General features: G+C 38.4%; 2 protein-coding genes across 3 annotated transcripts in view; both read left to right on the top strand.

Moving 5' to 3' along the window:
• Positions 1-13654, top strand: part of LOC127682343 (arylacetamide deacetylase-like 2) — a 13817-nt gene extending 163 nt beyond the window's left edge. The window contains exons 2-5 of the mRNA XM_052178713.1: positions 3289-3511; positions 5731-5800; positions 7401-7572; positions 13052-13654. Of these exons, the coding sequence (XP_052034673.1) occupies positions 3289-3511; positions 5731-5800; positions 7401-7572; positions 13052-13654 (1068 nt within the window). The remainder of the gene's footprint in view (positions 1-3288; positions 3512-5730; positions 5801-7400; positions 7573-13051) is intronic.
• A 31715-nt stretch (positions 13655-45369) lies between these two features.
• Positions 45370-64800, top strand: Aadac (arylacetamide deacetylase). 2 transcript variants are annotated; one of them, XM_052178712.1, is made up of 5 exons: positions 45370-45504; positions 52262-52484; positions 53717-53786; positions 54757-54928; positions 64204-64800. In XM_052178712.1, the coding sequence occupies exons 1-5, from the start codon at positions 45370-45372 to the stop codon at positions 64798-64800; spliced, it is 1197 nt and encodes a 398-aa protein (XP_052034672.1). The 2 variants fall into 2 exon arrangements, with proteins under 2 accessions (XP_052034672.1, XP_052034671.1); XM_052178711.1 differs by having other exon boundaries at positions 52262-52488; positions 53721-53786.
• Positions 64801-72089: the final 7289 nt, after the last annotated feature.

The raw sequence follows: 72089 nt of genomic DNA, 5'->3' as shown, positions 1-72089 counted from the left end.
GATTAAAACATAACACTTTTGAATATTTTGAAAATACTATTAAAATAATAATTTTGAAAGAAGCATTACTTTTAAAAGGGTATTGTTAACTTGATTTTCACCTGTGTTCTAAGAAAATACTGGCTTCATAACTATGTTTTTATCTTGTATAAAGATATGAATTATTATTGAGTACTTGCTTGATAACAAAGAAGGAATTTTCTTATTTCCATGGCCTCTGATTTCTGTCTCCAATTATAAACTGCAGGAATTCTGGGGTTATCTTAGAATATAGAGTGGATATACTGCTATAATTTTTCCAGTATGGTTAGAATAATATACCCATATACTGTTATAATTGTTGCAGTATGGTCTTTTCATATACATAGATCTCCTCTCATTATCCACTGTCTTCTAACGGTATAGATTATACAAGAGGAAAATATATTCATGAGAATGCATACAGAGAAAGCAACAGCTTAAATCTAAGCCCCAGTCTGCATTATTTAACTGTGCTCTTTATGTGCAATGTGGGTACCCTTTGACATTTCTAACAGTTGGAGGCTGAAAATCTAAGTGACCAGAATTAATAGATGATCAGAAGTTACAGCAGTCCAAGGTTTAGAAGAAGCACAGTTCTATGACAACTAAACCTGAAGTTCTTTATAAAGTTCTGAGTCTCTAAGTCTTTCTCCCACAGTTCTCTTTTTCGATGCTCTGATTCCTTGATTGAAGAATGAATACAGGAATCAGTCCATGTCAGTTCTCTTGTGATTATTTCATATGTGTTTAATGAGAAATATCCATGCTTTAATCAATAGCACATTATCTGTCAGAACATCTCCCTCTAATATGATGCTGTTAATTTGTCAGCTTCACATGTTCCCAATCATCATGTATATATCATTAAATTCACACTTTGTGTATTTGACATTATGAATCCTCTACTTCTGCAATGATAGTAGACAAAATGAAAATCTAATTAGAGTTTATTCTGGCAAATTTGGAAATCTTTAATAATTTTAGCACTGAGTCCTATAATTTAGATTGCAAAGATGATAAATACTCTTGCATTTTTATTGTACGAAAGTAAAAAATAAAGTTCTTTATTATATAGCTTTGAAAGAATCAGTGCATTATTTTGCAATCATGTGTTGTTTTGAAAAAATCCACACATAACCATGAGAAACGTTTTTGACTCTGCATTGTACCCATTAACCTAAAAGTGAGGGTACTAATTTACTGTTTTTGTGGATTGTTCTATGTAATGACGATCAGGCATATTAGAAGAACATGTGATAATCTCTACATAGGTATTTTCATTATAGTCTTAAAATGTTTCAGTTATCATTTGAAATCCAGAAAACATTGAGATAAAGAAATAAAGCCATTTCTTAAAGATCTCATTTTTAAGACCAAATTCATCAAATGAAAATTATCTGAATATATTGATATCTCATGCACTCATATTAACAGGTTGTAATTTTTATATTCAATTAGAAAATCGTTATGAACTTGTGTTATATTTCAAAATTTATCAATTAACTAGTTAGTGGTGTGTGTGTGTGTATGTGTGTGTGTGTGTGTGTGTGTGTGTGTGTGTGTGTGTGTGTGTGTGTGTTTTGGAGGGAAGGTTCATGCCAAAGCATGTGTAGTGGTCAAAGGACATCATATAAGGGTCAATTCTTCTCTTCTAGAAGGTGGATCTTAGAAAAGTTCATGGTTAAAGATAGGAATCTCTACCTATTGAAACATCTTATTTGACCTCTAGAATGAATAATTAGAGAATACTTAAATAACTAGGCAATATTTAGTGAATGTTAACATGAACTACACTCATCTATATATACTAAAAATATTCACTTATTTATACTGTACTAGAACTCAGCAATGGCTTTATTACTGGTATTACCATTACATGGGTTTTTGCATAATAATGTCAGTGTACATTAATCAGTAGCTTTCTAGTTTTTATTATACTTTATTATGTAAGAAAAATTTTAAATTGAAACATATTTTGATAATATTTTTCTCCCCAACTTCTTTTATATCTTCTCCTCCCTATCCACAAAATAATATTTTTCCAGGAACCAAACTCAGAACTGAATACAACAACAACACCCTAAAAACCTAGAAAACAAAATGAAATAACAACCAAAAGGTAAAATGGAACAGAATAAAAACACCACTAAAGTGTAACCAAATAAGAGCCCACTAACTGGAGGGGGTCCATAATGTGTTGGTCATCTATTCTTCAATGAGAGCCTTGTGCTGGAGTAGTTGACACATGCAGTGTCACTCCACTGGAGAAAACTTATTCCTTATGCCTGCAGTTTAAGTGGTAGTTCAGTCATTATCATTTACTATAGTTTGTAAGCTTTAATTAATTCACTCATTTAAAAAAATATATAACAAATATAAGACTAAAAAAAATCCCATCATATCAAAGTTAGATAAGACAAAGTAACAGAAGAAAAAAAAGCCAAAGAGAAGGAACAAGTACCAGAGATCCACTCAGTTTCACAGTCATGAATCCCATAAAATAAGACGAAACTACAAGCTGTAATATAAGCTCAGAGGATATGGTACAAGCATACAAGCATGCTGCTCCAGACTCTGGACACTGCTCCTGTGTGTGAATAAATTTCACAAGTATGGCTGCAATTTTCACAATGCATTTCCTTCATCAAAATATAGAGAATAGCCATACTTTCCTTACTCTGAAGCATATGAAATTATAAAGGCTATTTAAAGTACGGCTGGCTCTGGAAGTTTAAAGATATGTTCCTTGTGTAAATTGTCCAGATTCTAGGTAGGCTGATCAGATTTCTGCAGTAAAAATAAAAGAATTGTTTTAGAGCAATGGGTAGAGCAATAAGCAAACAAGCAAACAAAACAATACAAACAAAACAAGTTCAGATTCTGTATCATGTGGTCATACCATAATATTTAAAATTGAAATAAATAATGTAATTTTAGAAGGGACATATGACAACATACAGAATTAGAAGGATTACAAGACATTGGATTTTTGAAAGATTTATAATTAAGCAATAATTATAAACCATCTTTAAAATGTAAGCAAAGATGCTTTTCTAAATAACATTTAATCTAAAACACTTGAGATTTTCAAAGGAAGAAGGGTCATTGAAAAAGATGGTCATAATATTATTTGGGTTTAATTTTACAAATTCCTCAATTCTGTTTGGCTTCTATTTTACTGTTTTTTTCTTTTAAACTTTATTTTCACATATATTTGATATTACTGACTAATGTTGAATTATTTCTTTTATTTTGTTTTTCTTATAGGCTGAGTGCCTTGAAATCATAGGTGTTATGAGATACGAAGACTTTATCTCTATGATAATCAGTCTGGATCACACACCACCATATTCTGATGAACACATCACAGTAACTGATACTGCCTTTGTGGACATTCCTGCGCGTTTGTACTTACCCAAGAAAAAGTCAAAATCCCCAAGGCGTGCTGTGATCTATTTTCATGGAGGAGGTTTTTGTTTTGGGAGTTGTAGTAAGTATATCATGTAAAGAAATAGAATGACTAGTTGCATGCTTGTAGTACTCAAGTATTGGTATACTTATACACATACACATACATATATGGACATAATAGAGATATACATGCTAGATATCCAATACAATAATAGATACAGCTATGTTTGAGGAATAATCTGATAAAAAGCTCCCATTGCAGAGTTTGCTATACACTGATCCACATTTGTTTACATTCCCTTTTAAGATAGGAACTTGTCTATATTAGTCTTGCTTGGAAAGTACTGCTTAGTTGGTAATAACATTTTATTTATGATCTTGTACCTCTTGAGTGCTATGACAAAATGCATTTGTCTCAAACCTGGCCTATGTAGTATTGGGGCTCAAACTCAGTGCTTCCTGGAGGCTGTGATAATGTTCTAGGAAGGGAATCCCAGTGAAAGCCCTTTTCTCAGTTGGCATTTTATTTATCTTTCACAAGCAATAAACCAAAAATATGACATGGATAATTCAATTGCTACAACATTTTCTTCTTGGCTTCAGTATTTTTGCAGCAGCTGCAACATTGAAAAGATGCCTATAAGAAGAAGTACATGCTCTTGATTCAAGAGAGAGTTTGTAATTTATTACTGAAGTGGTAAAGCTTATAGGGAAGTTGTTCAACTTGACTCTAAGGGAGAAACAAAAAATAAAACTTTATAATCAAGCTCCATCCATAAAGTTCAGATTCTGTCCTTGTCTCCTTTAATAATTTATGGGACATATAAAAAATAAACCTTTGGAAAAATTTTTGGAAAATTCTATAATAACTGTAACAATATATGGAAAGCCATTGCAAGTAAATTATAAAAACAAGAAAGTTAATAAAATTGTAAAAATTTCAAAATAATATAAATTTATTAAAATATAAAAGATATTTTAATAAATAAAAAATAAATATTTATCAACTTCAGGTAATATCTGAATAGTAAATTGATTCTTCAATTTATAAAAGAGTGTGAGATTTTTAGTATGGTAGAGAAAATTGAGTATTCTCCCTTGCAGTTCAAGAACAGCAATCGAATTCAGTATATTAAAAATGATAGTTTTGATCAATCCCTGCCCCATGCTTGGCATAAATCTTAAAGAACAGTTCCTCTTTTACATTCTGTTTTTTTTTCTTTCAGTTAGTCAAAGTCGATAGAGTGTTTATAGAGTGTAGAGAGGTTGTAGTGACTCAAGATAAATTGTAAGGGAAAGGAGGGAGACAAATGGGTATCTACATGTGTTGGGAGAGAGTCAATGGTTTGTGTGCCAGATGTGCTAATGCCTATCTGTACATCAAAGCCTTACATTAACTTACTAAGGGATCTTTAAAAATTAGTTGCTATTCTTTAGAGTTTGGGTTAATGTCCTAATTATTGCAACATCATATAATGGGACATATTCACAAAAGCACAGCTTTTAAGCAATTAAATTGTTATATAAACAATATCTGTCTATCTATATATCATCTACTTACATATCTACAACACACACAGACATGTAAGAGAGAGATCTACTGCATTCCTTCTTCCTGAATTCATGTCCCAACTGAAAGAATATGCCAAGAGTTCATATAAACCAACATTTATCAACCTTCCTAATGTTGCAACCCTTTAACACATTTCCTTATGTTGTGGTGACCCATAAACATAAAACTATTTTTGTTGCTATTTAATAACTAAATTCGCTACTGTCATAAATGCTAATGAAAATATTTTTGGAGATAGAGGTTTGCTAGAAGAATTGTGACCCATGGGTTGAGAACTACTGATATAGCTGAATAGCAAAATGATTATTTCAAATGAAGACTTTTAGTATTAATGTTTATCAGTTGATGGTAGAGTCTTGGATTATAGACCTGGCTATGGTGACTGTAGGAAGACCAATCAACTTCCTCTGCTGGCTAAAACTTCCAGAAGAAGGAGGAGAGCAAGGGTCATTGTGTAGCAAACAGAAGATGACAAGTTAAAGCTAAAATATGCTAAGTCTAATTTTCATCTTCAAAATACCAATATGTAAAGTCATCTCTTCATCTCTGGAGAGAGATTCAAGAATGTTGCATTGGTTCAGTGCCCTCTGCATGGAAACAGAGGTAGGAAATAAAGATTCTTGTCTGATAATCAGAAATCACATTTCTCACATAGATATCTGTCATTATTTATGGTACTTTTTTTAATTACAAGGAGTACTTTGACCTTTCTCTTTTCATTTCAGAGCAGAGGGCTTTTGATTTCCTGAATAGATGGACTGCAAAAGAACTTGATGCAGTTGTTGTAGCAATAGAGTAAGATTTATTTTTCATTGCCTAGTATGATTTTGCCTTAACTATCTATAGGTTCAATTTCCAAGTAATACATCTATAACTAAAATTTGAATTTTAAAATTTACTCTATATTATCTGTCACAATTGTTGCATAGACTACCTTTCAAGGCACCCAATATCCTAAATATTGCCCTTAAAAAAAAAACAAAGCAAAACAAAACAAAAACTTTTGAATTAGACCCTAAGTTGACTACTTTGTGAAATTTTATTACTTTGGTCCTATATAGTCCAGTTGTGTTCCTTATTACATAGTCAGACAGGAAGGAGGAAATTAATCATTTCACAATTGAAATATTTAATCATATTTATGCATGAGATAAAATGTTTAGTTTCAAAATAATTATTATTTAGAATAGTTTCAACTTCTAATTTTGTGACCCTTTAATACAGTTCTTCGTGGGGTGAACCCTCCCCCAAACGTATTTCCATTGCTACTTCATAACTGTAATTTTGCTACTATTATGAATAATAATGAAAATATCTGTATTTTCTGAACATCTTTGGTGGTGTGACCCACATGTTTAAAATCAGTGGTTTAGAGTATCGTAGGTGATAATGTTTGGGGCCAGTTGAAATGATGAACACATACTCTCAAAAAGTGACTTTATACCTTAAGGAATTTGGAACATGTGTACTAGAGTATATTAAGATAGCCCATTATTTTCTTGCTCATATTAGTATACCCTGGATTTCTGAATCTGAGTTTGATGCCAAAATTTATCACTCTTAAGTGGATTTTTTGTCCATCTTCTCCCTTAGTTCATACTTAGAAAAACATAACTCAAAATTTCTAATCCAATATTTTTAATCTTCAATGATGACATTTTTTAAACTATGCAAATTTAGGTAAAACTGAATAACCATCTAAAGAAAGTAGTTTCTAACATGTTTATTATGCTTATGACACCCAGAAAAACTTTATATATTAATGACTAGATTACAATACTGGAACAGTTTATTATCTGGGGAATTTTTATATTGGAATTTTATTTTAATATAAGGATACAGGACCTGACAAACATTTAGTCTAATCAGTATGATTTGCATTATTCTAAATTTACTATGTTTGACATACAGATATAAAATCTTTTGTGTGAATAACAATATCTAAATTATTCTTTAGGATTTTTTAGGGCAGTTCATATTATAGTCTAAGATTCCTATCATGAACTTTCAACATTAAATATAGATATTTATAACTTTTGACATTCTGAAGAACAAACAGAATATGATGTTTGTATAGGCAGTTATATTAAAAACATAAGGAAAGATACAGAATATCTCCCATATATAAAATGCACTTGATATAAAATTTTTCCTTACAAAACTAAGGGATTTGTAGCAATCCATTATCTTCAGGCACAAGAGCATCTGCTATTTTAATTACATGTTATAAACATTTTTATATTAACTTTATTTAATTAAATCTTAGAAAAATCCTAGATCAATTATTAAAATCTGAACAGCAGGACTTGGTGTCATAGTGCATGTGTTAGATGTTTGAGGCGTTGTTGAGTGTTGTCTGCTGATGCTCCACATGCTTTCCTGGTCTGTGTTAAAGCTACAGGTTAGCTCCTCAGCATCACTTTCCTGCACAATTTGAAGATGGTGTCACAGCAGTCAAATTTTTTCTTCAGGATAAAATTCTTTCAAAATATGGAGTAGATCCTACTCGAATTGCTGTGTCAGGAGACAGTTCTGGAGGAACTCTGACTGCAGCGGTGACACAGCAGGTACAGCATATTTGACTCTGTGATGAGAAGTAGCTGTTGCAGTTCTTTGTTCTGCTAGATCTGTTCCTCTGGTATCATTCCTTAAGAAAGGAGTATTTGTTCCCATAGAATTACAATGGTCTTGAATGAAACATCAACTGAGCATAACAGGGCTATATATTTACTGGTATATTTATCTACATGTCGATTTTCATGTCAATATTACTTTTATTTCAACTTTCATTTTCTTTGTAAAAGTTGGCTTTGGTGTTGTATTTCTCAAGCATTAAAACATTATAAAGAATCTTGTTAATTAATCTCTAACAAAGAATACAAAATAGTATTTTAAGTATACTTGCACTGGATCTATGGACTCTGGTGATTACCATTAGGTTGATGTTGAAACTTCCTGGTAAATTACACTAGACCTCATGTTTTAGAATGGAATCTTCAGTTCCTCAACAGTATTAAAATGATAAAGTACATAAATGAACCAACTCTCCCTTTGGATTTAGTTTACAATTTTATTTATTTATTCATTCATTCATTTATTTATTTATTTATTTATTTATTTATTTATTATTCCATTTTCATCCTGGTCACAGTCTCCCATCTCCCATTTCCCCTCACATGTGCCTCCTCTCTCTATCCCTCTCTCCCCCTAACCTCTAAGAAGGGGGAGATCTCTCTCAGCGAACCAACCTACTTCAAGTCACTCTAAGACTAGATACATCCTCTCCCACTGATGCTGGGCAAGATAGCCTAGTTAGAAGAGTAGGATCCACAGATAAGCAACAAAGTCAGGGTAAGCCCCTGTTCTAGATGTTGGGAGAACCCACATCAACACTAAGCTGAACAAACACACACACACACACACACACACACACACACACACACACACATCTGCTACATATGTATGAGGGACCTAGGTCCAACCCTAGTAAACCCCTTGGTTGGTGGTACAGTCTCTGGAAACCCTAAGGGCCTAGGTTAGTTGACTCTATTGTTCTTCTTGTGGAGTCTCTATCCCTCCACGGTCCTCAATTCTTCTACCAACTCTTTCACAGGACTTCTGGAGTTCCACTTAGGATCTCTGCATCTGTTTTGGCCAGCCGCTGGGTACAGCACTTCAGACAACAGCTATGCTAGGGTCCTGTCTGTGAATCCAGGCCGACAGATACAAACAGGACTTGAGGCTCTAAGACAGATGAAGGAGGAAGGCAGGCCTGCAATGTGTCCATATAGATTTGTTGAGGACAGCATTGCATATCCCCCTAAAAACTGGCAAAGGTTGCTACTGCATTCACTTATACCCATCTCACATAGGGTACCTGGGTATCCAGGCCAGGAATGGTGAATATAGCTGTCAACGGTGTCTTCGTGTTGCATCATTATGACAAGGCTTTGCCCAACAAAGAGGCATCAAATTCTCACAGTTGTCCACAGAATCCACTATTTGTGCAGTCACAGTGGTTATTGTTTCTATCCACACACAGACCTCCATAGAGACATAGCTGACTGGAACATTAGTCAAAGTTGAGTTCACAGTGGTCTCCAAGGAATCCAAGTATACAGTCCAGAAGTAAGAGCATTCTGACACATGGCACCATGCAGACATAACTGGGATCCACATTCACCAATTTCAAACTCACAGTTCATACCAGAATACACTTGAGGACAGAGCTGCTGTGTAGAGGGAATGTGGCCTTAGTAATGCTCAGTAAACATATGAAGTATCGACAGATAATAATAAGGAGAGTTTGGAAGACGCAAGTGCTAACTGAAATGAGGATCAAGAAGACTGTGCTCATGAGGTTTCCACGAGGAACACATAATTTAGTGGGAATCAGATTAGAAACAATTTGTGTCAGTTTATCTCAAAGTATCTAGCTGCCTTCTGCCTGTGTGTTCAAATTTGAGTGAGACTGAGTTAAAAAGTAATGGATTAAGCTTTTGGCAAAGGCAATTTTTAAGACAGTGTAGCAACTAGGCTTGGACATAGTTATTCCTTACTTCCTTTATCATATTTATAGTGAAAGAGAGCATGAAGCAAGGCAGAAAATATGAAAAATACCCAAGTTGGTGAGTAAAGAAGCTTGTGTCTAGTGAAGTTGAGGACAGGAAGAATTCAGGCAAAGCAACTGTGGGTATTTAAAGAGAATGGAGTCATTAAGAAGAATTTGTGAACTCTCTTAAAAAAATAGGAAAGATGCTTTGAGAGCAAGACCCACCAATCAAGAGCTCTGAGCTCATCATATGAAGTTTATATTTAAAAAATATTTCAGCTCTCTTTTATTGATAATATGACTGAAATATTTATTTTATAGTTTTATTTTACCTTAAGATTGAATGGAATAATTAGCTACAGTATGGTCAGAAATTAAAACATTCAAAAAAGCTTTATAAACATTTATCCCCACTCCTAGTAAGTTTACAAATCACAAGACACATTTTAATTTTTTAAGTAAAGATTATAAAAATGAAGTGAATTCATTCAATTTTACCAAGATATGATTAGAAAACTTTAATACACAAAAAATGCAGAAGTAACATATGCAGCTGAATTTTGATGTCTTAAAATCACATCAACTCTACAAATCACTATCTCTAAAGACAATTAACTGCTTCTACTCCATGTGTCATGTTTCTAACAAAAAAAAGTGTTCTAAACAAATCTCATTTTAAAAAATGTCTGAGGAAAAATTTTCCCAGCTAAACCATGGAGGAACACAGGCTACTGCCACCATGGTGCAAAGGATCAAGGACATAACGTGTACTGCAAGGAGAATGTTTTGGTCCATATAATTCTAGTTTTATAGGCATGAGGGATACAGGGCTGACAGATTAGTGAAGTTTGCACTAAGGTTCTGATAACTATGTTTAACTCTATTTCATCTTGTTCAGGTGAAAATATTTATGAGATTTATGAGCCTTCTGATGGAGCATACATAGATTTTTAAATGCTAATCCTATACATTTAACTATATCATCCATAAGCATGAAGAATTCAATTTTTTCTTTCCAGTTTTTACCTGTCATTCTTTCTTATTTCACCAGGTAAGGTTTCCACTATTGTTTGAAGAAGCATGGAGAGATCAGATACCCCTGCCTCATACTTTGTAGAGAAAACACTTTCAGTGTTATTTCCATGTGGTTTATTGCAAGTTATTGGTTTCTAATAATCTATGTATTTCCAATTGCATCCTGTCTTACCTATTTTTTTAAAACCTGTGTTTCTTAATCATGAAGGAATGATGGCTTTGTAAGAGAATATTCTGAATCTTTTACAACAATTGTGAATTTTTTGGTCCTTCACTGTATTTGTATATAGAAATTTATTTATAAATTTGAATATGTTGAACCATTCTTGCACTGTTGGAATAAGGTGAAACTGATCCTGTTATATTATCTTTTCAAGTGTTGCTGACTTTGATTTGACTGTTGAGGGTGTTTAAGTCTATGTTTACCATAGAAAGTCTATAAGTTCTTTGTTCTACCTTTAATATCTATCTCTGATATCTACCTTTGATATCAGAGCCATAATACTGGCATTGTAGAATAGCCAAAGACAAGCCTTGGCTTGGATAGAGGTTGTGAAACTGTTTGAGAATACTGAAACAAATGACCTGAAGTGAAGTCCAAGCTGGTAGCTTGTGTTCTGTTGGACATACTTTCAAGAATGCTCTATCTATGTTCTGCATAGAGAAGTTGATTTTCAAGAAGTTCTCTCTTACTATTCATTCTCTAGAAAGCTCATCCCTTGCAGATAAAAAGCCCAGTCTTTTATTTATGTACCACCTCATTCTTTACCCTAGATTCCCTTTTGATTATTCCATGAATTCTGTTAAGCACAGAAGATAAGATAGCTGAGTGGAATTCTGCCTGAAATTACTATTTATATCATGCCTGGACCTAACCTTGCTCTATCTCAGACCAAACCTGAACTCAGAAATCTGCCTCTCCTTGTAAGCATAAACTAAAAATTTAGGTGGGGGTATTTGCTGTGATTACCACTCCTTAAATCTTAGGATAATCCTTCCTTAATATCTTTCTGACACATTAGCTCATAGCACAGCTGCCTCTGTTCCATTAGACCTGTGAAATTCCTTATACAATTCACATTGCATCCTTATATCAGAATGGAAGCTTGCAGAGCTCAGTAAAGCTTCCTTTTATCTATGTCCTGCTGAAGAGGAGTCTCTCCATTATTTATCATTTTAGGTACTAGTGTGCTTTATTTAATCTTTAAAAAATTAATTCTCTACTATAGAGGCAAGCATGGGGCCCACAGGGGTCTGTAGCAAGTCCTCTGCATGTATGTTATGGCTGTTAAATTGATGTTTTTGTGGTGCTTCCAACAGTGGGAGCAGATGTGTCTGACTCTGTTACCTGATCCTGGTACTGTTTTGCTGCTATTGGGCTGCCTGGTCTAGCCTCATTATGAGGACTTTTGCCTTGTCTTAGTGTATCTTGTTTTGTCCCTTTTGGTTGTTCTCTCTTGGAAGCCTGCTCTTTTCTGAAGGGAAATAGAGGGGGAGTCGGAAGAACTGGGGAGGATGGGAGGTAGTTGGAAGGCCTTGGAGGAGTGGAGGGAGGCTAAACTATGGTTGAGATGTGTTGTATAAGAGAATTTTTTTCAATTAAACACAAAAATAAGTCTTCTGAAAAGATTTTTATGCCATGTGTTTTGATCAAATTCACCTACTTCCCCAAATCCTCCAAGACACACCCCATTTTCCCCAATCACAAAAACAAAGAAGTACATTGAGTCTAATCTGCTCTACCCACATAATTTTAGATATAGGATATTCTACTGGTGCATGTTCAATTATCAGGAGCTGCACTCTTAAAGGAACCAGACTCTCCTTACCCCAGTAGCTATCAAATGTCAACAGCTCCACAGCTAGGGGTGAAACTTTGTGTTCAGTTCTCCTCTCCGTGCATGGACATAGTCTGGTTTGTGCTTGCACAGATCTTGTATGTCCTGCAGTGTTCTGCAGTGTCAAGACAAATAGTTTCCTTAGAGACATCTACTACCTCTGGCTCTTAGGATATTTCTATGTCTGAGACATAGGAAGAAGTAGATTATACAGATGTTCTATATAGGGCTGAGCATTACAGTCTCTTATCAGCTGCACTTTGGCCAGTTGTCAAGAATAATTTCTACATGTTTATATATGTAAAATCCTGTCTCCTTTTAGATGGTGTTATTTCTGTTATTTACTTTTAATAAAATATATTTATATATCTCCCCTCCTTTTAATTTCTATCACTTTAGCCTCCTAAACTTTCTATCATATTTTCTAATATACTTAACCAGTATTTAAAATATGATATTTCAGTGCGAGGGTATTTAGTAGTGATTAATGGTATTATAGGCATTTTTGGCATATCGTGCTTTATGACAGCACTCGGGAGATTTGTTACCATTTCTGTTTCATGGTTACATTTTGTCTGTTAGTGTTGGAGCCTTTGCCTCACTGGATATCATATTTTTCAGGTGCATAATGATCCTGAGATAAAGCATAAATTCAAGCTGCAAGCCCTACTGTATCCTGCCTTACAGGTGGTTGACTCTTACTCGCCATCTCATCAAGAAAATGAACATGGAATAATTCTGACAAGGGACATAGCCATAAAACTTGTGAGTTTGTTTTATTCCAAGGATGATGCACTTCGACAGGCAATAAAAAAAAACCAGCACATGCCCCTGGAGTCCAGACATCTGTTCAAGTTTGTCAACTGGAGTATTCTGCTCCCTGAGAAGTTTAGAAAAGACCATGTGTACACTGAGCCTGTGCTTGGAAGATCAGCTGTCTCCCTGCCAGCTCTGATGGACCACAGAGCATTGCCCTTGATAGCCAATGATACTTACCTACAGCACTTGCCACGAACATATATTCTTACCTGTCAATATGATGTCCTGAGAGATGATGGGATCATGTATGCTTCAAGACTTCAAAATGTTGGAGTCCAAGTTGAACACGACCATGTTGAGGATGGAATCCATGGAGCCTTATCATATATGACATCACCATTTCACTTACATCTAGGGCTGAGGATAAGAGACATGTATGTTAGTTGGCTAGATAAGAATTTATAATAACAGGTTTCCTCATTGTCGTTTAATTTCAGAAATAGTTTAATTGTGAAACAAACAATATAATTCACAATTAATTTGAATCAATTATAAGTTACTATGTGTTCTTGAACTAATTACTGTAACAGGACTTTTTCACCTAGCCTCAGTGTTCCTGAATTAACAACTCTGAGACTTAATCATATTTATGAATAAATGCTTAGGCCATAAGTTTGAGTCTGTTCCTCAACTATCTCATAACTTAATTATCCTGTTTATTCTATTCTAGATCCCACCACATGGCTAGTCACCTGGTCCTCAGTTTCATGAGACCATCTTGTTGTGTGTCTGTGTCTGAATCCCAGAATTCCTCTCTCTCTCTTGGTCAGATGTTCCCACTTTCAAATCCTGACTCAGCTCATCAGGCAATTAGCTTTTTATTGACAGGTGAATAATTTTACACAGTACACAAAAGATTATCTCTATAAATTGTTAGTTTTTTAAAAAAAATTCTGTCTATTAAATGTTAGTGTACTTCCCCTTAGTTATACTTATTATAACTAATAAGTATCCCCAGAGTAGCCACTGCTACATGAATTTGAGAAATATACATTACTATCCTTATACATAAATTTTCATAAAACAGAGCATAGTCAGTTATTTATTCACTCACATACACACATGTACTTTTACATAATTTTTCTTGGTATTTTATACTATACATCATTGATAAATGTGAAATTTTCTTTTATTCAAAAATTGCTACACAGTATTTGAAGACAATTCCTGTCCTTGTAAAATTTGATAGTATGAAAGATATTTTGAATCTGATAATTTTACAGGAATACACTATTTTATATTATATTATTTTGTTTAATATTTTAAATTATATTATTTTGTTTAATATTATACTATTTTGTTTAATATTTTCTTCCCAAGTACGTGGTTTAGATTTTTAACATTCAGTTTCAAAACCCTAGGTACTTTTTTCCTTTGATGTTTAATATTATAAGTGGTTTCTTCTTATATTGAAAATAAATTTTTATATACTATTTTCTGATTATGAATACCCCTTCTCTCAGTCCTCCCAAATTCACTCTACTTTCTCACACTCACCTTTATTGGCTTTCTTTAGCTTTCTCATTAGAAAACAAACAAGGTTTTTGTTTTGTTTTGTTTTTATCTTGAATTGTAGTTTTGGTAACAATTTAATTTCCTTTCTTTTGGTTTTCTTCTATGGGAAATTTCAATACATCTGGTTTCGGCCAACTTTCCAAGTCTTCTGTTTTCTTAAAAAAACAGTATTCCATCCTTCATGCCTGAGAATAAAGAAGAAATATGTAACATTATATAATTAGGAAAGAAGTTTAAACAAAAGATCATTTGAGAATCTTTTCCAAAAGACCAATTGTTCTTCAACTGCTGAAAGGAAGAGAGGGTAAAGGAGAGTGTTATCATTTTCCCTTTATCTAGGAAACCAACAGGTATATGATTTAATTAGATATCTGTTGTCTATTATATTTACACAGCAGTGTCAGAGCCCTCTTTAGTGACTGAAATGATTACGTTCTTCACAATAAAAGAAGATAATAAAATAAATAAATTTATCTTTCAAATGCAGCAGTAACTTGTGATTGTTAATATATTCAGGAATCTCTAAAGAAATATTTCATATAGGTCCATCATAGAGTCTTATTATTTGCATAGTTATTAATTGTTAAGTGCTTCTCTGTATTTTTTATGAGAGTCCTCTTGCAAGATTGTTTCTTCTGGGTCTACAAAAAGATCATTTCCTTTGTGGGTTTGCCAATGTTTAACTAACCAGAAGCAAGAGTAGGGGTTTCTGGTAATACATATGCTAGGGTGGGTTTACAGTACAACTTTATTCAAATTGTGAAAATATTCCTTAGTGTAAATAAGAGTATTTTCAAAAAGACAATTATCTGATAAAGATTTTTACTTAAAAAATTGAAAGTTGTATAGGTGTTGATGTATAGACTCCTAAAAGATGAAACTTGGGGCTAGAGAGATGGCTCAGCAATTAAGAGCACTGGCTACTCTTTCAGAGGTCCTGAGTTACCAAGCGACCACATGGTGGCTCACAATCATCTGTAATGGGACCTGATGCCCTCTTCTGGAGTGTCTGAAGACAGCAGCAGTGTACTCACATAAAATAAATAAATCTAAAAATCCAATAAAAAAAAAGAAAATTGTCACAAGAATTACAACTTGGAATAAAAGAGCATCTTAGGAATGAGATGCAATTGGAAATAAGTCATTGCTTCAAAACTGTGATCAGTCAATTTCTTGCAGACAAGAGAGATATGAAAAAGTACCTATCTGGTTATATAAATCCTATTTTGTTAATTAGATTACTAAACATATAAAATATCTTTGTAATATCAATGCAAAAATAGTCTTTACCATATATGACTTACTCAGTACACTTCATGGTGTTCACATGCATTGACAATCTGGTACGTATGTATTTATTTTAATGCTATCTTAAAGTTTCTATTGCTGCAAGAAGCAAGAAGACCAGAAAATCAAGTTGGGGATGAAAAGATTTATTTGGCTTATACTTCCATATTACTCCTTATTTTCTCAATCTGCATTTTTATGGAACCAATGACAACCAGCCCAGGCATTACACCACTATTGGGCTGAGCCCTCCACTACTGAGTACTAATTCACAAAAAGACTTATAACTGGATGCCACAAAGGAATTTTTTCAATTTAGGTTCCCTTCTTTCAGATAACTAGTTTATGTGTCACATTGACAAAAGACTGGCTAGCATAACCGAGTTTTATCAGTTTGGCATGCAAACAGATTGCTATTAAACCATACCTTTCCTTTCTTATTCATCCTCAATATCTCACATTAAAAACATAGCATTAGGTACACCCGGAGGCAGGCTGGGAGGACACAGCTTGCTCCGGTGGGTCTGGCCCCACAGAGCTTAGGTTCCAGTCCTGAGGCCTCTGGCAGGAGCTTTCAGATCTCAACTTCAGGATCCAGAACAGACTGGGCTACAACACCACATCTCCAGGCCCTGCAAGAGGCCAGAGGGGCACCCGGGAGGCCAACTGGGAGGAGTCAGTGTGCTCTGGTGAGTCCAGCAGGCCATGGTCAGGAGCCTTCAGGTCTCTGCTTCAGAATCTAAACAGCCTGGGCCACAACACTCTGCACCAGGAAGTGCAAGAGGCCTGCTGTGCACCCGGAGGCAGGCTGGGAGGACATAGCATGCTCCGGTGGGTCCAACCCCAGAGAGCTTAGGTTCCAGTTCTGAAGCCTCTGGCTGGAGCCTTCTGATCTCTGCTTCAGGATCTAGAACAACGTGGGCTACAACACCACATCTCTAGGCCCTGTAAGAGGCCAGAGGTGCACCCGGAAGGCCAGCTGGGAGGAGTCAGTATGCTCTGGTGAGTCCAGCAGGCCCCAGGCGGGAGCCTTCAGGTCTCTACTTCGGGATCTGAACAGCCTGGGCCATAGCACCCTGTCTCCAGGCAGTGCAGGAGGTCAGCTGTGCACCAGAGGCCAGCTGGGAAAAGGCAACTTGCACTGGTGAGTACAGCATTGACAACAAGATCAACTAACACCAGTGAGAACTAGATGGCAAAAGGCAAACACAGGAATGTCACTAACAGAAATCAAGGCAATATGGCAGCATCTGAAGCCAATTCTCCTATATAAGCATGTCCTGGATACCACATCACACCAGAAAAAAAAGATTTGGATTTAAAATCACTGGTCATGATGCTGGTACAGGAACACATGAAGGACATACTTAAAGAAAATGAGGAGAAAATGGATCAAAAGTTAGAAGCCCTTACAAGGGAAACAAAAAAAAATCTTTGAAAGAAATTCAGGAGAATACAAAAGCCAATAAGAAGGAAACACAAAAGTTACTTAAAGAAATACAGGAGAACTTTGGTCAACAGGCTGAGGTCATGAAAGAGGAAACACAAAAAGCTCTTAAAGAATTACAGGAAAACACAAACAAGCAAGTGAAGGAGCTAAGCAAAACCATCCAGGATCTAAAAGCAGAAGTAGAAACTACTAAGAAAACTCAAAGGGAGACAGCTTTGGAGATAGAAAAAATAAGGAGACATAGATGCAAATATTAACAACAGAATACAAGAGATAGAAGAAAGAATCTCAGATGCTGAAGATACCATAAACCATGGACTCAACAGTTAAAAAAATGCAAAATGCAAAAAGCTTGTAACCCAAAATATCCAGGAAATCCAGGACACAATGAGAAGACCAAACCTAAGGATTATAGGCATAGATGAGAGTGAAGATTTACAATTTAAAGGGCCAGCAAATATCTTCAAAAAAATTATGGAAGAAAACTTTCCTAACCTAAAGAGAGAGATGCCCATGAATATACAAGAAGCACAGAGAACTCCAAACAGACTGGACCTGAGCAGAAATACCTCCCATCATATAATAATCAAAAGCCCAAATGTACTAAACAAAGAAAGAATATTAAAGGCAGTAAGAGAAAAAGTCCAAGTAACATATAAAGGAAGACCTATCAGAATCACACCAGACTTCTCACCTGAGACTATGCAAGCTAGAAGATCCTGGGCAGATCTCATGCAGACTCTAAGAGAACACAAATGCCAGCCAAAACTACTATATCCAGCAAAACTCTCAATCACCATAGATGGAGAAACTAAGATATTCCATGACAAAACCAAGTTTACCCAATATCTATCCACAAACCCAGACCTACAAAGGATAATAGGAGGAAAACACCAATACAAGGAGGGAAACTTCACCCTGGAAAAAGCAAGATAGTAACCTTCTCTCATCAAACCCAAAAGAAGTTAACCAATCATATTTAAAAAATAACATCAAAAATGACAGGAAGTAACAATCACTATTCCTTAATATCTGTTAATATCAATGGGCTCAATGCCCCAATAAAAAGACTGGATTGGATACGTAACCGATTGGATACGTAAACAGGACCCTACATTTTGCTGCATACAGGAAACACACCTCAGTGTCAAAGACAAACACTACCTTAGAGTAAAAGGCTGGAAGACAATTTTACAAGCAAATGGTCTCAGGAAACAAGCTGGAGTAGCCATTTTAATATCAGATAAAATTGACTTTCAACGCAAAGTCATCAAAAGAGTCTCTGAAGGAAACTTCTTGCTGGTCAAAGGAAAAATACAACAAGAAGAACTCTCAATCCTGAACATCTATGCTCCAAATGCAAGGGCACCCTCATTCATAAAAGAACCTTTACTAAAGCTCATCGCACACATTGCAACTAACACAATAATTGTGGGTGACTTCAACACTGCACTTTCCTCAATGGACTTACCAGGAAAACAGAAACTGAACAGGGGCACAGTGAAACTAATTAAAGCTTTGGTCCAACTAGATTTAACGATATATATATATAGAACATTTAATCCTTAAGCAAAAGAATATACCGTTTTCTCAGCACCTCATGGTACCTTCTCCAAAATCGACCATATAATTGGTCACAAGACAGACCTCAACAAATATAAGATCGAAATAATCCTATGCCTCCTATAAGATAATTATGGAGTAAAACTAGTCTTCAATAGCAACAAAAACAACAGAAAACCCACATACACCTGGAAACTGAACAATATTCTACTCAATGATACCTTGGTTAAGGAAGAAATAAAAAAAGAAATTAAAGACTTTTTAGCATTTAATGAAAATGAAGAAACAACATACCCAAATCTATGGGACACAATGTAAGCAGTGCTAAGAGGAAAACTCATAACCCTGAGTGCCTCCAAAAAGAAAATGGAGAGAGCATACACTAACAGCTTAATGACACACCTGAAAGCCCTGGAACAAAAAGAAGCTATTTCACCCAGGAGGAGTGGAAGGCAGGAAATCATCAAACTCAGAGCCAAAATCAATCAAGTAGAAACAAAGAGAACCATACAAAGAATCAACAGAACCAGGAGCTGGTTCTTTGAGAAAATCAACAAGATAGATAAACCCTCAACCAGACTAACCAAAGGGCACAGAGACAGTATACAGATTAATAAACTTAGAAATGAAAAAGGGAGATATAACAACAGAAACTGAGGAAATTCAAAAAATCATTAGATCCTATTATAAAAGCCTATACTCAACACAACTGGAGAATCTGGAGGAAATAGACAGTTTCCTAGACAGATATCAGACACCAAAACTAAATCAGGTTCATATAGATCATCTAAACAGTCCCATAACACCTGAAGAAATAAAAAGGGTCATAGAAAGTCTCCCAACCAAAAAAAAGCACGGGACTGGATGACTTCAGTGCATAATTCTATCAGACCTTCATAGAAGACCTAACACCAATACTCTTCAAACTATTCCACAAAATAGAAACAGAAGGAACTCTACCCAACTCGTTCTATGAAGCCACAATTACATTGATACCAAAACCATACAAAGATCCAACAAAGAAAGAGAACATCAGGCCAATTTCCCTTAAGAATATTGATGCAAAAATACTTAATAAAATTCTTGCCAACTGAATCCAAGAACACATCAAAACGATCATCCACCATGATCAAGTAGATTTCATCCCAGGGATGCAGGGATGGTTCAATATAAGGAAATCCATCAATGCAATCCACTACATAAACAAACTCAAAGAAAAAAACCATATGATCATCTCATTAGATACAGAAAAAGCATTTGACAAAATTCAGCATCCTTTCAAGCTAAAAGTCTTGGAAAGAACAGGAATTCAAGGCCCATACCTAAACATCCTTAAAGCAATATACAGCAAACCAGTAGCCAACATCATACTAAACGGAGAGAAACTTGAAGCAACCCCACTAAAATCAGGGACTAGACAAGGCTGTCCTCTCTCTCCATATCTTTTCAATATAGTACTTGAAGTTCTAGCTAGAGCAATTAGACAACATAAGGAGGTCAAGAGGATACAAATTGGAAAGGAAGAATTCAAATTATCACTATTTGCAGATGACATGATAGTCTACTTAAGTGACCCGAAAACTTCCACCAGAGAACTCCTACAGCTGATAAACAACTTCAGCAAAGGGGCTTGTTATAAAATCAACTCAAGCAAATCAGTAGCCTTCCTATACTCAAAGGATAAGCAGGCTGAGAAAGAAGTTAGGGAAATGACACCCTTCACAATAGTCCACAAACAATATAAAGTATCTTGGTGTGACTCTAACCAAAGTGAAAGATCTATATGACAAGAACTTCAGGTCTCTGAAGAAGGAAATCAAAGAACACCTCAGAAAATGGAAAAATCTGCCACGCTCATGGATTGGCAGGGTTAATATAGTTAAAATGGCCATCTTGCCAAAAGCAATATACAGATTCAATGCAATCCCCATAAAAATCACAACTCAGTTCTTCACAGAGTTAGAAAAAGCAATTCTCAAATTCATCTGGAATAACAAAAAACCCAGGATAGCTAAAACTATTCTCAACAACAAAAGAAATTCTGGAGGAATCAGTATCCCTGACTTCAAGCAATACTACAGAGCAATAGTGTTAAAAACTGCACGGTACTGGCACAGTGAAAGACAAGTGGACCAATGGAATAGAATTGAAGACCCAGAAATGAATCCACACACCTATGGTCACCTGATCTTCGACAAAGGAGCTGAAAACATCCAGTGGAGAAAAAGATAGCCTTTTCAACCAGTAGTGCTGGTTCAATTGGAGGTCAGTATGCAGAAGAATGCGAATTGATCCATTCTTTTCTCCATGTAATAAACTCCATTCCAAGTGGATCAAGGACCTCCAAGTAAAACCATACATACTGAAATTAATAGAAAAGAAACTGGGGAAAACTCTTGAGGAGGACATGGGCACCTGGGAAAAGTTCCTGAACAGAACACCAATAGCTTATGCTCTAAGATCAAGAATTGACAAATGGGACCTCATAAAATTACAAAGTTTCTGTAAGGCAAAGGACACTGTTAAAAGAACAAAATGGCAACCAACAAATTGGGAAAGGATATTCACCAACCCTACATCTGACAGAGGGCTAATATCCAATATATACAAAGAACTCAAGAAGTTAAAAACCCCCAAAACCAAATAACCCTATTAAAAATGGGTTACAGATCTAAACAAAGAATTTTCATCTGAGGAAATTCAGATGGCCGAGAGGCACCTTAAGAAGTACTCAACATCATTAGTCATTAGGGAAATGCAAATCAAAACAACCCTGAGATTTCACCTTACACCAGTCAGAATGGCTAAAGTCAAAAACTCAGGAGACAGCAGGTCTTAGCAAGGATGTGGAGAAAGAGGAAGCAGCAGCTCCACTGCTGGTTTGGCTGTAAGATGGTACAACCACTTTGGAAATCAGTCTGGCGGTTCCTCAGAAAACTGGACATGACACTTCCAGAGGACCCTGCTATACCTCTCCGGGGCATATACCCAAAGGATTCACTGGCATGCAATAAAGACACATGCTCCATTATGTTCATAGCAGCCTTATTTATAATAGCCAGAAGCTGGAAAGAACCCAGATGTCCCTCAAAGGAGGAATGGATACAGAAAATGTGGTATATTTACACAATGGAATACTACTCAGCAATTAGAAACAATGAATTCACAAAATTTTTAGGCAAATGGTTTTATCTGGAAAATATCATCCTAAGTGAGGTAACCCAATCACAAAAGAATACACATGGAATGCAATCTCTGATAAGTGGATATTAATTAGCCCAGAAGCTCTGAATACCCAAGGCACAAATTGCATAACAAATGACTCCCATGAAGAAGTATGGAGAGGGTCCTGATCCTGATCTAGCATTGGAGGGGAATATAAGGACAGAGAAAAAGAAGGGAGGTGATTGGAGAATGGGTGGAGAGAAGAAGGTTTATGGGACATATGGGGAGAGGGGATCTGGGAAAGGGGAAATCATTTGGAATGTAAACAAAGAATATAGAAAATAAAAATATTAAAAAAACATAGTGTTAAAAGTCCCAGTCTTTACAAACTCAAACACATTAAAATTTCAGTCTCTTTGAAATTTCCAATCTCTCTAACAATCCAAAATCTCCTTTAAAAATCCAAACAGATGAAAGCGGGATACTGTAAAAATCAAAATTAACCTGGAGAGATTGCTCAGAAGTTAAGAGCACTGACTGCTCTTCCAAAGGTCCAGAGTTTAAATCCCAGCAACCACGTGGTGGCTCACAACCATCTGTAATGAGATCTGATGCCCTCTTCTGGTTTGTCTGAAGACAGTTACAGTCCACTTACATATAACAACAAATAAATCTTTGGGCCAGAGCAGGGGGGCTGGAACGAGCAGAGGTCTTGAGTTCAATTCCCAGCAACCACATGATGGCTTACAACCATCAATAGAGATAAATTGTACTCATATACATAAAATAAACAAATATTTTAAAAAATCAAAATTAAATTAAAAACCTTCTTTAAGATGGAAGAAACAGACACAGTAACAAATTGAACTAAGCAAAACCAAACCCCAATAATATATGTAACTCAGTGTCCAATTATCTGGTATTCAGTCACAGTTTCCTAGGCTCTTCCAAGGGTTTCGAATCACTTCTGCCACTGCAGTATACACAGCTCAATTCATCTACTACTCCTGTTTTTGATGGTAATCCCATGTTACTGACATATCTAAAATTCTGTGCTCTTCTGCTGGAATTAGGCTGTGCTCTCCCTAATACCCTCTCAGAGTCTCACTTCGTGATGACAAGCCTCAACTTCTTTGTATGACTCCCTTCATGCCTGAGCCTTCAAATACCAGAGGCTACACTTTCACCAATGGCCAGATCTGGCTTCTCACAGTGTCAACTCTCAGATCCTCTTCATGACCCCTTCATGCCTTCAAAACCAGTACCACCTGGGTGACTATTACACTACAAAATTCAGTTGCCAACATGAGAGCCAACCTTGACTGCTTCTAGAATACTGCTTGTCTGTGCTGTTCCTGAGTAAACTACTTCTCATAATGTTTCACGTCAGTGATGCTGGTCTCTTCTCAATCACTGGTAATTTCTTCACTTCAGACAGCCATAATCAGTTTTCCCAGTAATGCAAAGATTTCACTGCAATGTTTCAAGTCTCTTCAGCCCCATTTGAACATAAAAAACAGAATCCCAATTTAAAATAGCAAATAGCCCTGATAGGGTCTTTAAAGTTCCCTCAGAAACTTCACAAACTTCAGGTCTATCATAGAAACATCCCACTGTGCTGGTTCCAACTTGTATTAGTTAGGGTCTTTCATTGATGCAACAAAACACCTTGACCAAATTGCAATTTGGGGGAGGGTAAATGAACTGTTCTCTTAATGATGGAATGCTGTTTATTAAAGGATCTCTGAAACAACTAAAACATACAAACAATAAAACAAAACAAAGCAAAACAAAACAACAATTCCTACAAAAACTCAAGAGCATTTTAGTAGAGAGGCAGCAAAGGAGTGTGAGAACAAGAAATGATGGCAGGCTACACAAAATCAGTGTCCTTTGGACTCATCATGGCTGATGCACAGTAGTTATGACACCATGCCCAAGACCAGTGCAAACCTAATTTAGACCAAATTACAGTTAGACTTAAAGTTCCACTCCTAGCCATGAAGACTTTTATGATCTTTAGCTCCTGGGAGAAGTGGAACCATTTTCTCTAGTGAATACTTCCTGTAAGTCAATGATGCTCAAGTGCATTGGTCCTCAACCTGTGGGTTACTACTATCTACTTTTGGGAATGCATATCAGATATTCTTGATATCAGATATTTAAAACACCACTAATAACAGTATAAAATTGCAGTTGTGAGTAATAATATCAAAATTTCATGGTTGGGGGATCACCATAACATGAGGAACTATATTAAAGGTGTTGGTACCGAGATCTGCTAGGCCCATGACATCATATAGGCGACAATTAGAAAAGTGTAACTATAGGCCTGTTGCCAAGGCAACAGCTGCCATATACCCAGAATTCAATTGCCCACCTTTACCTGTAATTTATGTCATCACCCGTGTATAACTGGGTAGAGTTTCTCCCCACCTCTCTCTTTCCTTCCTTCTTCCCTCCTGCTTCTCCTTTCCCCATCTTAAATAAAGTCCCACGTGAAACTCTTTGGCTTGGTGTATCTCATTGCTGCACACATCTCTACCGCATCCCTGCGGCCCACATGGCTGGCAGACAGGTGACCTGCACAGCGTGCAGGCAGATGATCAGCATAGAAAAACCAACATTTTGGGGAGCCAGCCAGGAGATTTTGCCTGCAACCGCTACAGACAGGACTGTAGACACCCACCGCCATTATCACAGCTGCTGCTGCCCTCTCCATCGCTTTGCTATGCCACTGCCACCACCGCTGCCACCTCCGTCGCCGCTGCTAGTGGACTTTGCAGCCTGAGACTCGCAGCTTCATCATGTGAGCTGTGCGCTACAGCTTGCCACATGGGTTGTCTCTGGGCCACCCAACCAAACAATTCTACACTCCCAGCTAGCAGATTGCACATCTTTAACAAACACGCAGCGGCTTATTGGTAAGGTGCTTTGGTTAGCTGGAGGGAATCTTAGCTGCAGAAGGGATCTAGCCAACCTTTTCTAGAGCGAAGATTTGCCTCTCCAGCTAACATTCGTGATAGGACATTTAACCCCCACCCAGGGTATAGCCTAATCCAGAAGTGACCCTAAAATCCCCCTCTTAGCTTTTACAGCTGCAGACAAAGTCCTGGCCCAGGTGGGGTACTTCCTCTGGCGTTCTGAGAACATTTCAGCTCCTAAAGGCCTTCACAATGGCCTAGGCCCTTTACCTTAGCTGCATTTTGTTGCTAATTTCTTTCAGAACGCTGAAATATATCTAGCAACTTTTTTTTTCTTCTTTTTTCCCCACCCACCTGATGGGTAATAAATTGTCTTTGTCTGTACATCCAGGCACTCCACTGGGATGTCTTCTGGAAAATCTCAAGTCTCTGAAACTAACACCCAATTTGACCTCTGTAATAAGGTCTGGACTCAATATAAGTTAGACAATAATTCCAAATGGCCACCTAATGGCACCTTAGATCCAAATGTTTTTAAGGGATCTTAATACATACTGTCAGCAATCCAGTAAATGGGACCAAGTTCTATATATTCAGGCTTTTATCTATCTTCGCTCTAAGCCTTCTCTCTGCTCTGCCTGCTCCCTATCCCAGCTTCTCCTAGCCATGAAACCTACCCACTAGATGGTGCTACATTTGATCCCACTGATGAGTCACCCACCTGCTGCAGGTCTATTGGGACTGCGAAATCCCAAACTGCAGCCTCAATCTCTCCTTCACACCAGGTCCCGGAATCTACCAACCCGACCTCCCCAGACCCCTCCTCTCCCTCTGTGCCAGCTACAGGCACTGAACTGGCGCCAACCTTTACCCCTCCGATTACACGTTCTAAGGCTACAGCCAAACCCTCAAGTTCTTCTCCTCCGAGGACACCTGACCCAGAGCCAGTCCTTCCTCTGAGGAAAGTGGCTAGAATTGATGGTCTGGTTGGAGTACATGTTCCTTTCTCATTGAGCGAACTTTCTCGAATAGAAAGTAGACTGGATTCTTATACTTCTCACTTATACTTCTTCTTATACTTCCAAGTTTGGGAAGAGGCAAGAATGCATGCAGATGAAATTCATCAGACAGATAGAACCTATCCAATTGGGTCTGAGACAGTGCCTGACCAGGACCCTAAGTGGAATTATAATTCCACAGGTGGTATTTTAGCCAGAGACAGGTTTGTTACATGCCTCCTGGCTGGCCTCAGAAAGGCAGTCTTAAAGCCAGTAAATTTTGAAAAACTCCAAGAGGTTGTCCAGGCTAAACAGGAAAATCCATCTCAGTTTTTAGAACGCCTCACAAAGGCTTTATTACAATACACTAATCTAGATCTCGATAATCTGGAAGGTAAGCAACTTTTAATGACTTATTTCTTTTCCCAGAGCTACCTTGACATAAGAGCTAAACTTAGGTGCTTGGAGAGGGGGCCCCTAACTCCACAAGCGGAAGTCTTGGTGTTGGCCTTCAAGGTATACCATGGGAGAGATGAAAAAGCCCAAAAACAAAAGTACCACATGCTAGCAATATCTGTCTGACCAGCTCCAGCTACCACCCTGGGCCCCTGGCCTTCCAAGGCTCAGGTACCACCAGCTCCCTGCTATAGATGTGGTCAACAAGGCCACTAGGCAAAGGTTTGCCCCAACCCCCACAAGCCAAAAGGACCATGTCCTAGGTGTGTCATTGCGAAGGATATTGGGCATGCAGAACAGAGGGCCATCCTGTCCAGAAACCCCTCCAACTGACCTCCCAGGCTTTGCTATGGATGAATGAAGGGGCCAGAGCTCCCTTGACCCAACCTCACCCATCACCAGCAGGGAGCCCTGGGTAACTATTGTGATATGTAGGAGGCCCATCTCTTTCCTTTTGGATACCGGGGCCACTTACTCGGTCCTGGTGGAGTTCTGGGGTCCCACCTCACCCTCGTGCCTTCCCATAGTCGGGATAGGAGGATAGCTTTACCTTCCTCATCAGACCCCACCACTTAGCTGCACTTTTAGGAATATACCCTTCACCCATTCCTTTTTGGTAGTGCCAACTTCTCCCGTTCCCTTATTAGGAAGAGATCTTTTAGTTAAGTTGGGGGCTTCAATTTCTTTTGCTCCCCCCACTTGCCTGAACCTAAGCTCGCCAGCAGTTCCCCTACTTCTCCTTCTAGCCAGCCAACCTACTAGCACTAACATGTTATTTCCTCTACCAGTTTCTCAGGTGGACCCCAGAGTTTGGGAGGTCCAGAACCCCTCTGTTGCTAGACATCATTCTCCTGTGGTCATCCAGTTACTGGACCCTACAAGGTACATCACCCAAGCTCAATACCCTCTCTCTCTCCAGAGCCTCAGGGGACTTAAGCCAATCATTTATGACCTCTTAAGGAAAAAACTCCTTTGTCCCACTTCTTATCCTTTCAATACCCGTATACTAGCAGTTAAGAAACCTAATGGTACCTATTGCCTGGTTCAAGACCTCAGGCGCATTAATGCTGCAGTGGTTCCTCTCCATCCTGTCATAGCTAATCCTTACACACTTCTTTCTACTATCCCCTCAGGAACATCTCATTTCTGAGTCCTAGATCTAAAGGATGCATTTTTCTCTATTCCTCTTGACACCCAGTCACAGAACATATTTGCCTTTACCTGGACAGATCCTGACGTCCACTTTTCTACCCAACTTACTGGACTGTTCTGCCTCAGGGATTCTGAGACAGCCCACACCTATTGGGCCAGTCTCTAGCTTCTGACTTACTCTCTTTATCTCTACCTAGATCTAAAATTCTTCTTTGTGTAGATGACATCCCTGTCTGTAGCCCATTTCTAGAGATTAGCCAAGCAGAAACCTCTGCTCTTCTAAATTTTCTTTCCAGTCGAGGCTACAGGGTCTTACCTTCTAAAGTTCAACTGTCCACTCCTCAGATTACCTATTTGGGATTAACAATTACCCCAACCCACAAGGCTATTACCTTAGACAGAAAGAATCTGATTCAGTCTTTAACTGTTCCTTCTACAGAGGAAGAGATTTTATCATTCCTAGGAATGGCTAGCTTTTTATATTCCTGGGTTCCTTCATTTTCCCTCTTCTCTCGACCCTTATATGAGGCAGCGTTAGGACCCACCCACGAACCTCTTCTAAAATCTGTTGCCAAGCCCTTTCAGAGGCTCCAACAGGCTCTCCTTAAGGCCCCAGCCTTACATCTCCCTGACCTGACTTGCCCTTTTTCCCTCTATGTAACTGAAAAGGAGGGATTTGCCCTTGGAGTCTTAGGTCATCAACTGGGACCTTCTTTTGCGCCTGTAGCATACTTGTTAACAAGACTAGATTAAACTATCCAGGGATGGGCACCTTGTATTCATGCTTTAGCAGCTACTGAACTCCTTATTCGAGAATCAAAGAAATTAACCTTGGGGTCTCCTATAACTGTGCTCTCTTTTCATAACCTGTCATAGCTCCTAACTTACAAAGACTTGCAGACTCTACCTCCTTCCAGAGTTCTTTCTCTCCAGGTAGCACTAATAGAGGATTCCATGCTCACCTTCCAATCGTGCCCCCCTCTTCATATTTCTACTCTTCTTCCCCGACCTAATACTAACCACTCCCTGTCTCATTCTTGCACTGAGATAGAGCAACTATTACCTCACTCATCCTTCACACATACAGGAGGGCACATTACCTCAAGCCATTTATACTTGGTACACAGTTGGAAGCTCCTTCCTATATGAAGGGACTAGAAAAGCTGGCTATGCCATAGTGTCAGACACTGAGGTGGTAGAGGCACAGGCCCTTCCTGTACACACCACTAATCAACAGGCTGAGCTGATAGCTCTCACCCTTGCCTTTCAACTGGCACAGAGACAATCCCTCAATGTCTATACAGATTTCAAATATACTTTCCATATCCTCCTGTCCCATGCTGCTATCTGGAAAGAGCGTGGGTTACTTAACACAACAGGAGGATCAGTAACTAATGCAAACCATATTTTAGCCTTGCTAAAGGCCTCACATCTCCCCACAGCTATTGGAATTGTACACTGCAGATCCCACCAGACGATGACTCTATTGTATCTAAGGGAAACAACCGAGCTGATGAGGCAGCTAGAGCTGCGGCCCTTAGGGGGCTAAATTCATCTCACCTTCCCCAAGACATCCTTACACTACAACCCACATCTCTACCTTCACCCCTGATACTCGCCAAACTCTATCCTATCTTCACCAACTCTTTCATCCTAACAGCCGAGCGTTATCTTCTTTTGTTAAGATCCACTTACAGCCTACTTCTGAAGACTTAAATTTCTTAAAATCCATCACTGCTTCTTGTAAAATTTGTCAGATGTCAGATTCCAACTCGAGATATTGTAGTACCCTTTTCCCTACCCATCAGGCTAAAGGTTCCCTTCCTGGAACTGACTGGCAACTTGACTTTACCCATATGCCTACTGTCAAATGTGCCAAGTACCTCCTGGTCTTGGTGGACACCTTCTCGGGTGGGTAGAAGCCTTTCCCACCACTAACAAAAGGGCTCAGACAGTCTCTGATCTCCTCCAAGAGATCATCCCCCGATTTGGTGTTCCAGCCTCCCTTCAATCAGACAATGGTCCTGAATTTACTTCCCAGATCTCTCAGAGCCTATCTAAGGCCTTAAACATCCCTTGGCATTTTCACATTCCCCACCATGTTCAATCTTCAGGTAAGGTAGAAAGAACTAATCGCTCTTTAAAAACCACTCTTGCTAAGCTATCACAGGAACTTCAACTTGACTGGCTAAAACTCCTACCTCTGGCTGTTTTCAGGCTACGAGCTCTCCCCAAGCGACCTCTTATCTCACCCTTTGAACTTATGTATGGATGTCCAGTTTTAACTCCTGGTCTTTCACCTAAATGCTCTCCCCTCCCAGACCACCTACTCACCCCATTGCTTTGCCACCTTCGCTCTCTCCTATGGGACTTTGCTGACCACCATCTACCGTGGCCACAGACTATCTCCTGTCCACTACCTGTCAACATTGGAGATCAAGTCCTTTTATTCCCTCCAGATCATCGGCCCTCACCCCTCTCTCCCAAATGGCAGGGCCCTTTTAAGGTGATTCTCGTGACCCCTACAGCTGCTAAACTCGAAGGATTTTCTAATTGGGTCCATTTATTTCACCTTAAACTTTTCATCCCTTCACCTAAAAATGACTCTTCTTCATATACGTCAACCCTAACAGGACAGTGCTCTATTAAGCTCCGGAGGACATCGAGACAACCCACCTTGTCCCCAATTCCAGAACATGAGACTCCACTCTGGCAGCCGAGCTCAATCTCATTGGATTAGACATGGGTTTCTTGTCCTACCCCTGCTGTTCTTCCTTTCCATCCAGGGCAGGCCTTATATCTGGAGATTTGAGGTTCAAGAAACCCCCACAGATAACAGTCTTTCGAAATAGGGTCAGGAAACTGCTCCATAGCCGGATGCCAGGAACTGATCCAAATCATGATCATCCCTGTATCTGTTATCCCATCTAAGTATTATTATCTCTATACTTGCTTTCTCTTTGACCAGACAGAAGATTATTGGCCAGACAAATATGGGGGCTGCCCATATTGGTCTTGTCAGATACATATGCTAGGATCATGGGTCAATCATTTCTTCTATCAACACTGCAAGACACTTTTCTTCTACATACAAGACGCATGGGATTCCAGGTGGGAGACAGGAGTTGGTAAGCTCTATCGTAAAAACCAGTCCAGATCCCCAGTAAGTACCACCCGTATTCAGAGAAAATATATCTCAATCGCTCAACCCCTAGATATTAGAAAAGTAGGGGAGATAATTAAACACTCCTCTGAGGTCCTTGATTCTTTAACAGCACCCCTCATAAATGGCACTAACTTGTCATTTCGCCTGTTGCTTCAAACCTTGACCTCAGCATATAAACTCCTCACCAGGCCTGGTCACTTTAAAGATTGTTGGTTATGTGTAGCCCCAGGGATTGACTCAAAACTGTCACTTACAGCTTCTCCATTGATATTGCCAAATAGCCTTACCTCACCTTTTGTTAGCTTTCCTGACTCCAATGTCACCATGACTCCGTACATTACCTCTGTCTCTCTCTTTGGCATGGCAAACTGTTTTAAGACCTCTGGGACATGTTCCGTAAGAACACTAAGCTCTCTAGACTGTAATAAAACCATAAGCCTTGATATATCATCTCTGTCACAATGCCCTGCAATCCAGAACATATCAATTCTGTGGCACTCAGGTATTATCATCTCCTACCTGCCAGCTGGTCAGGAGTTTGCACGTTGGTACTCCTTTTCCCTGAGCTGGGAGTAATCCAGGGAAATGAGCCCCTGCCAATCCCAGTTGTAGATATGATAGCTGCTCAACATGAGAGGGCAGTTCAGATCATGCCACTCTTGGTCACTACAGGAATAGCCATAGGTGTTGGTACTGGTGTGGCAGGAATAACGACTTCTCTGGCCCAATACAATACATTCACTTCCCAGTTTAAAAGCGATCTCCAGGGGATGACTGAAACTGTGCTTACTATCCAGAAGCAGATCAATTCTTTGGCAGCCCTGAAGCATCAGAACTGACGGGGCCTAGATGTCCTGACAGCTAAAGAAGGTGGTCTTTGCCTGTTCCTCCAAGAAGAATGCTGTTTCTATGTCCACCAATCCGGGATAGTGAGAAACAAAATCCAGGAGCTTCAGTCAGACATAAAGAACTTCAGAGATCGTGAGACCTCCAGTTCTGGCATGTTCAAAAACCCTATATGGAAGTGGATACTCCCTTTTGTAACACCTTTTCTAGTCATCTTCCTAGTGTTGTCATTTGCTCCTTGCCTAATTAATCTTGTTTCTACATCTCTCCAAAGGCAAATACAAAAAATTTCTAACCAAACTATTAATCAACTTCTGTTACAGAATTACCAGCTGCTGCCCACGAAGAGCCACTGTCTGCAGAGGTACCTGATACCAACATGTACCAAGTGGATCCTGATGATGAAAGTCAGCTACACCCTGAAACCGACAATGCCCCTAGACAGCAGGAAGTAGTTTAAGAGACACGGTACCCTCACTTCTTTTCATCATCGGGTTCCCCCTTTCTTTTCCTTTTCTTTTTAATGGAAGAAATGCAGGGATGTTGTTACCGAGATCTACAAGGCCTGTGACATCATATAGGTGACAATTAGAACAGTGTAACTATAGGCCTGTTGCCAAGGCAACAGCTGCCATATACCCAGAATTTAATGGCTCACCTTTACCTGTAATTTACATCATCACCCATATATAATTGGGTAGCATTTCTCCCCTCTCTCTTTCTTTTCCTTCCTTCTTCCTGCCTGCTACCCCTTCCCCATTTTAAATAAAGTCCCACGTGGAACTGTTTGGCCTGGTGTAATCTCATTGCAGCCCATGGCCGGCAGACAGGTAACCTGTGCTGTGGTGCAGGTAGATGACCTGCATAGTAAAACCAACAAAAGGGATACAGCATTATTCCTTTATCAGTGGAAGACCACTGTTCTAGTAATAGGACGCTAATTAAAAATAAAAATAAAAAAATGGATTGACCCAAATTAGCCTGAATGGGGAAAATTAGACAAAATTTTGTGAGAAGGCAAGGGATGATTCTAGGAATAGTTGGGGAGGAAGAGTGAACATGATTCAAATACAATCTATGAAATTTTCAAAAAACTACTTATAAAAAATAGGAATGTAACCCAGTCCCAGTACTGAGCTGCATTTGGTGGTGAGGGATGGCCAGTGGTGCTCTATCTCCCCCACTGTTTGGAGACTTCATTAGGATTGGTTTCATATATTTTAAGAAGTTTCCACTACATTTGTTTTCATACGTCACATGCCTCTTAATTCCACCTGTGTCTCCCTGCATTCTCCTACTTAATCCCATCTCCCTTCCTCCTCCCAGTCTGCTCCTCACCCCCACCCAACCCAACTCTAGTCAACAGGGAAATCCATGTTTTCTTTCTGTTCCTTCCTCTATACTTAACCTCTTTGGTTCAATGGAGTGTTGCTTAATTATCATATATAAGTGAGCACATGCCTTATTCAACTTTTTAGGTCTGGGCTACCTCACTCAGAATAATTTTTTCTAGTTTTATAAAAGTAACATTTATTTGCCTGATGTTATAGATCTCTTTGAGGCCAATGACTTAAAACCAATTTGGTTATATCTAATTGGGTTGTTGACCAAAGGAATCCCATAGAAATCTGCAAACAGGCTGTTGTCAAGACAATAATACTCTCTGTAAACAGACAGCAAGGCTCCATTGCTGAGGACAACACACACACATAAACAACTTATTGAACATCGAAAGAGTAAGTTGGTGCCTACATAGAACCTTCATCTGTACATTCTAGTCTCTTTGTTGTGGGAAGGTATTCTGTATCAGGTTCTCTGAGTATATATTTTAGATTTCAGTTCAGTATTTTTATGAAACACCTGAATGTGTGAATAAGCAGATCTCTGAGTCTTGTGACTTGTCTGGAGGAGGGGAGGAAGATTTTTTCCTTCTATTGATTTTCCTTCAACTTCAAAGATGAGGAGTATTCTATAATCTTACCACAGTGTGTTGTTATGTTTTATTGTTTTCTCTTAGAAGCCTCTTCTCACATGAAAGACAGAAAGGGAGTGGATCTGTGTAGAAGTGGAGATAGGGAGGAACTTGGAGCAATAGATGGAGAGAGAAATATTACCAAGTATATTAAAAAAATAAAGAAAATGGTTAAATGTTACTGCTTATTTTCAGTCATCTTATGTGTGTATGTATATATACATACATGTATATATGTGTATGTATGTGTGTATATGTATATGTGTGTGTATGTATACTGTGTGTGCATGTGTTCATATCATATAATGCATTATATATTTTACTTGGTATGTAGTCCTAAGTCTTATGAGAACTATATCCAGTGCACCGTGAACAGGAAGTAATACCATCTTTGTCCCAGCTTGGTCCTGTGGCAGAGCTTTTTGGTTATACCTTAGGAAAAAATGGCTTCATAAATTGAAACATTGGGTAGAACCTAAAGATGTACAAATTTTTGAACAAGGAAAATCTCTCAAGCAGCCTAAATTGTGGCAGAGAGTCCTATGTTCACATAGGCCTGAGAATATAACCAAGATCCTATCAGCTGTGCTATTGAGGCCAGGAGTATGGTAGAATGACTGGTTCTTTCCTATTCAACCACATCTATGGATGGATACATATGCTTTTATGTATGATGATAAACTGTTCAGTAAACATTGTGCCAGGGTGGATCAGTTTTCTACTCATTCTCAACCAAATTTATATATATTTTTCAATTTCATATCAATTTCTGAAAAGATAAATAAATACAATCAGTCTGTGGAGGCTGAGGATTGCATAGAACTTATAATGTAACTTGAATAGAAATAATAATAATGTTATATAATCTGATAAGTAAATTTACTTGCATCTTTTTTTTCAAAAATGCTTTAAAGTTTTAGATGTATAATGCGTGAGCACACCTATTAAGCTTATCTCTGGATTATAGATATATTTTCACCGATAGATTCAGGTAAGGCTGATACTGTTAGTCATTTCAAAATAGGTACAATTGGCAGTGATTTCAGAGTCTTCAAATATAAATTCAGTTGTTTTCATGCATAGTACTGCACGATGATTGTTACTATCAGCTCACTCCTTATTAGTCATGATTACCATTGGTGTAGAAGGGAAGACAAGTACTCAGAAAAATCTGCTTTATGGGTTTTAAATTTTTAAAAAAGAGAAATGTTTATAGCCACTGTGCTACACATTCGGCTCCTATAGCCAAACACGTATACTCTGTCCAACACCTCCCTGCTCTTCGTCTACCCCGATGTCTTCTTCTAGCTTTCCAGGACCAGCATCCTATTCATTCCCTGTACCTATAAAATTGACTTTTTTGGCAGCATATTAGGTGGGATAGTCTTTAATGTCAGGCTTCTTATACTTATCACAGCTTTCAACAGGTTAGCTGCGGTTGTTAAAAATGAGATTTCCTTTTTTAAAGTTAATGTTCATTTTTAAAATTGCAAAAGGATCTCAATATACTATGTATAAGTTGAAATTAAGATACTCATAGCTACTTAGTTAATTACAAAGTAAGAATTTGTTTAATCTTCTCTATTTCTTTTTCCTTTCTGCTGTTCAAACTTCATTGGTGTTTTTGAGGAAAAAATTGGATTCAGCATCATCTCAATTAAATGCATTTGCCGTCGTCCAGTTAGAGTTTTGGTTTTACCAAGTTGTGAGAGTTTTGTCATTCATTTCTTGATTGATGCAAATAAACCCTTCTAAATAAGATTTGTTTTCAGAAAAGAAGTATAAAGTCATGGATCATAAAATAAGGGGCTGATGTGCTAGAACTATTTAGGAGATGATTCTTTGTCAAATTCAGACACCTCCTTTCCTCACTTCATTAAATATGGCCTAAAAACCACTGAATGTTTTTCTACTCATAGTTTTGAGGCTATAATTTGAATCAGGAAGGAAGCATGGTCATGTTCTACTAAAGACCCCTTCTGGGTTGAAAACAACTAATGTGCTCACTTACCAGAAAGAGATAAGCACCTCTCTTTTTATAAGAGCATGAATTCCACTGTGAAGACACCATTCTCACACCTAATTACTTACCAAAGGACAATCAACCACCAAACACGCCTACACTGAGGGCATGTAATGTTACAGGAACCAAAACTGTTGCTGTTCTTAATTTCAGATTATATAAAGTCATACCAAAAGTATCCAAAACATTAACTTGTATAGCATCAATTCTAAGTCAAGTATCTAAAGACTCAACTCAATATAATCTAAATTAGATATGGACGATTTCAGTGCATTGTTTATTCTGAGCCAAATTTTTCTCCTATGGATCTGTAAAATCAAACATATTTTGTTTCCAGAACAGAACAGTGGGTTTGACATTATATGGACATTCTACCCACAAAATGAAAAAGAGGGTCTTTGGGGTAATGATATCACCCCAAATGATATCACCTTGGGGCCATGCAAGAGGATCAGGAAAACAGCTTTAGAACACAGCCCACCAATTAGCACAATCACAATGGTTGTGCCAGGGAGAGGCAAAACCCTGAGGACTACTGTAGAGCTTCACTCTGCTTGCTGCCCTCATATCAGAATCCTCATAACCTGAGTTGGGTGAAGATTTTTAAGGGGGCTTCCAGCCCCTCCCTGGCAATATCATTGGTTCTTAACAATAGTAGTGCTTGATCTTTCTCAGACATTCCTGCTGATAAGTTTACTGATTCAGCAGTAATTAGGTAAGTAATTAGGTGTGAGATTACTTGTAGATTGTTAGTGAGATAGGTTAAGATGTTTTTGCTAGTGTCTCTGATGTAGAAAATCTTAGGAAGCAGATTGACGTTCAGAAAGGCACACTCTTAATATTTAAGCTGGGGATTTTGATTTAAGGGAACAAGAGCAATGGAAGCCAAACCGCAACTGACTTATGTGCCTCTCTTGCCCAAGGTTTGGATTTGTGACTCTTTTAGGATTTTTACGAGGTAGTAGTAAAATAATTGATTCTTTCTTTGTAACAATAAACTGCTACCTACCAATAAAAGAAACTAGCTGAGAAAATTACTTTGCATGCTTACATTTTTTTTAAATCTATAAGTTGGTTAGTTATGAATATATGTGGGTTTCATTGGAATTAATTTTTTAACCTGTACTATGTAATGTTTATTCATATAAGGGTATTGGGGAACATGTTTTTTCCCTTATATATATTCATTGTAATCATTCATAAGAACAGAAGTCTAATATAATCACTTTATAATTTGTATACTGCTTGAAAGGTTTTCCTGGAATATATAATCTGTGGGAGAGAAAAAATAGGTAGGTATTAGAGGTATTAGAGCCTGCTCATTGAAGCCTGCTCCATCCACCAAATGTATGTGTTTGTATATATGTGTGTGCATGAAGTTGTTGGAGCTTGTTACTTGGAGACCTGCTCTATCCATCCACAAAATTCATGTTTGTTTATGTATGTAAAGAGGTTAGAACTTTGCTCCACCCACCCAATGTGTATGAATATGTATGCATTTAATGTATGTGTGTACAAAGTTGTTGGAGCCTGTCTTGCTAACAATTGTGTGTGTATTTGTGCACATCACATGCATGAGCTCATGCATATGCATGTTTGATTTTCCTCCCTCTTTTTCTTTGTTCCTTCTTGCCAGTCCCAAGAGTTTAAAGAGTTTCTCACTAGTCACAGGGAAGGCTGGTCCAAGTGAATCAAAATGTATTCCCTCACAGAAAAGTCTGCTGAGTGACTGTACTGGCTAGTTTTGTGTGTCAACTTGACACAGGCTGGAGTTATCACAGAGAAAGGAGCTTCAGTTGGGGAAGTGCCTCCATGAGATCCAGGTGTGGGGCATTTTCTCAATTAGTGATCAAGTGGGGAGGGCTCCTTGTGGGTGGTACCACCTTTGGGATGGTGCTCTTGGGTTCTATAAGAGAGCAGACTGAACAAGCCAGGGGAAGCAAGCCAGTAAGAAACATCCCTCCATGGCCTCTGCATCAGCTCCTGCTTCCTGACCTGCTTGAGTTCCAGTTCTGACTTCCTTTAGTGATGAACTGCAACTTGGAAGTGTAAGCTCAATAAACCCTTTCCTCGCCAACTTGCTTCTTGCTCATGATGTTTGTGCAAGAATACAAACCCTGACTAAGACAAATTGGTACCAGCGTAGTGGGGTATTCCTGTGACAACCTGACCATGTTTTGGGGAGGACTGTGGAAGGACTTTGGAAGTTTGAGCTAGAAAATCCATTAAAATATTAAGAGCTCTGTGGAAAGTTCTGTAGGAGCTTGGAAGACAATATTAAGAACAGTGCAAAAGATGGAGGCCTGGCTTGTGAAATTTCAGAGGGAAGATTAAAGACTCTTACAGTGGCCATGTTTTGATTGTGAAGATTCTGTGGTTTTGGTTAGCTGGGACTGAAGAATGAGCTGTGAGTAACAAGATACCAGAACCACTAAAGCAAACCTTTGTGTTACTGGGACTATTAATGCTGGTTAGCTGGAGCTAAGAAATTAGCTGTGATTAAGAAGAGACCAGCATCACTGAGATGAAATCTTCTTGGAAGTGTTTTCTGAGAGCACAGAGAGTGTGTTCCAGAGATAGCCACAGTTGTAGTTTGTGCTGTGGCTGGACTTGGTACTGTGTAAGAGTCACCCAGATGGTACTGGTTTTGAAGGCATAAAGGGGTCATGAAGAGCAGCTGAGGCTCTTGGCACAGTGAGAGGCCACAGAAGGCCATTGGTGAAGGTGCAGCCTCCGTTGCAATTGATGGCCCAGGACTTGAAGGGGTCATGCATAGGAGCAGAGGCTTGTCACCATGAAGAGAGCCTATGAGAGGCTATTGGTGAAGCCTAATTATAGTAGAAGTCAGCAGCGTTTTGGAGATGCCAGTGCCATGAGATGACCACCAAGAACAGCAGCAGCAGTGGAGTACAGGCAGCTGGAGCCTAGAAGATAAGCTGTGTGCTACAAAGAGCACAGCTGAAGAAGTGACCCAAGACCTTGGAGGAGCCTGGAAGATTGTGAGTTGGATCTCAGGCATTGAACCATTGGAATTTGAGATTTGCTTTTGGTTGTGACTGTGCCCTGATAGGTTTCCCTCTTGAAGGAAGAAAGTATTTTAGTAGAAGCCACAGTTAAAAGACTTTGAATTTTTAAACGACTTTGAATTTTAAAGATATTGGACATTTTAAGGTGATTGAACTTTTAATATGTAAAGACTGTGGGACTTTTAAAGTAATTTAGGTCTTGGGGATGAATAAGAAAGTAAGGGTTGAGCCTTAATAGTGATATGTTTGTGTGTCAAGGTGACAAGGGGTCAATTGTACTGGCTAGTTTTGTGTGTCAACTTGACATAGCTAGAGTTATCACAGAGAAAGGAGTTTTACTTGGAGAAGTGCCTCCATGAGATCCAGGTGTGAGGCATTTTCTCAGTTAGTGATCAAGTGGGGAGGGCCCCTTGTGGGTGGTACTATCTCTGGGCTGGTGTTTTGGGGTTCTATAAGAGAGCAGGCTGAGCAAGCCAGGAGAAGCAAGTCAGTAAGAAACATCCCTCCATGGCCTCTGCATCAGCTCCTGCTTCCTGACCTACTTGAGTTCCAGTCCTGACTTCCTTTAGTGATGAACTGCAACTTGGAAGTGTAAGTTCAATAAACCCTTTCCTCCCCAACTTGCTTCTTGGTCATGATGTTTGTGCAGGAATAGAAACCCTGACTAAGACAGTGACCAACTGCTAACATTGTGGTTTTGCCTCTTTGTACCCTGGATCTGGCCTTTGACACAGTCATAATAAAATTTATGAGAAAGACTCGCCACAACCCTCTGATTTGTCTGTCACTTTGGTGGCTTTTCCCCCCTTTTTTATTCTCATCTCATATACCACATTCAACCATAGTCTGTCCCTCCCTTAATTCTTTTTTTTTAATTAGGTTTATTTACATTCCAAATGTTGTCCCCTTTCCTGGTCCCCCCCAAAATAATCCCATAAGCCACCTCCCCTTTCCCCAGTCAACCCTCCCCCGTTTCCCTGTCCTGGTATTCTTCCACACTATGACATTAAGTCCATTCTCTGCTGACAATGTGTCCGAAGCCATGGGTAACTCCATGTATACTCTTTGGTTGGTGGTTTTGTCCCTGGGAGCTCTCTGAGTACTGGATGACTCATATCGTTGTTCCTTCTGTGGCGCCACAAACCCCTTCAGCTCCTTGCTAGTCCTCCTGCCACTCCTCCTCACTCCAGATCCACCTCTCCTCTGTTTTCCTTCAGGAAAGAGCATGTCATTGAGGGTTATCAACCAAACATGGTGTGAGAAAATGCAGCAAGACTAGGCACAAACCCTCAAATCAACGCTGGAAAATGAAGGAAAACAAATAAGAGGAAAACAGTTCTAAGCACAGGCCAAAGTGTCAGCAACACCCACCGCCACTGTTCGGAGTCCCAAAAAATCCACAAGTGGAACAACTGTAACATATATGCAGGGAATCTCATGAAGTATCTTTCAGGTTTCATTATTGCTGCTTTAGCTCTATTAGCATCTATGAGATCTGTTTAGTTGCTTAGTTGATTCTGTGGGTCCTGTTATCTAAGACACTCTACCTTTTTTTTTTCTTTAAGGACAGATTCTAAGTCTGAAGATGCTGGAGGACAATCAAACCTATTAATGCATGTTGCCATTATCCAATTTATTTAAGTCTTGGCTATAAAAATGAAGGTAATTCTCATTGAGCTAGCACATCCAATTTCTTCTGGCTTGGATGTAGAAGATCCAGCTTTCCAGAACATCAGTTTTGAGATTCTCTTTAGCATGATTTATCCATTTCTCAGGCCTTCAGATGGAGATTGGAAATGAAAATATGCTCCCTGGTTTGAAAACCTTTGAATATAGAATGAACTTCAGCAAAAAAATTTCCTATATTACCAGCTTACAGATGGCAGTGGAATTCCTTGAAAGTCATATTGATGTGAGATGAGATAATTCCCATAATAAAGCTGTTTTTCTTTTAGAAAACTTCATTCTTACCTATCATTAACTATGATCATATGAAGCCCACCCTTTCTCATCCAACCCCACCAATATGCCAGTTCTCTCCCCTCTCAAGTTCATATCATTTTGGGCTTTTTGTTTGTTACATTGTGTGTGTGTGTATGTGTGTGTGTGAGATATTCCACTTAGTGCAGTTAGAGTTGCCAGGAAGTAGATGGGTGTGGATTCATTCACCCAGTTTTGCTTAGGAAACCTACTATACTAGAGGCCACGTCTTCAATAAAGTAAGATTCTCCACATTCCAGCAGCTATCTACTGCTATAGCTCTGCAGTAAGGGAGGGGCCTGGCAACAGTCTAAGTCACTTATCCTTGGACTTTGTTTGACTTAACCTTTGTTAAGTCTTATGTAAGTAACCATAACTGCTGTGAAAGATCATGCTTGAGATAACCATGCGGTGTGTCTGCCATTTCACAATATTTCACAGCTCTCCTTCCCACTCTCTGTATATTAAATTCTTTCTTGCTTTTTATTTCTGATGTTTTCAGAATCTTTGTGTGGTGTGGGCATTAGACACGTCCTGTTTAAGGCTTTGAGCAAGGTCTCTTATTCTCGTTACTCTAACCAGTTGTCAATTTCTCCATTGACTGCTATATAATATAAAAAATGAAAGAAAGAAAGAAAGAAAGAAAGAAAGAAAGAAAGAAAGAAAGGAAGGAAGGAAGGAAGGAAGAAAGGAAGGAAGCAAGCAAAGAAGAAAGAAAAAAGAAAGAAAGAACAAAAGAAAGAAAGAAGAAAGGAAGGAAGAAAAGAAGGAAGGAAAGGTATAATTGCATACATGTAGAGCGGTAGTGTAGTAGTTCTCATTCTGTGGGTAGAAGCTACCTTTTGGAGGTCAAATGACCCTTAAACCAGGGTCACCTAAGACCACAGTAAAACACAGATGTTTACAGGACAATTCATCACACTAGAAAAATTACACCTATGAAGTACCAATGAAAATAATTTTATAGTTGTGGTCACTGCAACATGAGGGACTATATTAAAGGGTTGCAGCATTAGAACAGTTGAGAACCTAATTGTAGAACCAATTTGACAGCATGACCATTCAGAAAAATAACACATTCTATCCTAAGGCCTCTGACACCCCAGGCCAGAGGCTTTTTACTATATGTTTAACAGTACTGTGTATGGGGGAACTGTAGTGCCATGGAGAAAAGCCTGGGGCCACTCATGGCACCTGCCACAGACCAGTAACCCCTGAGCTAGTTAAGGAGAGATTTAGCACTGCAGTGGAACTGAACTGCACTCCTGGTGCTGCCCTGCAGGCTCCCCCTGCCCCACCTGCACAGGGATGGCCTTAGACTGGGAACATGGCCTGAGTCCCTTGCTCAGTGTGAGAATTTTCATAGTATCATAGTACCCCTTGCATCAGCAGGATGTGAGATGAACTTTCTCAGCTCCACAATTTCCCCAGGAGGGATGGGAACTGGCTGCTACCCAGTAAGCAGAAGGGTGAGGGAACAGGACCAGAATCCCCCCACCTCCAGACCCCACCCTGTTGTCAGGGACTCTATTTTTTAATTTAATTTAATTTAATTTTCTATATTCTTTGTTTACATTCCAAATGATTTTCCCTTTCCCAGTTCCCCCCCTCTCCATAAGTCCCATAAGCCCTCTTCCCTCCCTGATTCCCCAATCAACCCCCTCTTACTTCTCTGTCCTGGTAATCTCCTACATTGCTTCATCAAGCCTTTCCAGGATCAGGGCCCTCTCCTTCCTTTTTCTTGGGAATAATTTGATATGTTAATCAGGACTCTATTCTTAAATGTCTATTTCTCTGACCTTGTGGTTTCTCAAGTTTAGAGACTCACCAGCAGTAATGGCCGGTCTGCTAGAGGTTTCAAAGAGAAACACATTTAGACAGCTACCCCAAATCTGCCAGCTGTGGTGGTCCCAGTCCCCTGAAATGTGCCACTTAGGAAGAGTGTCACCAAGGGGAAATAAGACTCAACTGTTGGTATTCTGTCTAAGCTCTACTCCCCACTTACCTGGCAACAGCCAGGTATGCCCCACCCCATAGACTTGGCCCACTAAAAAAGGGGCTACTTGCCCCTCCTCTCCCTATCTTTGCTCTTTATGCTCTCTCATCCTACTCTCACCTCTCTGCCCCTTGGGCCTCCTCCCCTCCCCCCTCTCTCCATGTGGTCATGACTGGTCTCCACTTCTCTACTCTCTCTCTCTCTCTCTCTCTCTCTCTCTCTCTCTCTCTGTCTGTCTCTGTCTCTCTCTCTCTCTTCCTTTCTCTACCACTAACTCCCAGCCTCTACCCTGAATAAGCGCTATTCTATACCATGTCTATATGTGTGTGGTCCCTCAGGAGGAAGAGTTCCTGGGGCAAGGGCCTGCCTGGGAACCCCCTTCCCCCACACCACTGTGCCACACTCCCTTAACCCCCATGAGAACACTTGCTTAAGCCTCTTTCAAACTGTCCTTCAGGTTGAGTCACTAGGAAGGAGGCTGAGAAGACACCAGAAGAATTTGTCCCTTGCCCCCAGCCATTTTTCAAGGTGGGAGCCCATACATTTAGGGGGGGCCATTTGCTTAGCACATTTCAGCTGCAGGTCAGAACATTGCACACACAAAATGTGAATGAAACCTAGAGTCATAGTTGGGATCACAGGATTAAAATAGTACCCACCACATGTGACTTGTCCATTTCCAGCTGCAAACTCCATTTTTATAAATAGGAATTTTCACCCTTGTGCTTGTCTAATGTCTGCTCTGAACAGTTAAAGCCTCTGTTACTGTTTTAAAATGCATGCATGCATGTTAAAAAAAAATCTCCAAATGGAGGACAAAATGAAACTCAAAAAGCTTTGTGAAACAAAACAAAACAAAAAATGTGTATGAAACCCACTCCTACTGAAAAGGCCTCAATCTAATCAGAAACGGATTGCTTACTCAGCAACAATACTTAAGCCACTCTTATACCAGTGAAAACATCTCTTTGGGGAGTTGGCACTGCAGCAGATCCATTCCAATGCTACTTAAAAGCACTATATCATTTCTCCCCTAGAGGGCTCAGTATGACAAAAAAAAGGTAGCCAGTGGGAAGAAAACTTGCTGATCAATTTGGTATTGAGTTCTTTATGTTCTAAAGCTAAAATTCTGGTGTTTTCAATGATAGGGTAAGCCCGCAATGGCAGACTGGAGATAGATCCTGGGGCCCAGAACACATTTCCAACAGACAAAAACATTGCCACAACTTTACTCTAACCTAGTCTTTACTGAGCATTGCCAGTATGTTTATTGAAAGAAGAAAGACAACATGCATTAAAAGCATAAAAGAAAAAACAAGTCTGAGTTAATGATCAAAACCCAAATGGGCAGATATCCATGAAAAAAACCTAACAAACACACGTGGTATGAAAAAAAAATAAAGATAATTAGTATCCCCAAATCACCAAATCAATTCTAACAACCAACTCATACAAATAATTAGATGAAGTTTCTGATGCAGAATTCTTTTTAATTTGGAGGGGGGTTATAATATAGTTACAACATTTCTCACTTTTTTCCCTCCAGACCATTTTCTGCTCTTTCAAATTCATGGCTTCTTTTTTCTTCACTGATCACTTCTGCAAGACCATCTGTCCACCTAACACTGTCTCATAACATGGAAAAAAACACTTTGTGCATAACACAGATAGTCTTGTATAGTAATTAGACAAAAGTAGACCAAGGTTTTCCACTTTTATTTTCTTTCATAGTGCTAAAGCCTTTAACCTTTAGTGATAAAGCCTTCATGAAACAGGATCCAATATAAAATATTAGCTTTAGAAATATGTACTTTACTCTTTCAAAGGTAGTCTGACACTCCTCATCCTTCCATTCCAGTATTGATATGGAGATTATTTGATGCAATCTACCTATTCTGAAAGTTAGATAATTAAGTTGAGCTTGGCATGGAGTATGTGAATATCAGAATAAAAGTGGGAATTGTCTAATTATCAATGTTGGCAAATAGAAAATAAAGAGAAATGTGTTTTTCAAGTCAAGACTGTAGAGACTGGAATCAGTTGAGCTGTGAACAGAAAAAGGATCATGATATAAACTATACTGTAATCTCTAAACAAAAGAAATCATATAAACAGAACAAAAATTACTTCCTAAGCAGAGCCCTTGAACAATCATTAAAAATTCCTGGAGTTTCTCATCAGGTAGGAGAGTAAGGCACAGAGGGGATAAAGGGAAATGGAAATCTTTTTAAAATTTCACATAGCTTTAAAGGTGTTATTGATCTTCTCTTAGTTTCTACTTTACGTATTCACTGTCTTTCTCATACATTGCAATACCCATTACATAAAAGTAAGAGTCTGAATAATAATGCCTTTCTTATGATTTATTCTCATTGCAAACTATTAAGCAACATACTGTTTGATATAGGAAGTAACTTGGAGATAAAACCTCTGTTTTGAAATTCTTTGTAGATTTGGAGTGCCTGTGTATTAAGGGATTGCACAGTGGAATTTGGACTGAACACGTTAGGTAAGACTTTGTGACTGGTTAAAATTCAACATTCAAAGATTTGAAATCAGTTGTATTTGCTAGCTGCCAAAGCAGAAAGAGAAGAAGGAAGCATGGGGAGAACCGTTTTTCTTCTCATCTCTGTGGTGCTTGTAGCTTATTACATTTATATACCTCTTCCAGATGCTATTGAAGAACCTTGGAAAGTAGTATTGGAAAGTACCTTTCTAAAAATAGTAATGGATTTGGTAAGTTCTGAATTTTACCAACCTTATGAATGCTGAATAACTTAAAAAGGAGAAAGTAGGAGTTGCAAAAGAAGATTCTTAGCATAATCCTTCTCTAGATCTGATTCTAGATACAGTTAGCAACCAGAAAGCGGGAAAGGAAAGGGAAAAGGAATAAGGATAGAAAGAGAGAGTGCTTTACAGTACTGTAGGTGAAGGTTTTTAGAAGAATAAACTTCAGTAAAAGAAGAATGGAATAGTATTCTGTTTAATTATAGAAATCTATGCAGTAGTTTTAGATTCATGCATGGAAATCTGTGCATGTGGGACAATTATTAAGGCTGATTGGTTAAAAACAAAACAAAACAAGACAAACAAACAACCTAGCAACACAGGAAACAAGACTGTATAATTCCCAACTGGAGCCACTATTGGTATATTCACTATGGGTATTTTGTTTAGGTTCCTCTGCACTCCATTATGTTTCTATTGCTGGATAGAAACTTTTCAGTTCTGGGAGGTGGCATTTGTCTGTTGTTGGTTTTAGTTTACGAAAAAAAAAATGGAGTTATATTTATAGAGTCCTTTTCTGTGCCTATAAATTTAGAGTGGAGCCTAAAATCTTTTCTAGAAGTTTCAGAGTTTGGGGTTTACTATTGCAGTTTTTCATCAATTTGCATTTTATTTTTGTGCAGAGTGAGAGTTAACTGGGGGATGTAGTTATTATACAAGTGGACACTCTGCTGTGCCAGCACCATTTGCTATTTTTCCTCTAGTATGTAGCTCTGGCATCTTTGTGGGATATTCAGTCAGCTATGAATATGTTTCATTATACCATAAATAAAGTTTAAATTTTCCACATACATACCGGAGACCATTATAAACATGTTTAGATTGCACTATATAGGGGATAATTTAATATTACTTGTTCCTGTGCCTTTGCTAAAAATATGATTATGGGTTTTTTTTTTGCATTTTTCTGTTATGGTAGGGTTTTTTGTTTGCTTGCTTTAGTTTTAATTTTAGTGGGTTTTTGAGAGATAAAGAGACAGAGAGAAACAAAGTTGGGTTCACTGGGAAGTGGGAAAACATAACTAAAATATATTGTATGAAAAAATTTAAATTAAAAAATGCAATGTGATTACTAAAAGTAAGGCATTCTAACTAGCATATCAAATTCTATAGGTGAAAAATATAAAAGCATTCATGTCATGTTTTGAAGCCAAAATTGTAAAAGAACATGAAGTGTATTACATGCTAATGACAGGAACAGAAATAAAGATTTGTAGATTATTGAATGAGAACATTCAAATGTATATTCACATTTGCTCTTGCTATTTGACAATGATGCCAAAATACACACTAGAGAAAGGACAGCAGCTTCAACAAATATTGGGGATAACTACATGTGCACATGTCGAAGAATAAAGTCAAACCTTTATCCATCATACTACATGAAAATCAACTCCAAATAGACTTTAAAAAATAAGGTCAAAATGAAATCTGAAATGCTAAAAGAAAATGTAGTAAGTACCCTATACAATATAGGTGTGGGAAATTTTTCTAAATAGGATATCTTTTACCCAGGAATTGAGGTCATCTAAATGGGACCTCAGATAATTAAAAAGCTTCTGAAGAGCAAAGAAAACTATCAGTGTGGTAAAGAGGAATTTCTCAGAGGGAGACAATTTTTTCCAACTATATGTTTGATAGAAGGTTAATATCTATAATATAAAATAAGTCAAAGTGAAAGATAAGGAAAAATGACTGTACTGGCTGGTTTTGTGTGTCAACTTGACACAGGTTGGAGTTATCACAGAGAAAGGAGCTTCAGTTGGGGAAGTGCCTCCATGAGATCCTGCTGTGGGGCATTTTCTCAATTAGTGATCAAGTGGGGAGGGCCCCTTGTGGATGGTACTACCTTTGGGCTGGTGCTCTTGGGTTCTATAAGAGAGCAGGCTGAGCAAGCCAGGAGAAGCAAGCCAGTAAGAAACATCCTTCCATGGCCTCTGCATCAGCTCCTGCTTCCTGACCTGCTTGAGTTCCAGTCCTGACTTCCTTTAGTGATGAACTGCAACTTGGAAGTGTAAGCTCAATAAACCCTTTCCTCCCCAACTTGCTTCTTAGTCATGATGTTTGTGCGGGAATAGAAACCCTGACTAAGACAAATTGGTACCAGTGTAGTGGGGTATTCCTGTGACAACCTGACCATGTTTTGGGGAGGAATGTGGAAGGACTTTGGAACTTTGAACTAGAAAAGCCATTAGAATATTAAGAGCTCTGTGGAAAGTTCTGTAGGAACTTGGAAGACAATGTTAAGAACAGTGCAAAAGATGGAGGCCTGGCTTGTGAAATTTCAGAGGGAAGATTAAAGACTCTTACAGTGGCCATGTTTTGATTGTGAAGATTCTGTGGTTTTGGTTAGCTTGGGCTGAAGAATCAGCTGTGAATAACAAGATACCAGAACCACTTAAGCAACCCTTTGTGTTACTGGGACTATTGATGCTGGTTAGCTGGAGCTAAGAAATTAGCGGTGATTAAGAAGAGACCAGTATCACTGAGATGAAATCTTCTTGGAAGTGTTTTCTGAGAGCACAGAGAGTGTGTTCCAGAGATAGCCACAGTTGTATTTTGTGCTGTGGCTGGACTTGGTACTGTGTATGAGTCACCCAGGTGGTACTGGTTTTGAAGGCATGAAGGGGTCATGAAGAGCAGCTGAGGCTCTTGGCACAGAGGCCACGGAAGGCCATTGGTAAAGGTGGAGCCTCAGTTGCAGTTGATGGTCCAGGACTTGAAGGGGTCATGCATAGGAGCAGAGGCTTGTCACCCTGATGAGAGCCTATGAGAGGCTATTGGTGAAGACTAATTACAGTGGAAGATAGCAGCCAGTACCATGAGATGACCACCAAGAACAACAGCAGCAGTGGAGTATAGGCAGCTGGAGTCTAGAAGAGAAGCTGTGTGCTACAAAGTGCAGCGCTGAAGAAGTGACCCAAGCCTTTGGAGGAGCCCAGAAGATCATGAGTTCGATCCCAGATATTGAACCATTGGAGTTTGAGTTTCGCTTTTGCTTGTGACTGTGCCCTGATATGTTTCCCTCTTGAAGGAAGAAAGTATTTTAGTGAAGCCCACAGTTGAAAGACTTTGAAATTTTAAAAGACTTTGAACTTGAAAGATATTGGACATTTTAAGGTGAATGAACTTTTAATATGTAAAGACTGTGGTACTTTTAAAGCAATTTAGGTCTTGGGGATGAATAAGAAAGTAAGGGTTGAGGCTTAATAGTGATGTATTTGTCTGTCAAGTTGACAAGGGGTCAATTGTACTGGCTGGTTTTGTGTGTCAACTTGACACAGGTTGGAGTTATCACAGAGAAAGGAAATTCAGTTGGGGAAGTGCCTCCATGAGATCCAGCTGTGGGGCATTTTCTCAATTAGTGATCAAGAGGAGAGGGACCCTTGTGGGTGGTTCCACCTTTGGGCTGGTGCTCTTGGGTTCTATAAGAGAGCAAGCTAAGCGAGGCAGGGGAAGCAAGCCAGTAAGAAACATCCCTCCATGGCCTCTGCATCAGCTCCTGCTTCCTGACCTGCTTGAGTTCCAGTCCTGACTTCCTTTAGTGATGAACTGCAACTTGGAAGTGTAAGCTCAATAAACCCTTTCCTCCCCAGCTTGTTTCTTGGTCATGATGCTTGTGCAGGAATAGAAACCCTGACTAAGACAATGACAAAATTAAAATTATTTTAAAATACAAAAATGAATCTCTTTAAGGGATTTGTTTCCTCTTTAAAGACTTCTACCTGTTAACCTGTGTTTTCCTGTATTTCTTTCAGTGAGTTATTTATATCCTCCTTAAAGGACCCTGTTATCTTCATGAGACAGGAGTTTTAGGTCAGCATCCTGGTTTTCAGGTGTGTTGGGATATCCAGGGCTTTCTGTGGTGGGAGAACTGTGTTCTGATAGTGCCAAAGTATATTGGCCTCTGTGGCTTATGGTCTTATACTTGCCCTCACTATCTGGTCCTTTTCTGGTGTTAACTGGCCTGGGTTTCTCTCATTCACATTTGCTAAGATTGCAAACTGGTACAAGCATTATGAAGATCAGCTTGACAAATTCTCAAAAAGCTAAAAGTAGATCTTCCCTAAGACCCATCTATTCTACTCATTGGCACATGGCCAAAGGACTCAACATCATACTCTACAAATACTTGTTCAGCTATGTTCATTGTTGCTCTAGGCATAATAGCTAGCTAATGGAAACAACCAAAATGTCCCTCAACTGATGAATGGATAATGGAAATGTGGTACATATACACTACAGTATATTATTCAGTTCTGAAGAAAGCTGAAATCATAGAACTAGGAGCTGCAGTTGAGATGTAATGTATAAGGGACAAATACATTACAAAAGAAAATACACTGAATGAGGTAGCCCATATCCAAGAAGACAATTGCCACATGTTCTCTATGTTTGGATTTTAGTTGTCAATATTTAGATGTTAGTATATAACCTAAAGCCACTATAGAAACAAGAAAAGTTAGAAGAGGCCATGGGAGAAGAAGAAAAATAGAGGGATAGGAGGACACAGCAGGAACGAGAAATCAGGACCGAGGGATTAACTGCAAACTGGGATAGGAAGACAACACAGAGGGAGAAGAGGAAAGATAGAGAATTCTATGACTGTCTGAAAAATATGACAGGGAAACATTGTTTTATGTTAACTCAAGAAGTTTCACTTGAGGGTAAAAATTCTCCCACGAAGAGCCACAGCTGCTATATATAACAAAAATCCATTTGCAAAGGCTGCCGTTGCCACTGGTGGTTGTCAAGAAATTGAAAGCAAGACCTTGTTGTTGAAGACACCATGTACTACCTACACAAGAATGGGAAGAATCTAGCTGGAACCTGAAAGCTTCCTCCTTGACAACTAGCTCTCACAGGAGCTGTGCTATTGAGGGAGTAGGGCAGTATATAGTTCTACCCAGCTAAAACACCTAGAAAGTAAAAGAATGGCCTGCATCGCAAGATGTTCCCTAGGGTGCAACAGTAGCCATCACATCTTGGAGATAACCAACATCAATGTTATTGGATTTAAGGCCTGCTCAATAGGGGAGAAAATTCTATCTGGTATCATAAACCCAGTCAATGAACTATGGCAGGTAAGGTGACTGACCTTGAGGAAAACTTCCCCCTGCCACTATACAAAAGCAGTATAATTTCTCATTTCCTTCTAAATATTCATCCTTGTACCACAGACATACATGCAGAGACCATAACAAAAAGCCACAATTAATAAAATTACAAAAAAAACCCTGTAATTATGGATACTTAACACCAATGGATACCTCTACAACCACTATAACCTGACGTTCAACGAACATGATACACAAAAGGACAGAAAAAGTTTAAGAGCCAGAGGATCAAGATGTCTGTGGTGACAGAGTGTTGTGTGTGTGTGTGTGTGTGTGTGTGTGTGTGTGTGTATCTGTATCTATATCCATATATCATCTATATCTATATCTATCTATCTATCTATCTATCTATCTATCTATCTATCTATCTCATGGAAACTGTAGGGTGGCACAATGTCTTGTTGGGCTTGTAGCATGGGGAAAGGGGGGGGGGGGCATGGCAAAAAATCTCACCCTGACAGAGCTCTTCTGTTCTGGCAGGGCAGACACAGAAAGCATGACTTCAACCAGCATCCAGCAACTGCAGGGCAGGCATCTGGGCCATAGGAGGCTGCTGAACCTGCTCTGCAAGGGGCGGGGTCGGGGGGGGGGGGTGAAGAAAGCTTAGTCTCGGGGCCCCTAGGCCTCAAGGAGGCCAGGTATGACTGTCTCAGGCATCACAGGATGTCTCTGGATACTGCAGAAGAGCTGAAGGGGCAGCCTGGTCAGCCCCAGGGCCTAAGGGTAAAGGAGGCGGGGGGGGGGGGGGGGGGGGAAGCATGCTAATGTGTTTTCCCATGGGACCTCAGTCTGGTCTGGTGGCTGGAAATGCTGGGAAGCAATCTATTGGTTTTAGTGCCATATTGCAGAAGAATAGAGTGCAAGGGAGAGGGAATGGAGAGAGATGGGGAGCAGGGGACAAGAGACAGACAAGAGAGCGAGAAAGTAAGAGATAGGGGAGGGGGCAAACAGCCCTTCTTATAGTGGGCTGGGCTACCTGGCTGTTGCCAGGTAATGGTGGGGCGGAGCAAACCTGCATGTAGCCAGGTCACTGTGGGGGTGAAGTCCAGCCAGAATACTAGGGGCTTGGGGCGTGGCCTTATGAGACCAACAGCTACAGAAATATGAAGTTGAGGACCTCATGGTGTCAGGGGCCCAGTGTTTGGGAGAATGAGCAAACAGACATTCCATCCCTAGTAGATTAATCTCTATTGGGTCACTAGGGTTTAAACCTATCAACCAGAACACAGATTGCCTTTCACAGTCCGACAGGAAACAGCACTCAAGAAATCTCAGAAACTGGTGATGTAAACAAGACAAGGGTACTAGTAACTCCAGCTGACTTTCCAATGTGGATGGCAGAAATGTCATAAGACCCTGTCCATAGCTGAAGAGTTACAGGTGATAAGATGATGGGAAAGAATGGGAAAAATCAATCTTCTCCAGGGAAAAGACCTTGACATGACAGATTATCAAATCCCAAGCAGTCAGCTATAAATACGTATCACATGAGCAACACTAGAGGGACTCAGCAGGCTGCATTTACACACACACACACACACACACACACACACACTTGTAATTGTTGATTTTTTTCCCTCTCTACTTAGGCTTCTTTTGGTGAACGTTTGGGAATAAATCACTCCATGGAAACATTACAGTTACTTATGAGATTTCAAGACGCCCCACCCACATCTGATAAGAATGTCACTGTGATGGAGACAACTTTCGACAGTGTTCACGTTCGCATATACATACCCAAAAGAAAGTCAGCTATGCGCAGGCGGGGCTTGTTTTATATTCATGGTGGTGGCTGGTGTTTGGGGAGTGCTGGTATGTCCCACTGGTTGAGCTTTCCTGTCCCATAAAATGCAATATTAACTGAGCATAAAAAACATATAAAGTCATATATAAATTAGATAATAATACTTCAGTTTAATGTGCTCTTTTCTGAAGGGTGAATTAATTACTACTTAAAGCTATAGAAAAATCTCACTAAGGAAGAAAAATGGCTTCTTGAACATGGAACTTTATTATTGTGTAATTGGTGGAATGCTGTAGTGAGAGTGAGAGAATTGAAGAACAGGCGAATGGCAGCCAATAGAGGTGGCCACTGTGGTCTTTTATAAAGCACTAAGATGAAAGAAGTGAGACAAAGATGTCAGATGTAAAAGCATAGAGCTGAACATGCTCTGTTTATTTGACATTACATATTGCACTTGTTACATATAGATTTTACAGTATAATATATTACTGTATACTGTTGTGTATTATAATTTGACTATATTGAAAGTAAGTATATAAATATAAATAACCTATAATCATATATCTAATCTATTTTATACTGTATGTATTTTATAATAACTCGAGGAGCCTGTGACAGTTTCTAAAGCTGATTTTAAGATGGTGGAATATGAGGTATTCTGGAATGTGAGGTGTGAGACTTAAGGATGAGGTAGTTTCATCCTTGAGAACCTGGATGTAACTTTGCAGGCTCTGGTTTATTTTTAACCTATGTTATCTGCATTTGGAATACTTTCCCAAACCCACGTGCATATACACAGTCCACTCCTGAACTATTGCATTATTAAAGGGAGAGAAGCACCAAAATCTCATTTGCCCCTCTCTCTCTAGTTATGGGTGAATGTGTGAATAAGGACTTTGATTATCTCTTTCTCTTTCTGGAACTCTCATTCAAGTCTAATACTGTTTCTAGGTAGTACTCTCTATACAACTCCATTAGAGCAAGTATTATTTTGTTTCTGTGCTTTGTGATAACTTCTGACTCTAGTAGACCGTATACTCCTTAAATTCTGGTAAAGTTATTTGTATTTCCAATAATATTCCTAAAATATATAAAGGCAAAATCTGCTAAATGAAAGGGAAAGACATGAAGCTTGAAAAGAATGTCAGAGCTTTAGAATAAGCAATGTGAAATGGATAGAACAAGTACCTCCCCTCATTTGCAGAACGGCTGTGAGGAACAGCATGCACTGATGTGGTTTTGCTGATTGGCTTTCCATCCATTTGCTTGGCAGCCTCTCACTCGGTTTTCTTGATTTCAGGCAGCTTCATGTATGACACTCTATCAAGACGGACAGCCCATAAACTTGATGCTGTTGTTGTGTCAACTGAGTAAGACCATGGTTTACTTCTTCAGTGCTTAGCCATATGCTTTCTCTAGGAGGAAACCAATATCTTGGTTATTAATTAATTAATTTACTGGAGTGCTTCATAGAGTCAGAGATACCAAAACAAAAAAGCATCACGAAACACTTAAATCAACCAGGAATCAACAGAGAAAGTATAGAAATCATTAGAACACAATAACAATGGTGCATCATGTGTACAAAGAACCTGTGTGGGAATTCTAGCCTAGTTTTCCTTCAGCAGAATGAGCGCTTAGAGTCATAGAATCACAGGAAAATGAGTTTTTCCTGGAGACTTTTTATATGCCATATATTATTAATTAAGTATAGTTTATCAACAAGTGAACTAAGAATCACATAATTTTTGTACAGTATAGTCTTTCTGAGAATTACATGATAAAATATATTTAAAAGGTTAGTTTACCATATATCATGGCAGAATCATCCCTGAAAATAATTTGTCCTCAAGCTAAACATGAAAACAGGCAATGACATATTCTCAAACATAGCATAATAGGGCAATATCTGATAAGAAATCAGTTTGATGGAAATTAACAGAAAATGAAGTAATTAATAAAGTACAAAAATCATATAGGTAGTTTTGTTATTGATGAAGCTCAAACAAAAATTAATAAGATATTTTACTTGATTAATTTTCAGTATAGTACACTAATTTAAAAAGAATGTACTGGGAGACTTTATTAAGGGAAAGTTTTATCCATTATTCTTTCACTCTTATTTCTTTTTTTGATTCAACAAGGCTAATTCACACTTTTTATTCCAGGAATTACTAGTATAGTAATTAAATCAGAGAAGGCGTTATAAGGGAGACTCTGTAGGCATAAAGCTAGCAGTAATATTATGTTTATTAAAGAAAAAATGGACTTTTAGTTTAGAGGTATACCACATATCTTTAATTAAATTGCATTAACTTGAAACTGTTATTCCTCACACAGCTATGGCTTAGCCCCAAAATACCATTTTCCAAGACAGTTTGAAGATGTGTATCGTAGTTTACGATGGTTCTTACAAGAAGACATTCTTGAAAAATATGGTGTAGATCCTAGAAGAGTCGGTGTGTCTGGGGACAGTGCCGGTGGAAACTTAGCCGCAGCTGTGACCCAACAGGTAGGCTTCTAGGGCCTGTTTGATATTTATAACACCCTACATATAAACATATTTCCTCAGACATAGATCCTCCTGATCTAAAGGTCAATGAGTGCTGAGTCCTTTATAGTCATAGAAGGAACAGTGTGACATGATTTCCCACACATGGAGCAAAGCCAGCATGGCAAGGCCTCAATGAAGACAGCAGCTGGGCATGAGGTTTGTTTGTATAAAAAGACATTTTTACTGCATATTCCTCCTTTAGGAAGTATTGTTCCTGCCAAAGTTATCAGGGAATGGCCCCTTTGCCAAGGTTAATGACTCCATGTCAATCAGAGACAGCATGAATACAAGAGGTGAAGGTATGTCTATGACTGTTGCAAAAATGGCAAATGCTGTGACCTTCAAGCTTAAGGCGGTGGGAAAGAACTGTGAAAACATGAATTCAAAAATATGTAATTTCTCAACTATGTAAAATATAAGGATGCAATATTCGTTACATGAAGGATTTCATGGATCAAAAAGAAGAGAGACAGCTGCACTATGGGCTAGCTTGTCAGAAAAATACAAAGGCAGGCAGATACAAAGGCAAGTAGATTCCTGAGTTCAAGGTCAGCCTGAGACAGAATGAATTTAGGTCAAGGCATGATCAGAATGATAATCCCACCCAGCTAAGTTTATTGTTTGTGATTACAAAGGCAGGGAGATCTCTGAATTAATTTTTAATGGTTAAAAATAATGTGCTTGTTGTCTTTTTCTAAGAATCAGGGGGCTGAGTAGTATTCTATTCTGTATTCCACATTTTCTGCATCCATCCTCCATTGAGAGACTACTCAACAATTAAAAACAATGAATGCATGAAATTCTTAGGCAAATGGTTGGAACTGGAAAATATCACCCTAAGTGAGGTAACCCATTCACAAAAGAACACATATGGAATGCAGTCACTAATAAGTGGATAATAGCCCAGAAGCTCTGAATACCCAAGACACAATTCACATATCAAATGATTCCCAAGAAGAAGGAAGGAGAGGGCCCTGGTCCTGGAAAGGCTTGATGCAGCAATGTAGGGGATTACCAGGACAGAGAAGTGGGAGGGGGTTGATTGGGAAATGGGCAGAGGGAAGAGGGCTTATGGGACTTATGAGGAGGGGGAAACCTGGAAAGGGAAAATCATTTGGAATGTAAACAAAGAATATAGAGAATAAATAAAAATAAAAAGAAAATTATGCAAAAAAAGAATCAGGGGGCTGGGGTCATGAAATGCTGATTTGTGGGATAATCAAAGGGGAACCTGGAATAAATGACTGAATTGATAAATAAAAAATTATGTCTTGGTCTCTAAGAGCTGAGCTATCTGGGGAAACTGACGAGAGATCTCCAGAGAAAATTGTCTTGAACAGAACATAAGCCATCAGCTTATATCTGACAAATTGACATTGAATCATTTTGTTCAAGGCTCTCAAACACCCCTTCTCTCAAGAACTCCTCTCCAAGCCAAGGCTGGTTCTTAGCAAGTAAGAACATATGAATTTATGAGCATGCTAAAATATTGCAGAAACATCTGGACTAGAAATATTTGTCACAATACTTCTATTCTCTCTCTCTGTCTCTCTGTCTCTCTGTCTCTCTGTCTCTCTGTCTCTCTGTCTCTCTCTCTCTCTCTCTCTCTCTTTCTCTCTCTCTCTCTCTCTCTCTCTGATTTTACTAGTAAAGTTGATCAATGACACTAACTATTATAACTGCAGTATTGTTAATTGGAAGATGCCCAAACTAATATTAAATCTTTGGGTATCAGAATAATGAAATTGCCCAAAGGAAAAAAATTTAACACAAAACTATAGAAGTAATTAATATGTTTATAGTTATCATTTGCTTGATAAATATTGGTAATTTTAAGATCTGAATTGCTCATATCATTTCAGGATATTTTGCTACTGTGTTTGAAATTCATTTGCCACATACTGCTATATTTAAGGCAACGTTTTTACTTTCAAAGAACAGATGCTACAAATTCTGTGGTGTGCTCTAATATCCTATAAAACAAATATCCAAAATATTCTACAGTTTGAATCTATATCCCATATACCTCATTGCTATGAAAGGCAACATAGTATAACATGAGGTATATACATCAAGAGGCAAGAATTTTTAAAACTAAAGCAGTATCCAATTGTGAACTTACTTTTTTTTCTAACATCTTTAAACATATATTTATTTTTCCTGTTGCACTATCAATTAGTTATTCTTTCATATATATCCACTTCTATAAATTTTATTTTATTTTTTTAGTTATTTTTCCACTGTTTTTATTTTATATTTTATTTTATTTTTTATTAGATATATTCTTTACATTGCAAATGTTGTCCCCTTGACTGGTCACCCTCCCCCCAAAATTCCATAAGCCATCTCCCCTTCCTCAATCAACCCTCTCCAGTTTCTCTGTCTTGGTATTCCTCTACACTAAGGCTTCAAGTCTTTCAAGGACCAAGGGCATCTCCTACCTTTGGTGTATAACAAGAACATCCTCTGCTGCCTATATGTCTCGAGTCATGGGTAACTCCATGTGTACTCTTTGGTTGATAGTTTTATCCCTGGGAGCTCTGAGACTACTGGGTGACTTATATTGTTGTTTCTCCTATGGCGCTGCAAACCCCTTAGCTCCTTGGGTCCTTTCTCTAGCTCCTCTATTGGGGATGCTGTGCTCAGTTCAATGACAGGCTCAGAGTGTTCCTGTCTGACTCTCATGCACTAGCAGAGCCTCCCAGGTTGCAGCTATATTCTGCTCCAGTCAGCAAGCACTTGTGGGCATCCACAATAGTGTCAGGGATTTGTAACTGTACATGGGATGGATCCCTGGGTGGGGTAGTTTCTCAGTGGTCTTTTCCGCAGACTCTGCTCCACCCTTTGTCTCTATATCTCCATATGTGGGTATTTTGTTTCCCTTTCTACAAAGGACCAGAGTATCCATCCTTTGTCCTTCCTCCTTCTTGGGCATCATTTGATATGTGAAATGTGTCTTGGGTATTCCAAGCCTCTGGGCTAATATCCACTTATCAGTGAGTGCATACCATAAGTATTCTTTGTGACTGGGTTACCTTACTCAAGATGATATTTTCTGGTTCCATCCATTTGTCTAAGAATTTTATGAATTCATTGTTTTTAATGGCTGAATAGTACTCCATTGTATATATATATCACATTTTCTGTATCCATTCCTCCGCTGACGGACATCTGGGTTATTTCCAACTTCTGGCTATTATAAATAGGGCTGCTATGAACATAGTGAAGCAAGTGTCCTTATTACACGCTAGAGAACCCTCTGGGTATATGCCCAGGAGTGGTATAACAGGGTCTTCCAGTAAGTAGTATTATGCCCAGTTTTCTGAGGAACCGCCAAACTGATTTCCAGAGTAGATCTATCAGCTTGCAATCCCACCAGCAGTGGAAGAATGTTCTTCTTTCTCCACATCCTTGCCAGTACCTGCTGTCTCCTGAGTATTTTATCTTAGTCATTCTGAGTGGTATGAGGTGAAATCTCAGGGTTGTTTTGACTTGCATTTTCCTGATGACTAAGGATGTTGAACATTTTTTTAGGTGCTTTTCAGCCATTCAATATTCCTCTGGTGAAAATTCTTTATTTAGTTCTATACCCCATTTTTAAATAAGGTTATTTGATTCTAAGGAGTCTAACTTCTTGAGGTTTTTTTGTATATATTGGACATTAGCCCTCTGTTGGATGTAGGGTTGGTAAAGATCTTTTTCCAATTAGTCGGTTGCTGTTTTGTCCTATTGATAGTGTCCTTTACCTTAAAAAAACCTTTTAATTTTATGAGGTCCCATTTGTCAAATCTTGATCTTAGAACATAGGCTATTGATGTTCTGTTCAGGAAAATTTCCCCTGTGCCCACGTGTTCAATGCTCTTCCCCAGTTTCTTTTCTATTAGTTTCAGTGTGTCTGGTTTTATGTGGAAGTCCTTGATCTACTTGGACTTGAGCTTAGTACAAGGAGATAAGAATGGATTGATTTGCATTCTTCTGCACGCTAGCCCTCAGTTGAGCCAGCACAATTTGTTGAAAAAGCTATCTTTTCCCACTGGATGGTTTTAGCTCCTTTGTCAAAGATCAAGTGACCATATGGGTGTGGGTTCATTTCTGGGTCTTCAATTCTATTCCATTGATCTACCTGCCTGGTATTGTACCAATACCGTGCAGTTTTTAACACTATTGCTCTGTAGTACTACTTTAGGTCTGGAATACTGATTCCCCCAGAAGTTCTTTTACTGTTGATAATAGTTATCACTATCCTGGGTTTTTTGATATTTCAGATGAATATGAGAATTTCTCTTTCCAATTCTATGAAGAATTGAGTTAGAATTTTGGTGAGGATTGCATTGAATCTGTATATTGCTTTTGGCAAGATGGCCATTTTTACTATATTAATCCTGCCAATCCACAAGCATGGGAGATCTTTCTACCTTCTTAGGTCTTCTTCAATTTCTTTCTTCAGAGACTTGAAGTTCTTGTCATACAGATCTTTCACTTGTTTGGTTAGAGTCACACCAAGATACTTTATCTGGTTTTTGACTATTGTGAAGGGTGTCGTTTCCCTAATTTCTTTCTCAGACTGTTTATCCTTTGAGTATAGGAAGGTTACTGATTTGTTTTATATCTTGCCACTGTGCTGAAGTTGTTTATCAACTGTAGAAGTTCTCTGGTAGAGTTTTTTAGGTCACTTAAGTATGCTACCATATCATCTGCAAATAGTGATAATTTGACTTTTTCCTTTCCAATTTGTATCCCTTTGACCTCCTTTTGTTGTCTAATTGTTCTAGCTAGAACTTCAAGTACTATATTGAATAGATATGGGAGAGAGAGGGCAGCCTTTTCTAGACCCTGATTTTAGTGGGATTGCTTCAAGTTTCTCTCCATTTAGTTTGATGTTGGCTACTGGTTTGCTGTATATTGTTTTTACTATGTTTAGGTATGGGCCTTGAATTCCTGTTCTTTTCAAGATCTTTAACATGAAAGGATGCTGAATTTTGCCAAATGATTTTTCAGCATCTATTGAACTGACCATATATTTTTTTCTTTGAGTTTGTTTATGTAGTGGATAACATTGATGGATTTCCATATATTGAACCATCCTTTCATCCCTGGGATGAAGCCTACTTGATCGTGGTGAATGATCATTTTAATGTGTTCTTGGATATGGTTTGGAAGAATTTTATTGAGTATTTTTACATCAGTATTCATAAGGGAAATTGGTCTGAAGTTCTCTTTCTTTATTGGATTTTTCTGTGGTTTTGGTATCAGCGCAGTTGTGGCTTTATAGAACTAGTTGGGTAATGTTCCTTCTGTTTCTATTTTGTGGGCTAGTTTGAAAATTATTTGTTTTAGGTATTCATTGAAGGTTTGAGAGAATTCTGCAAAAAAGGCATCTTGCTTTTTTTTTGTTGGTAGACTTTCAATGATTGCTTCTATTTCTTTAGGGATTATGGGACAGTTAGATGTTCTATTTGATCCTGATTTAATTTTAGTATTTGGTATTTGTCTAGGAAATTGTCCATTTCATTTAGATGTTCCAGTTGTGTTGAGTATAGGCTTTTGTAATAGGACCTGATGATTTTTTTTTTAAATTTCCTCAGTTTCTGTTCTTATATCTCCTTTTTCATTTCTGTTTTTGTTAATTTAGATACTGTGTCTGTGCCCCTTGTTTAATCTGGCTAAGGGTATATCTAAAGAATCAGCTCCTGGTTTTGTTGAAGTTTGGATGGTTCTTTTTGTGTCTACTTGTTTGATTTCAACCCTCAGTTTGATGATTTCCTGCCTTCTACTCCTCCTGGGTGTATTAGCTTCTTTCTGTTCTAGAGCTTTTAGGTGTGTTGTTAAGCTGCTATTGTATGTTCTCTCTAGTATCTTTTTGGAGGCACTTGGGGCTATGAGTTTTCCTCTTAGCACTACTTTCATTGTGTCCCATAAGTTTGGGCATGTTGTGCCTTCATTTTCATTAAATTTTAAAAGTCTTTGCTTTCTTTAATTCTTCCTTGAGCAAGGTATCATTGAATAGAGCATTGTTCAGCTTACATGTGTATGTGCGCCTTCTGTTGTTTTTGTTGCTATTGAAGACCACCCATACTCCATAGCGATCTGATAGGAGGCATGGGATTAGTTTGATCTTCTTATATCTGTTGAGGTCTGTCTTGTGACCAATTATATGGTCAATTTTGGAAGAGGTGCTGAGAAGAAGATATAGTCTTTTGATTTAAGATGAAATGTTCTATATATATTTACTAAATTCTTTTGGTCCAAAACTTTAGTTAGTTTCACTGTGTCTCTGTTTAGTTTGTCTTTTTCCTGATTGGTCTATTGAGGAGAAGGGGGTGTTGAAGTCACAATTATTGTGTGAGGTGCAATGTGTTCTTTAAGCTTTAGTAAAGTTCCTTTTATGAATGAGGGTGCCCTTGCAGTTGGAACATAGACGTTCAGAATTTAGAGTTCTTTGTAGATTTTTCCTTTGATGAGTATGAAGTGCAGTGTCCTTCTGTGTCTTTTTTTGATGACTTTTGGTTTAAAGTCAATTTTATCTGATATTATAATGACTACTCCAGCTTGTTTCTTGGGACCATTTGCTTGAAAAATGTTTTCCAGCCTTTTACTCTGAGGTAGTGGTTTTTTTTTGTTTTTTTTTTTTTTTGTTGTTTTGTTTTTTTTTTTTTTTTTGATACTGAGGTATGTTTCTTGTATGCAGAAAAATGCTGGCTACTGTTTACATTTCCAGTCTGTTAATCTATATCTTTTTATTGTGGAATTGATTCCACTGATGTTAAGAGATATTAAGAAATAGTGAGTGTTGCTTCTTGTTATTTTTGATGTTATTTTTATGTTTGAGTGGTTATCTTCTTTTGGGTTCCTATTCTTCTTTTGGGTTGCTAAAAAGCAAGAAAGTTACTATCTTGCTTTTTCTAGGGTGTAGTTGCTCTCCTTATATTGGCATTTTCCAACTATTATCCTTTGTAGGGCTGGATTTGTGGAAAGATATTGTATAATTTGGTTTTATCATGGAATATCTTGGTTTCTCCACCTATGGTGATTGAGAGTTTTGGTGGGTATAGTAATCTGGCCTGGCATTTGTGTTCTCTTAGAGTCTATATGAGATCTGCTCAGGATCTTCTTGCTTTCAGGGCCTCTGGTGAGAAGTCTGGTGTAATTCTGATAGGTTTTCCTTCATATGTTACTTGGCCTTTTTCTCTTACTGCTTTTAATATTCTTTCTTTGTTTAGTACATTTGGTGTTTTAATTATTATGTGATGAGAGGAATTTCTTTTCTGGTCAAATTTATTTGGAGTTCTGTAGGCTTCTTGCATGTTCATGGGCATCTCTTTAGGTTAGGGAAGTTTTCTTCTACAATTTTGTTAAGGACATTTACTGGCCCTTTAAGTTGGAAATCTTCACTCTCTTCTATACCTATAATCCTTAGGTTTTATCTTCTCATTGTGTCTTGGATTTCCTGGATGTTTTGTGTTACAAGCTTTTTGCATTTTACATTTTCTTTGTTATGTCAATGCTTTCTATGGTATCTTTAGCAGCTGAGATTCTTCTATCTCTTGTATTCTGTTGTTGATGCTTGCATCTATGATTCCTGATTTCTTTCTAAGGTTTTCAATCTCCAAAGTTGTTTCCCTTTTTGATTTCTTAGTTGTTTTTCCTTTCATTTTTAGATCCTGGATGATTTTCTTCAGTTCCTTCACTTGTTTGTTTGTGTTTTCCTGTAATTCTTTAAAGGATTTTTGTGTTTCCTCTTTCAGGACTTCGTTGTGTTGACCTATGTTCTCCTGAATTTCTATAAGTGATTTTTTTGTGTTTCCTCTTTATGGGCTTCTATCTGTTGACCCATGTTCTCCTGTGTTTCTTTAAGCAATTTTTGTGTTTCCCTTTTAAGGGTTTCTACCTGTAGACTCATGCATTCCTATACTTCCTTAAGGGATTTATTTATGTCCTTCTTGAAATCCTCTATCAGCATCATGAGATGTGATTTTTAAATGCAGGTCTTGCTTTTCTGTTGTGTTGGATTATCCAGGACTTGGTGTTGTTGGAGAACTTGTTTCAGATGGTGCCATGTTGCCTTGGTTTCTGTTGGTGATGCTATTGAGTTTTACTTTTGCCAGCTGGTTATCTCTGGTGTTAGCTGGTGTTGCTGCCTCTGACTGTTGCTTGTCTGTCATGCAAGCCTCTGTATCTGTGCTCCTCTGTGTATACAGGTATGTGGGTACTCCTGCAAGACCCATTCTCTTGTGGTTGTATTTGTGTATGAAGCTCTGTGGCCCCATCAATTCTAGGTGCAGGCAGAAATCAGAAGACTTCTGTCCCAGGCTGTTCTTAGGCTCTTGTGTCCTCAGGGTTTCTGGCTGTTTCCTCTGAGCATCAGGAGTGGGCCTACCTGTGCTGACTGGCCTCTTTGCACTCTTGAGTAGTTATCTACCTCTGTGTGTCACTTGGATATGATACATGGTGGCAGAGGGTGGTCCTAAGCTGGAGAAGGAAACTGGAGGGCTTCCTCCAGAGGGTTCTGGTTATGATCCTCTGAGTGGCAAGGGTGGTTCTGCCTGGCCAGGCAGGCCTTTCTGTACTCCTGGGTGGTTAAGCTGTCTTCCTTAAGACATGTTAACATACCCAACACACTTCGGTATGTTGTGCTGTGCTAGAGAATGGACCCAAGCCAGAGACAGAAACCAGAGATTATAAATTTTAAATAATTCTGATTCATAATTATTGAATATCTCTATAAAATATCATACAGTACTTTAGACCTTCATTGACTACAAAGATGGAGAAAATTTCTAGATCTAAAACATTTTCAAGACAAATAAGTCCCACACAGTTAACTCTAGAATTCAGTGTCTTGTCTTCCATAATACATGCACTACTAAAAGGAACACTTTTGTCTGAGGTAAGTATTGGAACCTTCTCAGAGTTACAGCTATGAGGATAAATTGAAGAACCTCCCCTCATTCATTCTCCTGAATAGGATATGCATAAACTATCTCACACCTTATATGTTGAAAAGATAAACTCTCAGTGTCAAAGTAAAACAATGCTTATTAACAGTTAAAACTCTGCTTCTAATCTTCATTGGTATTTGATTGAAATTAATGTTTATTAGGGAAACATTATAAGATATTTCTGTTGAATCTGATTATCTGAATTGAGCTTATTTCTTCATTTTATTTTTTTTAGATGAAAGTATATCTACTAATTAAAATAGTCATTCAAATGCAATTTTAAATCCTTTTCAGCTTCTACAGGATCCAGATGTCAAGATCAAACTTAAGGTCCAAGCCTTAATATATCCTGCCCTTCAGGCTCTTGATACAAATCTACCATCACAACAAGAAGGTTCACATTATCCACTTTTAACCAGGTCATTAATGGTCAGGTTCTGGAGTGAATACTTTACTACAGACCAAGACCTGAAGAAAGCCATGCTTCTCAACCAACATGTACCCACGGAATTCAGCCATTTGTTACAGTTTGTGAATTGGAGTTCCTTACTTCCTGAGAGATATAAGAAAGGTCACTTTTATAAAAATCCCACCCCTGGAAATTCTGAGCTGGTTCAGAAATATCCAGGGTTTGTAGATGTAAAGGCATGCCCTCTGTTGGCCAATGACAATATATTGCATCATTTACCTCTGACCTATATCATCACTTGTCAGTATGATGTCCTAAGAGATGATGGACTCATGTATGTCCAGCGGCTTCGGAATGTTGGAGCTCATGTGACTCATCACCATTTTGAAGATGGATTCCATGGAGCATTTTCCCTTCCTGGTTTAAAAATTACAAATAGAATGCAAAATCAGTACTTCAGTTGGCTTATCAAAAATCTGTAGCAAAACCTGCAAAATGTTTTATTGAAGATATATAAACAATAAAATAAGAAATAAACTAGTAAACATGGTTTTGAGGTTTTATGTTCTGTTTAAGACCTTTGTTGTTTCTAATGAGCTGATAGCTTCCATGTTTTGTTACTTCTATTATTAACAAACATCATTTTTCATTATTTATGCTGTATTTATCTACAGACACATACCTCCAAACTAGAGTTTTATGTGGGTACTGACAATCCAAATTCATATTTCTCATGAAAATGGTACTTTACAAACTGTCACCAAGTGCAAATTACATAACAATTATATACTGCACTTTTACTACTCATTACTATTTTACACATAAGAAAATTTGAGCTTAAAGAAGTGGAGTAATAAAATATGTTCTAAATCTAGATACTGTTGGAATAATCATTCATTGGGGGGGTTTCTACCACAACTTAGATCATTTAGTTCTCAAATAAAAGACACAAAATCTTTATATTTATAATAAGTTTTAAATCATTAGAGCTGGGCCGGTATCAACCCTATATGCTATTTTGTCAACTTCCCTGTCAATAACTCCAAGATATAACTTGCCATGATCTACGTGGGATGCTTCTATTCCAACTGACCATCACTGGCCCTGCTCCCCTAATCCACCTACCCCATGGCATCTTCCTTCTTCTTCTTCTCTCCTCCATAGTGATCTTTGCCTCAGACCACAAGCCTGAGAACTGAAGCTCTGCTTACCTCTCTTCTGCTCAGCGAAAAGCTATAGGCATCTTTAGTCAACAAATAGTTTTAAATTAAATAACAAGATTTGCACAGCAAAAGTTAGGCTATGACTTGTGACAAGTATAGGAACAGACCAAACCTCAATAAAATAACAACTGTAAGAATGATACTCAAGTACATGGCATGGCAACATCAATGGCTTTACATTTGAGAAACTAAATTCCATTTTATACTTCATTGTTGGCATTAAATTTGGTCCTACTATCCCTGTTGCCATTGATACATACTTTATATTTTGAAAGAAAACACAATTATAACACAATTTACATAGTTTTTGGAGTATCATGCCACCCAGTGCTTACTTTAAGTTATTTTAATTTAGTTAACATTGTTACCCATTCACTAATACTGAAGAGAATGGCAACTTATTAGTTCAAAATCCATGTGCTCACAACAATGTATTTATGCTGTTCTACTTTCATACTTCCTAACGAATGCAACATTCTTTTTTTCAGAACTTTGGAAGTAGATCTAGAAAGTAGTGAAGTGTTACTTTCTGAATTATCTAGTTTCTATTCCCACTGACTCAAGGAAAATGTTCTGCTTAAAGTTGGCTAAAGTTCAAGGCATTGTACTAATGTCTTATAGCCTTGGCTTTCTTCTATACTAGTTGTGTGAGCTTGTATATACATCTGTTTCTCACACTAGTATAAGAGATGCAATGATGCCTCAGTAACACTGTCAAGTAGCAAAAGAGCTAAGAAAAGTTTCAAATAAAAAATTATTACATAATGTATTAAGAACTATAAAAGTGCATTTCAGCAAAGGAGGTCCATGGACCTCATGACCCCTATCTACATTTTTCAGCTCCTTTTACTCTGAGGATAACAGGCCTCAAGTCCACAGACCTCTAACTCCTAATCCACACTATTACTCAACCAGATCACTTCAGATGTGCAATTTAAGCAGGAAAACAATAAGAAAATTCAAGGTATCATGTCTCTTCCAAAAATTCCTAATCCTACAATAAGGGACCTGATAAATATGAACTGGAAATAATCAGAAAAATAACTGAAAAAAATAATTATAACTATGTTCAAATAGCTCAAATGATGTATAAATATGCCTGTAAGCTTAAAATTTTCAAAACTTACTTTATTTAGGGATCTTCAAAACTTCAACCTCCCTTCTAGCCCAATGACCAGAGGTAAGGGGAAAAGACAATTAATAGGAAAAGAGTGTTGTGAATGTGTTTAGAAATAAGTTCATTGAGGCTACTTCACTCTTGGTTGTCAGGATTCCAGCAGTCTACTTCAATAGTTAACACCAAGTACTATTCATTAGTGGCACAATCTAGTCAGCAGAAGCAGCCAGAAGTGGGCTGAATAGCACCAGAAGTTCTTTGGCAAGTTTCTGTTTATGAAGTGAAGACCAGTGAAGACAAGCAAAATGTTGCATGGTGTAGTATGCAAGATTCCCCTTTCACTGTTTGTGAGATTATGTTTATATTCTTTCTAAACATCATTCACCCTTTGAAAATTCTGTTTTCAGCAAAACATTACATGCCCTCTCACAAGACACCTTCCAGAAAAACATCAAACGACACAACTGAGTTGGTAAACAAACAAGCAAAATAAGATATTTCCACTTCATATTCTTCTTTCTGATTTTCCTTTTAAAATGTCTTTTTCCCTAACATTAACAATCTACACATAATAGAAATAATTATGAGGACCATAAAACTAGAATTTTACATCACATTTTAAATAAGCTGATTATGCACAACATATCAAATAATAGTTAAATAAAGCAACCTTAAATTTCTATCTTTAAACAATAGTCAAGCCAAATAACCTTAAATATCTATCTATCTATCTATCTATCTATCTATCTATCTATCTATCTATCTATCTATCTATCTATTTATTTATGCATTTATTTTGTGTTTGTTTGTTTCTGTGTTTGTTCATTTATGTTATTATTCTTCTCATTTTTCTTCCTTTTCCCCATTATTACATAGTGGAGAGAGATCCTGGATTTTATTTTGTTTCCTCCCTGACCATCACCAATAACAACCAATCACTCTATGATAAAAACCATAATACATCAACAAGCTAAAACATCCATCCCACCTTTTGGGGATAGGATAGTCATTCTACTTGCCTAGAAGAAAAGATATTGTTAGCATTCTATCTAAATTCCACCCCACAGTTACCTGCCAATACCCAGGTATGTTCCTCTCCACAGAGAAGCAGCCTTCACTTTGGCCCAAGTGCTAGCAGTGCCGTGCTCCAGAAGAATAGAGTGCACATTGCTGGGGTCCAGAACATGCTACTTCTGGTGCTTTCTTTTACCTTCCCACCTTGAACTCCAGCAACAGAGGCACTGGACTGTGACTTCTGGCTGCTAGGAAGTCCCGGCCGGGATGCGTCTCCCTCAGCTGCCACTGGCCCATAGCAGCTACAACCACCAACACCAAGGCTCCACCATGCAGAACCACTGCCAGTCAGACAGTCCCAAACCAACTACTCAGTTCCATGTTTCCTGCTACCAAATCACAAAAAACTCTTGAACACACATATTTCAATGCCCAGTCCAGACCCTTGGGTAACAACACTCCTTGAAATCATCTCTTGTACCCCTCCCCCTCTGGATTCTTGCAACCATTTAAAAAGGACGCTAGGCCTCGGGTGAGATGCTTTCTGGTAAAAATACCTAGGTCTTACCGTGTATGACTTCTAGGGGGCCTTAGTGACAACTTAGGCTTCAAGCCTAGCTGAAATTTTTGTTAATGAATTATTCTTGGGACACTGGTATGAATAATCCAATAATTCCCCAATGGGTGCTGCGATGTCTTCAAACATATCTTCAAGTACCCCACTGGGAGGTCTCCAGGAAAATCTCAGATCTCTAAAGTTAACACCCAACTTGAGGGCATGAAAACTAGTACACCTCTACAATAAAGTCTAGATTCACTATCTACTAGAGAAAGGCTCCAAATGGCCACTTAATGACACACTAGATCCAATTATTTTAAGGGATTTTCACACATACTGCCAGTGGTCTGGTCAATGGAAAGAAGGCCCTATGCCCATGCATTTACCTACTCACGATCCCACACCCCTGGCCTTTTCTTATGGCCTGCATGCTCAGTTTGTGTCACAGGTCTGAACCTGCCTGGAAAACTCATTTTCTGTCACCATGACCTTATGCCATTGTTGCCAGCTTTCTTATTCCGATCCTAGACAAATGTTTATTTGCTAATACAAAAATGTGCTTTTTTCTTCCTATACAACCTGTCAAAATTATTTAAGATTCTCGTTCTTAGCCTGTCTTAATAGATAATGATTTTTACTACTGCCATTAAAATATTCAGTTATAACCAATTGATACAACCCTTAATCTTGTCAGAAGTTTGCTAATTATCAAGTTTATTACAGACAGAATTCCCAAAGCCTATAATAGTTTAAAATTCCATGAGGTCTCAGAAGATGTGGGCAGAGCTACTGGATACTGCCTGGATTGTGATATGATAATCACTGAAAAACACAGTGGACAACACTGGATACCCTGAGTCAAATAATTTGGCTAAATCAAGGTAAGTCATTTCTCATGTCACGTGTATTCATTCCACAGAAAAAAAGCCCTGTGTCTTCTGAGCTTGAAAGCCAGACTGACTGTCCAAGTTACCATGGAGACTACAGAGAACTGTTGGCTAATGGATTTTCATTTTTTAAATAAGATATAGTTCCTAGATTATTGTTTATTCCTCAGACTTCTGACTACATTAACAGCTAAGGTAACTAGCTTGACAGCTAGGAAAAGCTTTCATAGATATAATCTGTTACCTCATTACCCAAACTTGTTTTCCATTAATTAAATATTTCATATTTCCACTTCTTTCTATGCCACTGTCCTAACATTATTTGAGTTCTTATGAATTTGCCTAACTCCAACAAAACATTCTGCTATATGATCCAACATTTTATTCACAAATTCTTATTCCTTCTGCTCCACAGAAGGCTCATCTTAAAGACTGCTCATGTTGTTAACTCATGTTGTTATCTCTCTAATAAACTCATAAACTAAAGGAAACCCACTCAGATCTACCTCTCATGGACCAAATAGGCTCCATCCAGATAAGTACATCTGCCCAAAGTTCCCGCTTAGTACCTATTCCAGAGGGTGGGATTCTTCTGGGTTTCACATATACATATTGAGATAAAAATTTCTTTTTTCCAAAGGTAGTTAATTTTATTCTCTACCTATGATATGTGTTTTAACACATTGTCAAGTCCAGGTGCTTACTACATCCAGGACAGCTCCAGAGAAGCAACCTCCAGATGTTCCAATCGCCTGTTACAGACATACATGCTTCTTCTGGACCTGGTCCTTTTGACCTATCCTCGGATGGCTCTACAGACCCTGAAATGCAGCAAACAGCCAATTTTCCTAAGACTGGACAAACATTCCCCATACCCATTTATCTGGGCTCCCTAGAGACATGTCACCCCCCAAAACCAGCCGGAAGTAGTGAGATATTACAACAACCCTATTCCTGCTTCTCCATTACATCTTTCTAATTTTTTCTTCTCTTTAATTAAACCAAAATGAGGGGATGTTAGCATTCTGTCTAACCTCTACCCCACAATTACCTAGCAACAGCCAGGTGCACTCCTCCCCACAGTTACCAGCCAGGTCGGCCTGACCCACTATAGAAGGGGCTGCTTTCCCCCTCCCCCCTCCTCTTCTCTTACTCTTGTTTCTCTCTTGCCCTCTTGGGCTCTTCCCTTCTTCCCTCCTCTAATCCCTTCCCCCTCTCTTCATGTGTCCATGGCCGGCCTCTATTTCTCCTCTCTCTCCCTTTCTCTGCCTTTCTCTGCCTCTACTACCCTCTCAAGTCCCCTCCCCATTCCCTGAATAAACTCTATTCTATACTATATCACTGTGTGGCTGGTCCCTCAGGGGGAAGGCCTCGGCTTGAGCCTTCTAAGACACCCCCTTCCTCCATACCTCTTTACACCCCTATAGAACATATCTCCTCTCTCTTTATCTTTTTATAAACACATCATAAGTTTCTGTGACTCAGATTTAGAAACTACACATCAGATATCTTTTGGGTATCCCATGAAAACTGGGATATTGGCCAAATTCCAGGAAAGCTAGCTGTATCTTTTCCTTTTCAGTATCTGTGTTATCAAGTCTCTGTGTAATCAATCATTTGGGTTAGCCCTTTTTGAAATTGATTTACATGCATATTTTTGAGAGATTAGTAATTGAGATATGAATCACTTTGGCTATTTTCTTTGCAGACATTCATGTCTCAGATGAGAAGACATTTTCCCTGGTCAGATCTAATCTTCATAACTTTTGTTGAGAACAAATAGTTTTTCATTCCCTATCTTAAAACTATTGCAGGTTTCCATTCTAATGCCAACTGTCTGATTAGAGGAGTGTAGTAAAAATTTTTATCTCTTAAAAGAACCTAGTCATGGTATGTGAATATGTTTTGTTTTAATCCCAGATATGGGATAAGCAGCTGCTTCATGGGAGGGGCTGGGAAGAATATCCAAATAAGAAGAGGGCACTCTGAGAAGGCCATTGTTCCCACTAATGCTGGGTTTTGTGAAGTGGTTGTGAACAAAGAGAATGGTAGCACATTGTTACCATCCTGGTAAGGGTCACTTTGGCTTGGTGAACATAGAGAACATACTGGTTTCTTTTAAAGACTTATTTTACATTTTAATTATATGAATCTGTATCAGTGTAAAGATGCATGTATGTATGTGCCAGCACTCACTGGGGCCCGATGCATTCCTTGCTCTCAAGCTGGTGTTACTGGCTGTTGAAAGTTGTTGACACTAGGGTGTGAAACTAAACTCTGAACATGCACAAACTCTCTCAGCTCCAGAAGGGTGGTGTCTCATGTTAGCAATAATAGGACAATTACCCTCTGAGGAAAAAAAACAAAGACTATATTGACTTAAATGGTTAGCTTGGAATGGAAAATCAAACTATCTAAAATATTAGAAATAAAATAATTAACAATATTTTAAAATATATTAGTCCAGACTTCTATATAGATTGCACTAATGTATGAGTCAAGCCATATCTACTGAGCATGTACAGAAGCAGCACAGGAGTGCCTCCTATTTGTCCCTGGTGGATATATATCACTGTAGGCACCCAGATAGCTTCTCTATACTGGTTTATTAGAGACATATATGAATGTAACCAGGGTTTGAAACAAACCAAAGATATGAAAGACAGCATTCAATATTTATCTTCTTATGTCTGTCTTAGTTTGCTTCACTGAACAATTCCCAGATTCATCTGTGTTTTTGTAAATTGGCAAAGTCTTAGTTATGGATAAATAAATGGGTTTAGATTCATATAAGTAGGTGTGTGTGTGTGTGTGTGTGTGTGTGTGTGTGTGTATGTCTGAGAGAGAGAGAGAGAGAGAGAGAGAGAGAGAGAGAGAGAGAGAGAGAGAGAGAGAATAAGATATGAAAACAAAAAGGAATGATGAGAATTGGAAAGAAGTTTTCAGATGGGACACTTGTACCTGAATTCAC

The sequence above is a fragment of the Apodemus sylvaticus genome, chromosome 4 (assembly GCF_947179515.1).
Source record: "Apodemus sylvaticus chromosome 4, mApoSyl1.1, whole genome shotgun sequence".
NCBI classification, from domain to species: Eukaryota; Metazoa; Chordata; class Mammalia; order Rodentia; family Muridae; genus Apodemus; species Apodemus sylvaticus.
This window is presented reverse-complemented; position numbering and strand designations above follow the sequence as displayed.

Coding starts and splice junctions, on each gene's coding strand:
- Aadac (XM_052178712.1), top strand. CDS start 45,370: ATGGGGAGAACCGTTTTTCTTCTCATCTCTGTGGTGCTTGTAGCTTAT. Junction 53,787..54,756: donor GCTGTTGTTGTGTCAACTGA/GTAAGACCATGG, acceptor TTCCTCACACAG/CTATGGCTTAGCCCCAAAAT. Junction 54,929..64,203: donor CCGCAGCTGTGACCCAACAG/GTAGGCTTCTAG, acceptor AATCCTTTTCAG/CTTCTACAGGATCCAGATGT.